Raw genomic sequence first — 72,089 nt, forward strand, 5'->3', positions numbered from 1 at the left:
TATGGCTTTGAATGAGAAGCTAGCAGGATTGGAGCTGTGTGTCAATAAAAAGTGATTTGAAACACTATGGGTTGTGAGTTTGCGTTTAATATTACCCAGATGTTCTAATATACGCGTTCTGAGCGGGCGTATGGTCTTACCAACGTATTGTAAGCCACACTCACATTCCGCAAGGTAAATGACATAACTGGATCTACAGTTCAGGTGCTGTTTAATGTTATAAGATTTTTGTGTTACATTACATTTAAAACTGTGTACTTCTTTGGAACTATGCTGGCAGGCAGTGCACAATTTACATTCATAGTATCCTTTGGGGGGATCTAGCCACGTGTGCTTTTTGGCTTTAGTATTTCTTAGGGCACTCGGGGACAGGAAATTTTTAATATTTGGTGCTCTCCTATAAATCATTTTTACTTTGTCCGCCAAATGTTCCCCCAAAATGGGATCATTTCTAAGTATCGGCCAATGGTTGTTAAGGATTTTATTAATCTTACTGGCATCCTTATTGTATTGGGTAATAAAAGGCACTTGTATAGTGTCATTCTCTACAAGTTTTTTTGGGGCAGGTATGAGCATGGATTCCCTCGGGGTATTTGTAGTTCTAGCTAGTGCTCGATCGACTACATCCCTCTTATAATGTCTCTCTCTAAACCTTTTAGATAGAACTGTGGATTGCTCCTCAAATATATGATTGTCTGTGCAGTTACGCTTAAGTCTGCGATACTGCCCGTATGGGATATTTTCAATCCACTTATTGAGGTGGCAGCTTGATTGTAAAATATAATTATTTGCGTCCACCTCTTTGAAATAATTTTTTGTCTTAATAAGACCATTTTCCAAATAAATACAAAGGTCTAGGAAGTTGACAGAGGTACTACTAATTGTGGATGTAAATCTCAGATTGTACGTATTGTCATCCAAATAGAAGAGGAACACATCCAAATCTTTTACAGTGCCCTTCCATACAAAGATGATATCATCTATGTATCTCCGCCATGTGACCAAATTTGCGTCCAGCCCCGGCCAAGACCATATGAATTGGTCCTCCCACATGGCCATCAATAGATTGGCATAGCTGGGCGCAAATTTGGTCCCCATGGCGGTCCCACAGAGTTGCAAATAAAAAAAATGCACTGAAGACTACTTAAGGAGCCTCTTCAGTGTAAACACCAGCACACCATCTCTACACGGAGGGAGTGACTCCACAGACACCGAAGACTTGCTAGCTCCACGAAGAGAAGATGCTGTTCCTTCAGTGGTACATGCTGCCTGGGATAGCCACAGCTGCAACAGTGATCCGCACGCCAGAGCGCACACGGATGCACCACAACAGGCTCGCAATCCAGGTACACCCGCACGGGAGAACACAGCCCCTCAGACTGAGCAGCAGCCATCACGCGTCCACGCCAAGGAAGAGGCGACCGCACGGACCCTCCCAGCAACTACCTCAGAACGCGACCAACACGCCGATGCCTCAGGCCTGACAGACATAGCCAAGTACATGATCCGGCGTGACCTGGTGCAAACAGGACTCATCAGCTTTGACGACCGCCCTGAGAACTATCGGATGTGGAAGTTCACGTTAAAAAGACGCAATCAACAGCTTGGACTTCTCAGCAAGGGAAGAGCTCAACCTGCTATTCAAGTTCCTGGGGAACGAATCCAGGGAGAACGCGAAGAGACTTCGGGCGGCAAACGCAAACCAACCCAAAGTAGGTCTTGACCTAGTGTGGGAAAGGCTAGAAGAGTGCTATGGTAGCTCCGAAGCAGTCGAGGATTCGCTCTTCAAAAGAGTCGACAGCTTCCCCAAGATCACAACTAAAGATTACTTGAAGTTACGAGAGCTCGGGAACCGGCTGCAAGAACTGGAGTTCGCAAGGAAAGACCATTCCTTAATAGGTCTCAACGTCTTGGACTCAGCTCATGGAGTGAGACCCATCTTGGAGAAGCTACCCTACAACCTCCAAGAAAGATGGATTTCGCAAGGCTCCAAATACAAAAGGGAGAAGCAAGTCGCCTTCCCCCCATTCTCATTCTTCTTGAGCGTCATCCGCGAAGAGGCAAGGACAAGGAACGATCCCAGTTTCAACTTAGGTGCACAAACCACACACAGTGCAAGCAGCCTGAGGAATGAGAGACCAGTGGCGAGATACGGTAACACTCAAACACCCATCTCGGTCCACAGGACGGACGTGCCTCCCACGACCCAAACTACTCCCGATCAGTCGGTCGCCGTAGACGAGGAACCGAGGGACCCAAACAGGGAATGTCCCATACACAAGAAGCCACACCCTCTTAACAAGTGCTTTGGGTTCAGGATGAAATCCCTAGAGGAACGCAAGAGGTTACTTGGAGAATTCAGAGTTTGCTTCAGGTGCTGCGGTTCCACGACTCACCTAGCCAGAGACTGTAAAGAAGAAATCAAATGTACAGTGTGCGAAAGTGACAAGCATTGTTACATCCAGAGGCGCTGACACTCCACCAACTAAACAACCCATCCTCCGTAGCGGAGCATGGCGGGGAGGAAGAAGAGGAGCCAACATCCGTCACATCTCCGCGCACCGAGGTTTGCGGAAAGGAAAGCGACAAAATGTCCTGCTCCAAAATATGCCTTGTCGCAGTGCACCCCCAGGGACAACCTGAGAAGGCTATTCGGATGTATGCAATCCTCGACGACCAAAGCAACCGATCATTGGCGAAGACTGAGTTCTTCAACTTGTTCAATTTACAAGACAATGCCGCACCCTACACCCTCAGAACCTGTGCAGGGTCAACTGAGTCAACAGGGAGAAGAGCAAGCGGTAACGTCATATGTTCAGTGGATAACAGAGTGAAGATAGCTCTTCCCACACTCATCGAGTGCAACCACATGGCCAAAAACAGGGACGAGATTCCCACACCAGACGTGGCACGCCATTACCCGCACCTCAGAGTAATAGCCAACTACATCCTGCCGGTAGAACAAGGCGCCAAGATCTTGCTGCTGCTCGGTAGGGACATCATGAGGGTACATAAAGTCCATAAACAGCATAACGGACCCCACAACGCACCATACGCCCAAAGACTTGACCTAGGATGGGTGATAGTGGGCAGCGCGTGCACTGACAAAGGGCACGGACAAGATTATGTTGACGGCCGCAGAACTGTGATAACAGAATGTGGACACACATCCCTCTCTGAACCGTGTCTTGGCCATCTCCAAGTGACAGGAGGGCCAAGTGAAGAGAAGAGACAAGGTCATACCCCTGAGATCAATAAAAACACCCTCACATCAGGGGGATGTGACAATGGCCTAGGATGCTTAGTGGTTCAGACAACCAAGGATGATGAGTCGACTCCACTGAAGGAAGAAAGTAACCTCCCAAAGGTGACCGACAAAGGGATCGTCCAAAAGACAATAAACAATCGGACGATCCTCTCGCGAGCAATGGCACAGCTAAGATGTACAGTTGTTCCTCTCCACAGAGTATCAAGCGACAAAGCAGCCAGCTGTCGCGGCTGGCATAAACGCAAAAGATTGCGCCCTACAGGTGAAGCCACAGTTTCAAAAAGACTGTCCTCTCACACGTCTAAAAAGAGACAATCACAGAGACATCTCATAAAGGGATTTACTAGGTGTGACAAACGCCCCTCTTTTGTAGTGCTGACGTCTGTCTGGGTTCTTCCCGACACAGTCTTCTAGGGTTAATTATACAACAAACAGGATCATGCAAAGTATTATGCTGCTTAACTCAGGCTTCTGCCTGCTTTATTTTCATCCAAGTAAGGTACTGCAGCTTTAACATGTGAAGGTTAGAGGTACTCAGATACTTTCATTCAGCAGTTCACATATTTCAGTGTTACAATATTTCCCACACTGTTATTTCAAGAAATAAAACCAAAATCATATAAGCAAAAACCTATCCCTTTCAGGGATCTAACTACACATCAGAATCAGTCTCTCTAACAGCTGCTGGCCAACTAAACTGGTTCCCCAGCTTAAAACAATGCTCTCTCATTTAGGGTCACAAGATACAGCACAGTCTTTTAGCAACAGCAGTAATCATTTGTTTTGTCTTATCTGTTTGTGGTGTCCAGGCAAATCCTCTGGTACTGTGATACGTGGAGGGGCCGTCAACCCCGACACTGGAAACAGGGGAGCCGCGATACCCCCAGCCTCCAGGCTCTAAGGAGAGAGAGTGAAATGCAAAACCTCTCTGCTCTAAGTACCTGTGCATGTGATTAGAAGAGCAGGTGAGGGAGAACTAGAGCCATTGTAATCTGTGGTCTGGATTTTCCATCCAGCTGCCTGAGTTAATGGGAAACTGTGGAACGGATCATTTTTAACTATTCCTGCACTTTCTGACCTAAAATGGGGCAGAAAGCTGCCTAACATCTTTGGACTATGTCACATATCCCCCTCCCCAGCTCACACCTACTGGGGTGAGCGGCCATGGACCTCACTGAGGTGAGCGTCCTACCTGAAATACTTGAGCTAACTCTTCAGAACAACATTAAGTATTCACATGACACGAATATGAACTTCATTATATAATTTACCAACCGAAAGGGCCATCAACCCTGTATATTAATTTGTAGTTTAGCTACATTTTCAACACAGAGAACCAATACAGTATAACATTGTAACATTGACAAAATGCTTATTCTAGAGGTCTAATATACCTTAACTACAATAGCTTATTTGCTTAGTTAAGTGTCCGTGACATAGTCCACACGTGTAATAACAAAAAAAAATATCGGTCAATTCCCCAAACACTTTTTTTTTTTTTTTTTTCTTTGACTTCCAGTCCATTACGTTTCCTGACTTTATTTCATAGGCTGCTGCAACCTGCAAATGACTGGACTGTTTCTTTAGCCTCTGACAGAACTCTGGGGCCGGATAGTCTTTGTCTTTATATTGTGGCCCAGAGTGGCGAGATCCGGAAAAATTCAAGGCCAGCGTTGACCTTCGTCGCTTTTGCTTTGCAACCTTTGAACCTTTATGGTACTTCTTACTGCCATGTATTTTCTCAAGACCATCACTCTCAGAGATTTGGGATTTCCCCTCTGGGGCAATTATATGGTACTTAGAAGATGAAGCACTGATTACCTTGATGGGGCGCTCACTAACTCCGGCTGTACCCTGAGGCATTTTACCTTTGCAGCTGGCAGGCATGTAGTGTTGGGCCTCTCTTTCCTGAGGCCTACATTTATTAAGGCGGAAATACCGCTGTATAACCAGTGACGCATTTCTCAGGGTTTGATAGCGAATCCTGTTCTGTGTCATCCTAGTCAGAGACTGGATCTTTATAGTTGCTCCTTTCATAATGAGGAACCTGTTTCGTACCATGCGGGCACGGTAGAATGATTGAAGTACACAGGCTGCTTTATTCCGGCGATTAAACTGACGAATTTTCATCTCTCTGTAGGCAGCCTGTAGGATGATAGTTGCGGCGCGTTTACGCCGATAATTTTCTCTTTCCCTTCTTCCTTGGTTAAGAGCTTTGCAGTGCTTCTGAATTATTCTAATGCTTTTCTCCTTTTTCAAAACGTTAAGTTCCTCCACGAGAGAATTCTGTTTTGTGCATACATGTCGCAATTCTGTTCTCAGAGCGTCCATTTCTTCCTGGTGCTGGCTCTGAGTGTGCATCAATGCATTCTGTAGTGCTTCCTGCACTTCTAACTTTTCCTGAGTCAACTGTTTCTTTACTTTTTCTGCTTGGTCAGTCAAATCTGAATTTTCGAATTTCAGAGTCTCATTTTCTTGCTTTACAGTCTCTAACTCACTCAGGGCAATCTCATGGGTTTGCTTCAACATTCCCAGCTCTGTGTTCAGACCGTGGCCCTCCAGGCGTGAGTTTTGCACCTCTGTGCTGAGTGCGTGAATCTCTTGTAGAGCTTTCCCGTATTTCTGTTTTAGGATAGTAATTACGGTGTTGGCCTTTTCCAGACTAGTCGTCACCTCTTCCAGCTCACTCCGTAAGAGAGACTCTGTTTTCTTCAAAGCCTCGTGCTCTTGTAAAGCTGGGAGTATACACCTCTGTAACTCTGCATTCGCTTCTTGCACCTTCTTATAACATTCTCGCTCCTTCCCCAAATCCTGCCACAGGACTTCATAATCTTGGCGGGCAGCTTGGAGTGCAGAAACCAAAGCCTCTTTATCCTGGTTCAAGGATTCAGCTTCCCTCTGCTCCTCCTTTTCCTTTGCCACTGTTCCCGTGACAATTCTGCCGGTCCCTCCGGTCTGCAGCACATCTCGGCGCCTTTCTGACGCATGTCCTGACAGCGCAGGTTCAAGTGGCTCGGTCACTTCCCCTGTTACTTGAGGAACAGTTTTCTTTTTCTTCTTCTTTCTTTTTGCTTTATTAGCTCCAGAGATATCAGTGGTACTGGGCACACACTCACTGGTATCAGCTTCCACATCTTGCTTGCACTCACAGGGCGTTGCTTGCTTTTGCAGCTGTTTGTCTTTGAAAATTTTGGGGCACACATCTTCCATGTGACCCACTTCACGACAGGTCCAGCACACCAAATTCACCTGTAGGTATGGCTCTCCTCCAGGGGCCACACACGAATCGTCATCATCATCATCATCATCATCATCATCGTATGGCCTGAAGGGACACTGTTTTGCATGATTATGTACATTACAAAACAAACATTTCAAGTCGGCCATTTTAGAAACCCGGTAGGGACAATTGCTAGCTGCAATTTCACTCACTTCAGCAACTTACATACAGCACTTGCTAGCTGCAAATTCACTCACTTCAGCAAAAGGCATTAGCTTTACAAACAGCACTTGCTAGATGCAAATTTTTTTTTTTTTCTTCAGCAAAACATTTTGGTTTTCGGTTTGGGTTCAGGGTGCTATTGCATCCACACTTCGCACATTCTCTGTGTATGCTAGAAGCACAACTGATATACACAGTGGAACAGACTTCACTCATAGCATCTGTATTTTACTTCAGCTGGGCGGCCATTTTAAACCCCCGCATTTATTTGCAAACCCACAGACTTTAGTGTCTGCCTGCATTCTCCACCATATGTGACAAACGCCCCTCTTTTGTAGTGCTGACGTCTGTCTGGGTTCTTCCCGACACAGTCTTCTAGGGTTAATTATACAACAAACAGGATCATGCAAAGTATTATGCTGCTTAACTCAGGCTTCTGCCTGCTTTATTTTCATCCAAGTAAGGTACTGCAGCTTTAACATGTGAAGGTTAGAGGTACTCAAATACTTTCATTCAGCAGTTCACATATTTCAGTGTTACAATATTTCCCACACTGTTATTTCAAGAAATAAAACCAAAATCATATAAGCAAAAACCTATCCCTTTCAGGGATCTAACTACACATCAGAATCAGTCTCTCTAACAGCTGCTGGCCAACTAAACTGGTTCCCCAGCTTAAAACAATGCTCTCTCATTTAGGGTCACAAGATACAGCACAGTCTTTTAGCAACAGCAGTAATCATTTGTTTTGTCTTATCTGTTTGTGGTGTCCAGGCAAATCCTCTGGTACTGTGATACGTGGAGGGGCCGTCAACCCCGACACTGGAAACAGGGGAGCCGCGATACCCCCAGCCTCCAGGCTCTAAGGAGAGAGAGTGAAATGCAAAACCTCTCTGCTCTAAGTACCTGTGCATGTGATTAGAAGAGCAGGTGAGGGAGAACTAGAGCCATTGTAATCTGTGGTCTGGATTTTCCATCCAGCTGCCTGAGTTAATGGGAAACTGTGGAACGGATCATTTTTAACTATTCCTGCACTTTCTGACCTAAAATGGGGCAGAAAGCTGCCTAACATCTTTGGACTATGTCACATAGGGCAAAAGAGACTGTTCTTCGTTACGTCCAGGGAGAAAATAACCTCCTGATGGCAGTTAACAAAGAGACACAAAAGCATTTCACCAAACTACGTGGAGATATTCTCGTGCAAGAGGAATGCACCGATGACCTACGGTGCACAGCGTTCCAGACAACAAGGGACGACGACAAGCAAACACCATCGAGGGAAGATAGAGGATTCCCGAGGTTAACAATCAAGGAGCTCTCCAAAGATGGACCAGGCAGTAGGGTGACTCCACTACCATTCCATTCACCAAAAGGACGCCTCCCGAACAATAGAGAACCTGCCATCTCTAGGCTCACTTCGCTCCGCCGCAACCCACAAAGGGAGCCGGAGACCAAGAATCAAATTGTGGTCTTCACGCGGAAGAGATTCCTTAGCGGACACGCAGAGCCAGCGCCTTCACTGAAGGAAGGTAAAAAATGCCGACACCTCCCATAATCTGGTGTTCACCACCGTCAGAAACCCAGCCAGATCTGGGTAACGTTCAGCTCCAATGCTCAGCACCAGAAAGCCTCTCCAAACGGGGCACTACTCACTGGACCAGAACTGACAACCGGTCTTCCAGGGGCGTTGATCCGCTTCTGCAAGGAGTCAAAGGCCATCTCCTTCCGCCAAACGCCAGGTGATAGGGTGACAAAATACCACGACTGGAACATCCACGAGGTGATGCACTCTGTAGAGAAAACTACAGAGACAAAAAAACTGTTCTCTCACAAGGCTAAAAGACAACAGTGCCAGAGACTTTTACACAAAGACATTGTGGTGCAACCAGCTAACCTGGAGCTGTGCATCCACCCTGCGTCCTTTGCCAAAGAACCTTGGCCAAGGGACCTTGATACCAGTGATACCGGCCGGTGTCACATCGCTATGTGGACATGGACTCTTGCATTGTTAGAGAATGTGATGTTATCTTTGTTATGCATTGCACATATGTTCCACATATTCCAGTTATATAGTGGTATCTCCAGATACCAGATGGGGAGTGTCATGGAACAGAAATACCCATGTCTGCCTTCTCTGTTTCAGCCCCCCTTCCCTTGGCAGTTCTGCCTGCTAGCTGTATTTGGAGGTTACTTTCCTTACAGTTTTACTCCCAGTGCAGATGGAATGGATACATTATGTAGCCCTTTTTCCTTCCAGTCTGTCACACCCCTGGTTGCTCTGGCGACATCTCCAGTCCTCCAGTTAATGGGCTTTCCCATTTCCCCCCCCTGTCCTTGCTGACAGTTAGTGCATTCTCACTTCACCTTTAGTGTGACCCTTGCCCCTCACTTCCTTTTCCACCTTCACCACCGGCTGAGTGAGTACCCTGCTGTAACTGCTCTAGTGGCAGGATTACCCTTTTCACCTGTCCTTAATTACAAAGCACCCACAGAGAGACATTATCCAAACACCAACATCTCTTCACAAGTGCCTGTCTTTTATGCTGATTTCCCCAAATAAAGTAAAGAAAAGATACAGAACTTGTTGTGCTTTGAAAAGAGGGCCGAGTTGAAACTGTCTGGGCTAATCATCTTACACATGACCCTGGCCTCCAGAAAAAACTCCAGTTTGCGTACCGCTGATTTAGACATAGCCAGGAACAGAGCTGCACAGTGGGGCCGCAGATGTAGGTAACATTGTAGCATTATACATTGTCACATACTTTACATATAAAAAAAACTAAGGGAAAAAAAAGGGGTAATGTAGTATTGTTGCTTTATTGGACATGTGTGTTACTCGCGGCCGGAGGCCCCAGAAGTGCATTGCTCTGCACATTACAGATACCCATTGCTCTCATTACTGTCCCTAAACAGTGCTAAAGCCGCACCCCTCCCTGAAGGCTCTTTGAATCCAACTCATATAATGTTAGTATTTTGCCCCCTGAGCATATCCTGAACTTTAAATAAAAAATGTTTAAATTCGTGTTAAAAATGTAGCTTCTGGGTTCCATTTTAAACTCCCGCACACTTCATATTTGACATGCTTACATCTCCTGACGGGAGTATCCGATTTTAAAAATTAAAAACGACGTTGGAAAGGGAAACGAGGTATCTTATTAAAGTAAATAAACTAAATCAAATAAAAAAATTACCCAGTGGGGCTGGACCACGGAAAAGGTAAAGGGGTATGTGAGGTTTGCGAGCCCTTATATTGGCTGATCAGATTTCCAAAAGTAGAAACCGGAGACATATTTAAAAAATTATTTATAAAACACATGACATCGCCTAAAAATAAATATTATAATGGCCGTTGCCTATTACTGTAGCTTCCCCATGTATGCTGTGTTATTAATGTATTCCTAACAGCAAAAGGACGGTTTGGTTTATACTAACTGATTGTTTAATTAGAATTTACCAATACGATCAATCACATAAAAACATGCAGTGTTTGCTTTTATGGTTTTAAGAGTTTCAAATGCGTCCACAAAGGGAAAAGCTAAAAAAAAAAAGGGACATTTTTATGATTTTGAGAAAATTGTTCGGGACACCAGGACATTTAATGAAAATCCGGGACTGTCCCGGCAAAAAAACAGGGCGAATGGTCACCCTACCCATATATAACGTTGAGTTAGCTCCAAAATATGACTACAGTCCCCTGGGCTTTCCTGAGCCAATATCAGAGTTCAGTTGGGACCTGCCTGACCCCCAACCTAACTCCTCTCAGAATTTGGCACTGGGTTTCCCCAAAATGCGTCTCCAAACCAAGAACATTTCATCAGCTCTGAAGGAGCCTCTTGCATATCCGTTCAGCTGGTTTCAATGAGGCTACTGCCGGCTTCTGTATCACAGGGACCGGGCCTTCGACTTCAGGAAAATAAAGAGCGGATTTTATTTGTCTGGAAGCAGCTGGCAGATGATGAAAGAATGTTAAGAAAGAAAGGATCACGGGGAGGAGAAGGAGATGGGAAATGCAGAGCAAGAACAGGGGAAAAGGGGGAAAACAGGCGGGACTCACACCCACATAACACGCACTTTGTGTAACTCCTCACCTAAAACTGATACGTATAGAAAAAAATTAATTTATGATCAGGTGTCAGGCCAAAGGGTCACTTTTCAGATGGGCTGGAAGGCAGAGCAGGAACTTTAACTCACTGTCATGGAGCAGGAGCAGGATGAATTACGGCCAGTGAGTTTTTGCTACACAAAAGGAGGAGAGGGGAGGGGAGAAGAGAGCGGAGAGGAGAAGAGGGGAGAGGAGAAGAAGAAGGGAGAGGATGGGAAGAGGGGAGAGGAGAAGAGAGAAAATGGGAGAGAAGAGGGGAGAGGAGAAGACAGGAGAGTGGAGAAGACAGGGGAGAGGAGAAGAATGGAGGGGAGAGGAGAAGAATGGAGGGGAGAAGAGGGGAGAGGAGAAGAGAGAAGAGGGGAGAGGAGAAGAATGGAGAAAAGGGGAAGACAGGAGAGAGAAGAGAGGGAGAGGAGAATAATGGAGAGAAGAGGGAGAGGAGAAGAAGGGAGAGGAGAAGAATGGAGAGGAGAGAAGAGGGGAAGAGAGAAGAGAGTGGAGAGGAGAAGAATGGGGAGGAGAGAAGAGGGGAGAGGAGAAGAGAGGGGAGAGGAGAGGGGAGAGGAGAAGAGTGGAGAGGAGAAAATGGGAAGACAGGAGAAGAGAGGGGAGAGGACAAGAGTGAAGAGAGGAGAAAATGGGAGAGAGGAGAAGACTGGGGAGAGGAGAAGACTGGGGAGAGGAGAAGACTGGGGAGAGGAGAAGACATGGGAGAGGAGAAGAATGGAGGGGAGAGGAGAAGAATGGTGGGGAGAAGAGGGCAGAGGAGAAGAAGGGAGAAGAGAAGAACGGAGAGGAGAGAGAAGAGGGGAGAGGAGAAGAATGGAGAGGAGAAGAGAGGGGAGAGGAGAAGAATGGAGGGGAGAAGAGGGCAGATGAGAAGAAGGGAGAGGAGAAGAACGGAGAGGAGAGAGAAGATGGGGGAGGAGAAGAATGGAGAGGAGAAGAGAGGGGAGAGGAGAAGAATGGAGGGGAGAGAAGAATGGAGGGGAGACGAGGGCAGATGAGAAGAAGGGAGAGGGATGGAGAGGAGAAGAGAAGGGAGTGGAGAAGAATGGAGAGGAGAGAAGAGGGGAAGAGAGGAGAAGAGAGGGAGGAGGAGAAGAGTGGGGAGAGGTGAAGAGGGGAGAGAGGAGAAAATGGGAGAGAGGAGAAGAGGGGAGAGAGGAGAAGTGGGGAGAGGAGACGACAGGGTAGAGGAGAAGAATGGAGGGGAGATGAGAAGAATTGAGGGGAAGGGAGAGGAGAAGAGAAGGGAGAGGAGAAGAATGGAGAGGAGAGAAGAAGAATGGATAGGAGAGAAGAGGGGAGAGGAGAGAAGAGAGGAGAGAAGGGATAGGAGAAGAGAGGGGAAAGAGAAGAATGGAGAGGAGAGAGAAGAATGGAGAGGGGAGAGGAGAAGAGGGGAGAGGAAAAGAATGGAAAGGAGAAGAGGGAAGAGGGGAGAAGAGGGGAGAGGAGAAGGGGTGAGGAGAAGAGGGGAGAGGAGAAGACTGGGGGGAACCGAACGGTGCAGGGGAGAAGCAAAATAAAAAGGCACAAAAAGAAAGGAAACAAATATTTCCCGGGAACCTTGGAATTCTGAAATAATGTCTGTCCGAGGTCTGATCCACGATCAATTTCTTCTGTTATGATAGAGATTCTCTGCTACGAAGGGGGTCATTCTACACGTTCATCAGTCCCTATTGACTTTAAGGCCCTTAGCTAAGAAATGCAAGATTTGTCCACTTTCTCCCTGATAAAAGTTCTGTAGCCCAAATACACTTCAGTACATAACTCCAGAGTTTCTGAAGGTTATACATGGTTGTGCATATGTGCATGCGTGTGTTTGTGTGCACTTGCCAGGGTTGGTGCATGTGTATATGTATGTGCATATGTGTGTGCCTGTACTTGTGTGCAAGTGTTGGCGCATGTGTGTACTTGTGTGCCAGTGCGAATGCATGTGTACATGTGTGTGCATATGTGCTACAATGAGCCCAGCTTGCACTGGGCATTAGCTGTGATAATAGATAAACTGTAGGGACACACTAGGCCTTCAGTAAGTCCCCCCTTCTCGCCACTGCATTAAGCAGGATAGGGTCTGAGACGGCAGGGGCACTAATACAGAAATCATGCAGTAATGGTGGGCAGCAGAGAGGACACAGACAGGTGACAGAGGGGATACACTGTGTTATCATTTGGCCCCTTTCATACTGAATGGCTCTGACATATTGTAAGGTGAAATCTTCCTTATTGTATACAAAGCTATTTTAGCATTGTCAGTTCTCTGTATCTATCCCCCCCTCCCCCTTTTCCCCCTCTGCAAATTGGCATGTATGGTATATAATGGGTATTTGATATGCCCATTGGCATGCCAGTACCCACAATGCTTTGTGGATCCCATATATATGATTAAAAAGTTTGAAGCAGGGGAACCTGGTTCAATTCCCAGTGTCGCCTCCTTGTGACCTTGGGCAAGTCCCTTTATCTCCCTGTGCCTCAGGCACCAAAAACATAGATTGTAAGCTCCACGGGGCAGGGACTGTCTATAAAATTCCTGTGCTGCGTACCGCACACAATACTATCACTTCAGAGCGCTTTAAGTCCCATTGGGAGAAAAGCCCTATATGAAATAAAGTTAGAAAAAGACTTTGCTGATTACACAAAAGACAGGGGAGCCCAAAGCTACATCCAATTGACAAAACATATGGTAATAAGTATAAAGTGAAATACTTCAATAATAATATTTTCTTGGTTATTTAGTTAAACCCTTTGGCCAAAGCGTTATAAGCCTGCATACCAAACGCCAAGGTATAACCAATAATGCAGGTCCTACACTACACTGTGAACCCTTCCCTTTACCTCTGTATGAGGGGAAGCAACCATAGTAGGTCCTGTCCATACAGCAAATGCTAGAACCTCCCAAGTTAAAAAGGTGGGAGGGTTGAGGTCTGGGGGGAGGGGCCACCTACCTCCAAACAACTGTTGCCAGTTGCTGGGGATGTGTTTGCTGATAGTTCTGACCTGCAGTGCGGGACAGAACCAGGGAGCAGCATCTGTAACCCTTCGAGTACCGAGGACAGGGGCAGCCCAAGGAGATTGTGAATCTGTTGAGAGAGGGGGAGAGTTTAAGTGGTAGATTTCAGAGATGGGTTAACTATATTACAGAAGCAGCCACATACTATGCGCAAAGGTGACCAGACATCCCGGCTTAGCCGGCAAGCTCCGATTGCGCATGCGCACAAGTGGTTGGCAAGTGCCGATCGCACAGGCGGCCATGCAGCACTCATCGTGCATGCGTGCCCAGCCTGCGCTCCTTGTGTATGCGCAGTTGGTGCTCGCCGTTTGCACATGCGCCGTTGGCGTCTGCGCATGCGCAGCATTTGTCCCATTTTTTGTCAGGACGAATATGGTCACCCTAAATATGCGGCCCACGTGATACACATCCGAAAGTGTTATCACTTAACCCTTTGCAGTGGGTTGCGGCCTCGCCAGCAACAAAGCGGTTTAAACAAAAGTGTGAGTGTGAGTGTGGGGCTGGCAGAGTAACACGGGAGAGGGAACTTCTAGTGGCCAATGCACCGAGCGTCACAAATGGCATTTTAGGTGTAAATTGGAAGGGTGGACATCACAAATTATATTGTGCTTGTGGGCGCCTACGTACTAACCTTATTTTTCTTAACGTGCGCCGTAAGCGTCAAAAATTCTTTTAGTCAAGTATTTTTGAACGCGTACAGATAGATGCAACTAGTATATACTTTAAAAGACCGTATCTGTGCGCCAAAAAACAAGGTAAAACAGCATCACAATTGTTGACTATGTTCAACCTGGTGTAAGCCCTAAAAAGTCAGAATAAAGTTGCGATGTATCAAGGAAAAATGTATTTGATGCAGCACGGATGTTTCATTATTTAGGTTAACAAACTATTATTTTCAGCGTATGGCTATTCTAAATTGTATCGCATTAATAATGTATGTTTACCTATACTAGTTATAAATGTAGAAAGGTACAAGTAATTCCGTTTTAATTGAAATTGTATCAATCAATTATTAGTCACAATGCAATGACTGAAACTTAATGTACATTAATGGCGCTATATAAATAAAGACATACAATACAATACAATTTCAAACAACGAACTGCGTGTGTCATAACACCTTTCCTACGTACATCAGACATTTTCACTGCCTCGAGAAAGCGCGTAAGGCACGAAACAGCTGTCCGGGGGTCTGAGTACAAGGGGTCTTTCTCTGACAGCACAGGTTGTATACAGAATATCACTGAATGAATCACTATATGGTGTAAAAATGTTGCACTTTTTTTGCTATTACTCCGTTTTTCGATAAAGCGCCAGTGACGACGTGAAACACGTCAGAGATGTTGACCTTCGATGTATTCGCTTTTTGCTCATTAAATACCAATTTCATATCATTTGCCCCCAGCCCTTATTTTCCACCGCTGTGCTCCGCCATCTTTTTTTCCCCCCTCATATGGTGTAAGAATGTTGCACGTTTTTCGCTATTACCCCGGGTTGTTTTTTTTATGCTCTTCTTGTTTTTTAACGGATGCTGAATAAATACTTGGAATTGTATCTTGGATCACATTTTATGAAGGTTTATATTACTTTTTATCCCGAAAATGCTGACGCGCAACAAAAATAATATGATTTTAGTACGTAGGCCTCTCTGTGCAAGGAATGTTCGGGCTTATTCTAAGCTTATTCTAAGGCTGTGGATCCTCATTGTTGAAGTGTGAGGCACAGACGGTTTATATGAGGCTTGGACACTGTGTGTTTATCCGGCCTGGGACAGTTTTGACGGTGGGAGGAGGTTTGGGGGGAGCCAGACGGCTCAGCATGTGCATCAGATTACAACATTTAAAGAAAATTAATAAGAACAGCACTTCTGCCCGAGCCTTCCCCACTTATCTGTAAGTTACTTAGTAACTGAGAGACGCAGGCGCCCCCAGGCCCAGATCCAGGAGACGGGGAGATGAGAGACAGAAAGGAAGAGAGAGACAGAAGCCCCTGTAAAGTATGACCTGAAGTCACTTCCCTGTGCTGAAGAAGAGATCAGCTCCATTTAAATGAATGGGATTAAACATCTTCATAGATGGATGGAGAGGTGGGGAGGATGGAGGGAGCTGGAGAGGAGAGAGGCTGGTGGAGATGGGGATACAATGCTCCCTCCTGAATAAAGCTGTTGTCTGTGTCATTATTTATAAGTTAGGACTGTGACGGTAAGGGTAAATATGGCCGCAGTTAATAAAGTTTAAGTCTGCCATTACCCTTACCTGTCAGTAATACATTGATATTGTATTATATGTTATGTATATATGCATGTATTTGCTTGGTTCCAGCACATCAGGAACCAGGGGTTAATATGTTTGCAGGAGAATTGTTGCAACTTGGTCTGTGACCTCTCCCTGTATCCTTGTTATGGTGCAAATTTTATGTTGCAGTTCTACCCACCAATCAGGGCCTGGGCATGTAGGCAGCACCTGGCCCTGACTGTTGCAATATTATGTTTTAAGTGTATAAAAAGGTGGAGAGGGAGACCCGTAGCAGAGAGTTGCTGTGACAGGGAGAAACTGCAGTGTCTACTCCAGTGCTGGTCTCAGGCCTGAAAACCAGTTTGTAGGCACTGGGCAAGAAGAGAGAACAGGGGAAATCTCTGCAAGATGGTCCCTGCAACTAGGTATGCAGTGTATTTCCCAGTTTGGTATATGTGATGTTTGTGTGTTTTGTAGAGTTGTGGATACACTTTTCCAATAATTTAATTTGATAAACTCTTGTGTTCTGTCTGGCGATATTGATCCCTGGTATTAGTCCTGGTCTCCTGTGACAAGGACCATGTACACATCACATTGCAACAGTTATATTGCCCATCTCCTCAGGTATTAAAATGACTACATTTTAGATTGCAAGCTCCTCAGGTCAGAGTCCGATGATTCACCAGGATCTCTCGGTCTGTCCATATTCTACATAACGTGTCTTTTTTGCTGGGACTTCTCTGGGGTTTTGGGACATGTGCCACTCGCCTTCTATCCCCCAGCCTATAAAAACACTCCCCCTCACCCCCCACTCAGTAATGGGTTTCAAATGTTTCTGTGTGTGTAACTATAACAATGGTCCCTTTCTTGTCCTGTCTGGACCAGAGTATGCAGGGCAGCTCCGGGGTAACACCACCTCCCACCCCGGGTGTCCGTGACTACTCTAACTGGTATAATATGCATGTCTTCTGGCTGGTAGCCAAGGGATTGGGGGTGTCTGAGCAACTCCCTGCCCCCCTCCCTCACCCTCTCCCCTAAAATACACCATTCTTCCCGGCATACATCTCCCACCCCAAGGACATTCATACTGGCGACACTCCAGCGGGGAAAGCGTTAACTGGAACTATTTGTTGTAAAATGCCGGGGGCACAAAATGACATATTAAGGATGTGTATACAGGGCCTTATGATATAGGAAAAGGGAGGTATCGATGTTTGCCCTCGTGCTTAGAAAGGAAAGATATACAAGTTGTTTAGTATATAGGGAGTTAGATGTATATTCATTGAGGAAATAACATAACGCACCTATGTGAGTGTATCGGCATATCTTCTGCAGGTCCCCAAATCTGCTGGTTCACACCCGCTGTCATTATTATGGATAAACTACAGACGAGGATTCTGGGATTACATGCAAGTGAGCACACGCAGTGTCGCGTTAGCTGCTTATCCATATAGATACCCCACATCGGCGCTTGGTTCCTCTCTGCAATGGATGCTTCCCTTGAGCGTTTTCCTGCTGCAATATACGCTGGTTGTACAGCTAAGTCTCAGAGAAGGAAGAGCAGAGTCAGAAAACCCACTCAGAGATAGCTAGAGCATCCTTTTGGACTCATCACTTTGTGCTCGGTTACCGACTGGAGTGTAGAGTTGGTTGTGGTTGCAAACCGGAAACAATAAAGATATGGTGAGTTATATGAGAGGTATTTATATTAAGGGGTACTCATGGTATATATATATATATATATATGTATATATATATATATATATATATATATAATGAGGTTAGGCTTCACCCACAGAGATAACATTCCTAGCTGTCCTGTTTGAAAGTACATTTCTTGGCTTAATACATTTTAACATCGCCCGCACTGTATCTCGAAAGCTCGCACAAATAAAAGCATTTCGTTAGCCACAGAACGGAATCGACTATTTGTTTTTGATCATATATATACAGGGCTCGGCAAATTATACAAAACGCTACTCGCCAGACAAGAAAGGGACTGGCCCCCCTAAAAAAGTTTTTTTTTTTTAATGGCAATGTACAGTGGCGAAAAGGCGACTGAGCGTGCGCTGCCTCTCACCCCCCGTCTTCTCACCCCCTGGTTCTCCTCACCCCCTCCTCCTCTCACCCCCTCCTCTCCATCTCACCCCCTCCTTCTCCCTCTGTCACCCCCTCCTTCACCTCCTCTCACCTACCTGGCTTCGGTGTAGCAGGGCAGCAGAAGAGGAAGACAGCGGCAGTGGCAGAGGACTAAGGATCATATAAGCGGAGCCGGGAGACACAGGAGGAAGACAGCGGGTGGCGGGAGAAGAGGAGTAAGGACCATGTGAGTGGAGCAGGGCAGCAGAGGGGGACGACCGGGGAGGAGCTGTGCTGTAGCAGCAGCAGACACAGGAATTCAGTAAAGACCTCTAGCTTGGACCACTGGGGCGCGCTCTTCCCCGGCCGTTCATCTGTGCTGCCCTGCTCCGCTCACATGGTCCTCAGTCCGATTCTCCCGCTGCCCGCTCTTCCTGCTGTGCCGCCCTGCTCCGCTCACATGGTCCTCAGTCCGATTCTCCCGCTGCCCGCTCTTCCTGCTGTGCCGCCCTGCTCCGCTCACATGGTCCTCAGTCCGATTCTCCCGCTGCCCGCTCTTCCTGCTGTGCCGCCCTGCTCCGCTCACATGGTCCTCAGTCCGATTCTCCCGCTGCCCGCTCTTCCTGCTGTGCCGCCCTGCTCCGCTCACATGGTCCTCAGTCCGATTCTCCCGCTGCCCGCTCTTCCTGCTGTGCCGCCCTGCTCCGCTCACATGGTCCTCAGTCCGATTCTCCCGCTGCCCGCTCTTCCTGCTGTGCCGCCCTGCTCCGCTCACATGGTCCTCAGTCCGATTCTCCCGCTGCCCGCTCTTCCTGCTGTGCCGCCCTGCTCCGCTCACATGGTCCTCAGTCCGATTCTCCCGCTGCCCGCTCTTCCTGCTGTGCCGCCCTGCTCCGCTCACATGGTCCTCAGTCCGATTCTCCCGCTGCCCGCTCTTCCTGCTGTGCCGCCCTGCTCCGCTCACATGGTCCTCAGTCCGATTCTCCCGCTGCCCGCTCTTCCTGCTGTGCCGCCCTGCTCCGCTCACATGGTCCTCAGTCCGATTCTCCCGCTGCCCGCTCTTCCTGCTGTGCCGCCCTGCTCCGCTCACATGGTCCTCAGTCCGATTCTCCCGCTGCCCGCTCTTCCTGCTGTGCCGCCCTGCTCCGCTCACATGGTCCTCAGTCCGATTCTCCCGCTGCCCGCTCTTCCTGCTGTGCCGCCCTGCTCCGCTCACATGGTCCTCAGTCCGATTCTCCCGCTGCCCGCTCTTCCTGCTGTGCCGCCCTGCTCCGCTCACATGGTCCTCAGTCCGATTCTCCCGCTGCCCGCTCTTCCTGCTGTGCCGCCCTGCTCCGCTCACATGGTCCTCAGTCCGATTCTCCCGCTGCCCGCTCTTCCTGCTGTGCCGCCCTGCTCCGCTCACATGGTCCTCAGTCCGATTCTCCCGCTGCCCGCTCTTCCTGCTGTGCCGCCCTGCTCCGCTCACATGGTCCTCAGTCCGATTCTCCCGCTGCCCGCTCTTCCTGCTGTGCCGCCCTGCTCCGCTCACATGGTCCTCAGTCCGATTCTCCCGCTGCCCGCTCTTCCTGCTGTGCCGCCCTGCTCCGCTCACATGGTCCTCAGTCCGATTCTCCCGCTGCCCGCTCTTCCTGCTGTGCCGCCCTGCTCCGCTCACATGGTCCTCAGTCCGATTCTCCCGCTGCCCGCTCTTCCTGCTGTGCCGCCCTGCTCCGCTCACATGGTCCTCAGTCCGATTCTCCCGCTGCCCGCTCTTCCTGCTGTGCCGCCCTGCTCCGCTCACATGGTCCTCAGTCCGATTCTCCCGCTGCCCGCTCTTCCTGCTGTGCCGCCCTGCTCCGCTCACATGGTCCTCAGTCCGATTCTCCCGCTGCCCGCTCTTCCTGCTGTGCCGCCCTGCTCCGCTCACATGGTCCTCAGTCCGATTCTCCCGCTGCCCGCTCTTCCTGCTGTGCCGCCCTGCTCCGCTCACATGGTCCTCAGTCCGATTCTCCCGCTGCCCGCTCTTCCTGCTGTGCCGCCCTGCTCCGCTCACATGGTCCTCAGTCCGATTCTCCCGCTGCCCGCTCTTCCTGCTGTGCCGCCCTGCTCCGCTCACATGGTCCTCAGTCCGATTCTCCCGCTGCCCGCTCTTCCTGCTGTGCCGCCCTGCTCCGCTCACATGGTCCTCAGTCCGATTCTCCCGCTGCCCGCTCTTCCTGCTGTGCCGCCCTGCTCCGCTCACATGGTCCTCAGTCCGATTCTCCCGCTGCCCGCTCTTCCTGCTGTGCCGCCCTGCTCCGCTCACATGGTCCTCAGTCCGATTCTCCCGCTGCCCGCTCTTCCTGCTGTGCCGCCCTGCTCCGCTCACATGGTCCTCAGTCCGATTCTCCCGCTGCCCGCTCTTCCTGCTGTGCCGCCCTGCTCCGCTCACATGGTCCTCAGTCCGATTCTCCCGCTGCCCGCTCTTCCTGCTGTGCCGCCCTGCTCCGCTCACATGGTCCTCAGTCCGATTCTCCCGCTGCCCGCTCTTCCTGCTGTGCCGCCCTGCTCCGCTCACATGGTCCTCAGTCCGATTCTCCCGCTGCCCGCTCTTCCTGCTGTGCCGCCCTGCTCCACTCCCGTGGTCCTAAGTCCTCCTCTTATGCCGCCACCGCCACCCTCCCTACTCACCAGCTGATATATATATATATATACACACACACTTAGGCAGTGTTTCCCAAAATGGGTGTTTGGACCCTCTAGTGGGGGCCTAGGAGTGGCAGAAGGGAAGATACAGAGTGACAAAATAACATCGATAGTGATACAGTGACTAAGAGCAGTGTCCCTGCATCTATAAACAATTCATTTTAAAAAATCCGTTTTCTTGGGATTTTTGGCGGGCACAAATCCCAAACCCGGAGAGAATTGGGGGCCCAGCTGCTGTTGGGTGTCCCAGTGTAAAAAGTTTGGACCCACTGCACGAGTGTCCTTATTAATACTGTAAATGCTCGAGGGCTGTCTTATCACACACGGTGGGGCAGTGAGGGTCCTCTTCTGTCCATGTGTAATGACCAATCCCCGACATCAGGCACGTTAGCTGCACACGAAACCTATGTAGCAGCCCAGACCGCCTCTCATGCCTCCGATAATGACTGATTTCCTGCAGCCCAGCGCTGGAGCTGCCCTCGTTCCTGGGTCAGGAAATGAAAGCTCTTAGAGCAGGTCCGTGAGGATCCATTAGGAGCGGGCGGGTGGGTGATGAGTGAAGTTACACAGCATGTAACCTCAGAGAAGCTTAAACACTGCTAAGCCAGGCACACCTCTCTGTGACTGCAAGTGTTAAAGGTGTCGTCACAATTAGCAACAAACATGTATTGTAGTTGCAATAAAGCCAAAGCACTCGGTCATTGAACACCTTCTGTACCATTTTTGACAGATGTCATGAAATGCTATATGCTTGGGCCTTGTTTTGTTAGGATCTAGAGATACTCAACATCATCATTCATTTCATCGTGTTTATTTTACTTTATTGTTGAGCAGGGAGACACTTAAAGTCCCACAAAAGGGAATAGAAAAGATCCCCCTCTCAAAATATAAACTCCAACTATAACCATTTTACTACCGGATACCTGCAAACAATGCCCTACATGCATATAGATGTGTGTGTGTATATATATATATACAGTGTTCGACAAACCTATACATTTGCACGCCCCGGGCGAGTGGATTTAACATCGTGGCGAGCTCCTATTGGCCCAAGCAGCACACGTGTGGTACTAGGTGGCGAGTAGATTTTTTGTTCGGCGAGTAGATTTTTTGGTGGTTTGTCGACCACTGTATATATATATATATAAAATAAAAAATAAATAGACGATACCGTTCTGTGGCTAACGAAATGCTTTTATTTGTGCGAGCTTTCGAGATACACTGATCTCTTGTTCCGGCGGTGTATTTATATATATACACATGATACTTTATTCTAAGAGTATAGAAATAAGTTGCTCTACATGTAGATATGCATTGCTCTGCACACATATATGCAGTGATCCGTGCATAGATTCAGTGCTCTGTATATAGATATACACTACTCTGCTCAATTCAGTGCTGCACATTGATTTACAGTGCTCTGCACAGAAATATCCAGTGTTCTGCACATTGATTTACAGTGCTCTGCAGAGATATAGTGCTCTGCATGTAGATATACATTTTAATGCAGATTGATATACAGTGCTCTGCATATAGACATATATCTGTAGTGCGTTCTGCATGTAGATATAAAGTGCTCTGTGGATATGGATATATACCTGTAGTACTCTCTGCATGTAGGTATACAGTGCTCTGTGGATAGGGATATAGTGCTCTGCATGTAGGTATACAGTGCTCTGTGGATAGGGAGTACAGGCATATCCCGGTTTAAGGACACTCACTTTAAGTACACTCGCGAGTAAGGACATATCGCCCAATAGGCAAACGGCAGCTCACGCATGCGCCTGTCAGCACATCCTGAACAGCAATACCGGCTCCCTACCTGTACCGAAGCTGTGCGCAAGCGGGGAGACTATAGAGCCTGTTACAAATGCGTTATTTACATCAGTTATGCACGTATATGATGATTGCCGTACAGTACGTGCATCAATAAGTGGGGAAAAGGGAGTGCTTCACTTTAAGTACATTTTCGCTTTACATACATGCTCCGGTCCCATTGCGTACGTTAATGCGGGGTATGCCTGTGTTACATACATGCTCCGGTCCCATTGCGTACGTTAATGCGGGGTATGCATGTGTTACATACATGCTCCAGTCCCATTGCGTACGTTAATGTGGGGTATGCCTGTGTTACATACATGCTCCGGTCCCATTGCGTACGTTAATGCGGGGTATGCCTGTATAGTGCTCTGCAGGTATTCAGTGCTCTGCGCATACACAGTACAGCTTACATAGATATGTCGTTTCACCATCCATGGCTTGATAGAGTAAGGGTTTCCCTAAGGGGTGTGCCACATCGGGGGGGGGGGGGGGTGTTAGAACCCAACCCCCCTTCGTGTTGCCCTTTCCGTCTGGAATTCATTACCATGGGGAGCAGGTCTTAGGGAGGAGTCTTGTTCCAACAAGTCCAGTAATGAGCAAGGTGCTCCGAGGTCACGGGGAATCCAGACATAACAGGCACAGAGGCTGCCCTCACAGAGCTGTGTGTGTGCGCAGAGCCACCAGACCCCCCCTCACAGAGCTGTGTGTGTGCGCAGAGCCACCAGACCCCCCCTCACAGAGCTGTGTGTGTGCAGAGCCACCAGTCCCCCCCTCACAGAGCTGTGTGTGTGCAGAGCCACCAGTCCCCCCCTCACAGAGCTGTGTGTGTGCAGAGCCACCAGTCCCCCCTCACAGAGCTGTGTGTGTGCAGAGCCACCAGTCCCCCCTCACTGAGCTGTGTGTGTGTGCAGAGCCACCAGTCCCCCCTCACAGAGCTGTGTGTGTGTGCAGAGCCACCAGTCCCCCCCTCACAGAGCTGTGTGTGTGCGCAGAGCCACCAGTCCCCCCCTCACAGAGCTGTGTGTGTGCGCAGAGCCACCAGTCCCCCCCTCACAGAGCTGTGTGTGCGCAGAGCCACCAGTCTCCCCCTCACAGAGCTGTGTGTGTGCGCAGAGCCACCAGTCCCCCCCTCACAGAGCTGTGTGTGCGCAGAGCCACGAGTCCCACCCTCACATGTATACATACACAGATACTGATGGGTGTGTGCATCGTGCTAAATTGCCTTCTTATTGTTAAAGCAATGAGGCACATGAAGATGAGGGTTATTGGAGAGTATCTGGATACTTCACCCTTGGTGACGAAATGAGTTAGGTTATCACTGTGGAAAGATTTTTCTCACTCTTTTTAAAATGCTCCCCCCACGCCTTACTCAGCATTCGGCTCAAAAGAAGATGATCAAGCATGGGGACCCCCCAAGAATCCCATATATTAGAATAACGATTCCACGGAGTGGGATACTGTATATGAATTGGGTTATTGATGCAGTAAAATGTGCAGTCTTTCTATTTCCCTCTCTCATCCCCCTCTATCTGTCACTCTATGTGGGAGATTCACTGTGCACCCCCCGATCCAGCCTTTCTATGTTTAATTATACATATCCCTCCCATCACGGAGCTCCCAGTGTAAGGTTTCTGGCTCCCCAGATTGGGATACACGGGGTTACGGTTTCATGTGGAACAGACAGGGCTGGATTCTTTAGTTAAGGCAGATTTTATTTCATTTGATAAATGCTTTGTCAGAAAGGCAAATAAGGCACACCCTGTAACCCTGCTCCCTCCCTCTCTCATCCTTTTCATTCTGCATTCCTCTCTGTTATTTACTCATTTTCTCCTTCTCTTATCTGCTTTTTCCTCTCTATTTAAGTCATTAAGGCTCTTTGCAAAATAAAAAAGATGGACGTCCTCTGGTGCGTGGACCGGATAAATACAGTGATATATTTAAAAAAATTTCAACAACAAAAAAGAGCGAAGACAGCGGTGTAACTTCATACATATATTAATAGAAGCTAAGTAGATCAGTAAGAAACACTTACAGAAGTGTGATGCAGTTGGTAAGATGTAAGGCAGGGTTGTGCAAACTTTCTGTGCCCCCCTGCCTGCTCAGCACCAGTGCTCGAGCCCCCCCCCTTACCTAGGAACCGGCATCAAATGACGCTGCAGGGTCATGTGATGCCGCGTTGCCCAAAGCCAAGGTCAGTTAGAGGCCTCACGCACTCCCCGGCATTTAATTTAAATGCTTTGAGGAAGAGCACAGGGGCCTCTGTAACCAACGTGCCCCCCCCCCCCCAAAAAAAAAAATCTTGCGCCCCCGCATGGAAGGGATGGCTTACTTCACAGTACTTGACACCTGTGTTTCTTACTGATCTACTTAGCTAGTATTAATATACACCGCTGTCTTCTCTCCTTATTTTCCCTTTTGTAAATATATTTCACTGCATATATCCGGTCCACTGGCCAGAGGACGTCCATCTTTTGTGTTTTCCAGTTTCTTGGAGGTACGTGCAAATCCTTCGAGGACTCCGGCAGCGGGACTGGACATTGTTCTTCTGGGACTATACAAAACTGGGATTTTTTTACCAGGACTATCTACTGGGACTATACACCCATCTGTGTGTTACTATTTGGATTTTTATCACGGTTATATATCAATGTCCTTTTGATATTTAGGGGGTTCGCGCGCTTCCTTTTTTCGTCTTAGATAACTGCTCTTTGCGCCATGTCTCTTTCCCTCCTCTTTGTCTCTCTCCTCATCCCACTCATCCCTGTCTCTCTCCTTCCCCAGAGACACCCCAGTGGAACCTTCGCTCGTGTCTTCCTTACAGAATGAAGGGTCTCCTCCAGCAGGGTTCTATTCGGTTGTTTCTATATTCTCATAAACAGCTTCAGCTTCTAATTGTCGTCATGAACACACAGCAGCTAGCAATGGAAGGGTTTGTACAAAGCTTTAATAAGTAACAAAGCTCTCAGTAAATATCAAAACCATCAAAGGAAAGTACAAAACAAGTCACCATTTCCATTATCATGTAACATATCACAGAAACACTTCAAAAATATAGATATTATATATATATAGATATGTATATTTGAATTTCAAATACAAAGGTACTGCCAGTTAAAAGTCGGCTTTTAAATACAATAAGCTATATAAAAATATATACGGGCTTTAGAAAAGGCGTTTTATATTACATATTATACACAGGCAGAGGTTAACACACAATATTTATAAGCTGGGCTGTAGGGTTAATACCCTATGGGGTTTTGTTACCTCATTCACTGGGAGGTTGCCAGTTCTGTATAGTGTTCTGTATAATTGCCTGATCTGTCTTTTATATATACATGTGGGTTTTGTCAGGTAGACACAGGGAGAGCCATGCTCTTTTTCCCCTTACACCATTATATGGTTATGAAGGGGGCAAAATTTAGGTCAGTGCCCTTTTTCAATAGGGAAGTGGGTAAGTTAAAAACTAGTGTCAGTGCCTACAGTGCGATGTATATCCCCTTTTAGAGTACAATTTAGGGGCAGCTGTTTGGAGACATGATAAGTAATATCCATTATCTGTGTCCCAACCAATCAGATGTTTTGATTCAGCCCTCCTGGAAGATTTGGTTCGTGGCTAATGAATAAATTGGGGAACTGCCAACAGTATGAGTCAAGCTGCATCCCTGGGCAGGACGGCTTCTGTTCCAGCTGCCAATGCTGGCAGTGGTATAGATGATCCACTTTGGTCCCAGATACCCAGTCTGTACTCGCATGGGAATGGGGGGAGGGAAGAGGCAGCCAACACAGGTTTGGTTATCCCTCACTTTGGAGTTTGATCCACGGCTGAATACTCTGCCTCGGACACCCTGGAGGTGTCGATAAGCTTGGTGAGCCCAGTCTTGGAAGAGTAGCGGAAGATGAACGCTTTCATGAGTTCGTAGCGGTAGCTTCGGTGGATGAAGCTGTACAGGATGGGGTTGATGCAGCAATGAAGGAGAGAGAAGCACTGGGTAATGTGGAGGGCGGCATAGAGGAAAGTATCCAGGTGGCAGCTGAATGGGAGCAGTTGCAGGAAGTACATGACGTCCAGCATGACCATGGCATGATATGGCAGCCAACAGACCATGAAGACCACCACATAGGAGACAATAAGCCTCCCGCTGATGCTTCGGTCCTGGTCCACAGAGGAAGAGGAGGAAGAGGAAGATGAGGAGAGAGTCCGAGCCAGCAGGTAATAGAAGATGGCAATGATTGGGAAGGGAATAATGAAGCCCAACACGATGGAAAGAATCTCCATCCCCAGTAGCCACTCCCTGAATGTGTCCTCAGGGTACATAGAACGACAGTAGGTCTCATTGGTGACCGGGGAGGACACGGTTTTCAGATAGTATGTGTCGGGCAGGGAGACAGCGAAGGCCACAAGCCAGATGAGGACACAGATCAGCCGGCGTATCACTTTTCTCCGGCGCTGGCCAGCGGCACCGCGCAATGACACAGAAACATAGCGGTCAATGCTCATGCAGGTAAGGAAGAAGATGCTGCTGTAAAGGTTGATGGAGAAGACCAGGTGGGTTACTTTGCAGGTCATCTCACCCATTGGCCACTGGTTGTGCTGGACCAAGGACACCACCCAGACGGGCAGCGTGAGGAGGACACAAAGGTCTGCCACAGCCAGGTTGAAGATGTACAGGTGAGTCTCGTAGCCGGTGCTCTTGGTTTGGAGGTTGAGCCAGATGACTACAGAGTTGGCCACAAGCCCCAGTACGAAGATGAAGATGTAGACGATGGCGAGGGTGTAGAGCAGAGCACTCTTGTTCAGGGTGTTGGGGCAGGATAGGGACTCCAGGAGGATGCAGTCACCATTGGCACAGCTGGAGTTGAGATCGCTGGAGTTGGTGCTCTCCAAGTAATCCATAATGGCTGCAAACTCAACGCCGCTCATTGAGGCAGAGTATAGAACCTGTAAAGCAGAAACAAGACACATGGTCAGAGGAAATTAGTGAGATTTACCGGTCCTACTGAGTACCAAATATTTTTACTAGGTCTCTGCAAGACGTCTATGTAGCTGTATCCTGGGTATTTTCTGCATTAGAGCACCAGTACACCTGCACTACACAAAACACTTTATACATGTGATACTTTTCATACATTCCTGGTGCAATATACTTGCTATGGGCTATGGCAGGGGTGGGTAATTAGTTTGGCTGGAGGGCCAATTGGCAAGCTTTAGTAAGCTTTTCGAGGGACCCACTTAATGTTTAATTCACATTAAGTGAATGGCCCGTGAAGCTTACCAAAGCTCCCCTCCTCACCATCTTATCCCCCCTCACATTCCCCTTCTCTCTCTCTATCCCCCTCTCACTCTTTCCCCTTGTCGCTCATTCTTCTCCCCCCTCACTTCTCCCCTCTCACACGCCCCTTCTCTCTCACTCTTCCCCCCTCCCCCCTCTCTCTCTATCCCCCTCTCACTCTTCTCCCTTCTCTCACACTCCCCTTCTCTCTTTCTTCTCCTCCCATCCCAGGCCCTACCTGTAGTTGCGCCTGACACAGCTCCTTACATGGCGCCAGGAGCCCACCCAGGCGGTAATTCTGGAAGTTGGGCATGACTTATGGTCGGTCCTAACTTCCATGATAGGACCACCTGAGTGGGCTCCCGGCGCTGTGTTGCCTCTGCCATCCGCACCATAGGTAGGGCCCGGGGAACAGGCAACCCCACCGCGGGCTGGAAACGGATGTACTTTGCCCCTCCCTGGGCTAGGGGGAGTATTTAGCTCCTGTTTTGTATAACAGACCTCAAAATATATAACAGTGAGGTCAATACATAAACTTTCAGCCTCCTTTGACCCTACTGACCCAGAGTAAAATACAGCTGAGCTTCACCGCCCAGAGCATTGGGACTCTGAGAATGCAACATTTGTATTTGACATACAGCAAATGAATATATCTCACATAATGTGAGAACATTCACGTGTCCCAGGCCGGCCTGCACATTTCACATGTCAAATTCACCCAGATTCCAATAGTCACATGAAGATATGGATACAAATATATACACGAACAGACCTGTACATCATGCAATGATACATACACTCACACACACGTGAAAGGGTAAAATTATAGACACAAATGAGCAATGAAGTATGTACAGAGACACACAAAGGAACAGATACAGGAATATATGCACACATGAAACAAAGAAAAAGATAGATATACACATAGACACAAACATACAAGTATTTACATAGAGATATACAAATATGCAGATATTTACACACACACACACACACACAAATATATAGATATATACATACAGAGACATACAAATATGCACATATACACACAAACACAAATATACAGATATACAGACACACATAGATACAGATATCTACACACATACAGATATATACACAAAAATATGCAAGTACAAACACACACATTTACACAGAGATACTCACAAAGACGCACACAATCCTCGCCCTGTCCTCTCTCAGGTCTGTCACCTCAGGCTGAGATCAAAGAGTGACAATATGTGAAAAGCAGAACCTCCCCACCTCCTATCACCACCAGGAATTTACAGCTGTCCCCGCTGGCTGAGGATCAGGATCACGCTGACAATGTATGCAGCGCTCAACCAAACATTTACACAGGGGCAGCCACTGAGCATAAACTACACAAGCACCAGGCTCTCCTCACCATGAATGGGGTGGGACGGGAGAGGCAGAGAGGCCGTGTGCAGCTCACCGAGACCAGCTTGGGGTCACGTATAAAACGGCACTTATTAATGTCGCCGCTCAACTCCTATCAGGAAGAAATCCATCGGACCGCAATGGGATTCTGCTCCTTAGATAAATCTGGTGCTGTTTTTCGCCCCAGCCTATCTTTGGTAAAGAGACCCCCACACTGTATCTACGGGTTAACCCCCCACAGGAGACACCAGGCTGGAGGTGCACAGCGGGCGGAGTGGCTGTGAGGTTAACCCAGGCGGCTGTTACAGGGGGGCAGGAAATCGTCCTGAAATGACCTCAGTTCTGCTTTTCTTTTTACGTGTGCCCTTTGATGACTGAATTACCCTTAACCACATGTGCATCAGCTCTGATTCCCTCCCCCAGTAACAAGAAACACATGTGGGACACACAGAGCAAGTGTGAGGATGGAGGGAGGTGCATGTCACACACAGGTTACTAAGGGGTTAACATGTGTATGGTCCTTGGGTGTTAAACGCTGTATAAATGACCTAATTCCCACTCAGCAGACTGTGACAGTGACCTGATTCTCCCTCTCTGGCTGTGACAGTGACCTGATTCTCCCTCTCTGGCTGTGACACTGTCCTAAATCTGTCTCTCTCCCTCCCTCCAGAATCACATTAAGCCTCACATACCAATTAGTTAAACTGATTTTCAACCCCCTCACTCACCATTCAGTGGTCTGTGAGCCTTATTCTATAAAATGCTATAGCTCCGATCAAGCACTACTGCACAGAAAGCTCTACTGAGTGGAATATTTCTTTGATACATCCGGAACAGTTATGTGTCTCAGCACAGCTATATCCCCTCATTATATTACTGCTTAATATCGCAATAAGGGTCACTGAATTAATGTGTCCTTTTCTAGAACCAGCACCAACAATGTTATTAATAATAACAACAACAACAGAACAATAACTGTTATATATGTCTTATTCCACTTCCAATGTAATTTACTAATAAAGCTAAGAAAATGCATACAGCCACCTCTGAGGTGGAATCCTGGAAGCACATTTTGGAGATGTAAGCCACCCCATATTGTCCAATTCCAGCGACATGGTCAAAGCTCTAGTCGTCATATTGATCCTGCAGGAGCACAGATTCATTTCGGGTTGTGGTATTTTGTTGGGAGAAGCAAAGAGATTCCCTTTATATGAGGGTATAGATGTGGGTTCAGAGCTTTCCCAGTCTCAGGTGTACATACCTATTTTGGTATTTTATGTGTAATCTCATTAACTTAAGGACCCAACAGTTGTATGTTACCCTGCAGTGGAAGGGACAGAATAAATATGTCGTGGGAATAATATGAAGAGTCCCAGCTTTCCTCTGGACAGAGCCGTATGGTAACAGAACAGTAAGAGATAAGCATGAATGTAATAGTTTGGTTTTCTATGCAGTGCTGCTGCAATGCCCCTGCCCCAAAGAGCTCACAATCTAATTCTTTACTAGTGAATCACCAGGACAGTAAGTTCTCAATGTCGCACAGAGCGTGCCCCAGCAGTTCCAGCTCTATGTATAACTATAGCTGGGACATTCCCAGGGAAGCTCCATCAGCCATAGGGTATTTATAAGTGATGGGATGATACAATGTATCAGTGTGAGGTGCGTCTCCTGATCCATAGCCCCGGCCACAGAAACCCGTACACACCCAGCTCCGTGTGTTCAGAGGATTAGGACATGAAAGGGGGATGTGCGTAATGGGATCGGCAGGGGCTGTGGCATGCTGAAAGCCTCAGATTAAGGGGGGGATTGTCTGCAGCATCATCTCTGTGCACATACAATGGGAAGAGACCCCCACCCCACACACAGACAATTGTCCATTAGGACCGCAGCTATAAAAGGTGATTCGTCTAATTAAAGATCCTTGTCTGATTGAGCAGGGTGATTACATCATATCAAAGGCAGCAAAAAGAGCACTCGCATACTATACTGCTCACCCACAACAGCATGGGCCTCTGGTTGAATCAATAAAGGAGCAACTCTGTGGTTTAGCTATGGGTAAACAGTAAGGGTACGTGAAGTATTGTTAATAATGGGAACTGGCTTTTATGTAGTCTATGTGCATTGAAAAGTAGAAAAAAAATCATTCTAATGAAACTTTCGATTTTCCAAAGTAACGCTGCTCTCTGTCCCCACACACAGGGGCGGATAGTAATGCTGCTCTCTGTCCCCACACCCAGGGGCGGATAGTAATGCTGCTCTCTGTCCCCACACACTGTCCCCACACACAGGGGCGGGTAGTAATGCTGCTCTCTGTTCCCACACCGAGGGGCGGATAGTAATGCTGCTCTCTGTCCCCACACACAGGGGCGGATAGTAATGCTGCTCTCTGTCCCCACACACGGGGGCGGGTAGTAATGCTGCTCTCTGTCCCCACACACAGGGGCGGATAGTAATGCTGCTCTCTGTCCCCACACACAGGGGCGGATAGTAATGCTGCTCTCTGTCCCCACACACAGGGGCGGATAGTAATGCTGCTCTCTGTCCCCACACACAGGGGCGGATAGTAATGCTGCTCTCTGTCCCCACACACAGGGGCGGATAGTAATGCTGCTCTCTGTCCCCACACACAGGGGCGGATAGTAATGCTGCTCTCTGTCCCCACACACAGGGGCGGATAGTAATGCTGCTCTCTGTCCCCACACACAGGGGCGGATAGTAATGCTGCTCTCTGTCCCCACACACAGGGGCAGATAGTAATGCTGCTCTCTGTCCCCACACACAGGGGCGGATAGTAATGCTGCTCTCTGTCCCCACACACAGGGGCAGATAGTAATGCTGCTCTCTGTCCCCACACACAGGGGCGGATAGTAATGCTGCTCTCTGTCCCCACACACAGGGGCGGATAGTAATGCTGCTCTCTGTCCCCACACACAGGGGCGGATAGTAATGCTGCTCTCTGTCCCCACACACAGGGGCGGATAGTAATGCTGCTCTCTGTCCCCACACACAGGGGCGGATAGTAATGCTGCTCTCTGTCCCCACACACAGGGGCGGATAGTAATGCTGCTCTCTGTCCCCACACACAGGGGCGGATAGTAATGCTGCTCTCTGTCCCCACACACAGGGGCGGATAGTAATGCTGCTCTCTGTCCCCACACACAGGGGCGGATAGTAATGCTGCTCTCTGTCCCCACACACAGGGGCGGATTGTAATGCTGCTCTCTGTCCCCACACCCAAGGGCGGATAGTAATGCTGCTCTCTGTCCCCACACACTGTCCCCACACACAGGGGCGGGTAGTAATGCTGCTCTCTGTTCCCACACCGAGGGGCGGATAGTAATGCTGCTCTCTGTCCCCACACACAGGGGCGGATAGTAATGCTGCTCTCTGTCCCCACACACGGGGGCGGGTAGTAATGCTGCTCTCTGTCCCCACACACAGGGGCGGATAGTAATGCTGCTCTCTGTCCCCACACACAGGGGCGGATAGTAACGCTGCTCTCTGTCCCCACACACAGGGGCGGATAGTAATGCTGCTCTCTGTCCCCACACACGGGGGCGGGTAGTAACGCTGCTCTCTGTCCCCACACACAGGGGCGGATAGTAATGCTGTTCTCTGTCCCCACACACAGGGGCGGATAGTAATGCTGCTCTCTGTCCCCACACACAGGGGCGGATAGTAATGCTGCTCTCTGTCCCCACACACAGGGGCGGGTAGTAATGCTGCTCTCTGTCCCCACACACAGGGGCGGATAGTAATGCTGCTCTCTGTCCCCACACACAGGGGCAGATAGTAATGCTGCTCTCTGTCCCCACACACAGGGGCGGATAGTAATGCTGCTCTCTGTCCCCACACACGGGGGCGGATAGTAATGCTGCTCTCTGTCCCCACACACGGGGGCGGATAGTAATGCTGCTCTCTGTCCCCACACACAGGGGCGGGTAGTAATGCTGCTCTCTGTCCCCACACACAGGGGCGGATAGTAATGCTGCTCTCTGTCCCCACACACAGGGGCGGATAGTAATGCTGCTCTCTGTCCCCACACACAGGGGCGGATAGTAATGCTGCTCTCTGTCCCCACACACGGGGGCGGATAGTAATGCTGCTCTCTGTCCCCACACACGGGGGCGGATAGTAATGCTGCTCTCTGTCCCCACACACAGGGGCGGGTAGTAATGCTACTCTCTGTCCCCACACACAGGGGTGGATAGTAATGCTGCTCTCTGTCCCCACACACGGGGGCGGATAGTAATGCTGCTCTCTGTCCCCACACACAGGGGCGGATAGTAATGCTGCTCTCTGTCCCCACACCCAGGGGCGGATAGTAATGCTGCTCTCTGTCCCCACACACAGGGGCGGATAGTAACGCTGCTCTCTGTCCCCACACACAGGGGCGGATAGTAATGCTGCTCTCTGTCCCCACACACGGGGGCGGGTAGTAATGCTGCTCTCTGTTCCCACACCGAGGGGCGGATAGTAATGCTGCTCTCTGTCCCCACACACAGGGGCGGATAGTAATGCTGCTCTCTGTCCCCACACACGGGGGCGGGTAGTAATGCTGCTCTCTGTCCCCACACACAGGGGCGGATAGTAATGCTGCTCTCTGTCCCCACACACAGGGGCGGATAGTAACGCTGCTCTCTGTCCCCACACACAGGGGCGGATAGTAATGCTGCTCTCTGTCCCCACACACGGGGGCGGGTAGTAACGCTGCTCTCTGTCCCCACACACGGGCGGATAGTAATGCTGCTCTCTGTCCCCACACACGGGGGCGGATAGTAATGCTGCTCTCTGTCCCCACACACGGGGGCGGGTAGTAATGCTGCTCTCTGTCCCCACACACAGGGGCGGATAGTAATGCTGCTCTCTGTCCCCACACACAGGGGCGGATAGTAATGCTGCTCTCTGTCCCCACACACAGGGGCGGATAGTAACGCTGCTCTCTGTCCCCACACACAGGGGCGGATAGTAATGCTGGTCTCTGTCCCCACACACGGGGGCGGATAGTAATGCTGCTCTCTGTCCCCACACACGGGGGCGGATAGTAATGCTGCTCTCTGTCCCCACACACGGGGGCGGGTAGTAATGCTGCTCTCTGTCCCCACACACAGGGGCGGATAGTAATGCTGCTCTCTGTCCCCACACACAGGGGCGGATAGTAACGCTGCTCTCTGTCCCCACACACAGGGGCGGATAGTAATGCTGCTCTCTGTCCCCACACACAGGGGCGGATAGTAATGCTGCTCTCTGTCCCCACACACGGGGGCGGATAGTAATGCTGCTCTCTGTCCCCACACACAGGGGCGGATAGTAATGCTGCTCTCTGTCCCCACACCCAGGGGCGGATAGTAATGCTGCTCTCTGTCCCCACACACTGTCCCCACACACAGGGGCGGGTAGTAATGCTGCTCTCTGTTCCCACACCGAGGGGCGGATAGTAATGCTGCTCTCTGTCCCCACACACAGGGGCGGATAGTAATGCTGCTCTCTGTCCCCACACACAGGGGCGGGTAGTAATGCTGCTCTCTGTTCCCAAACCGAGGGGCGGATAGTAATGCTGCTCTCTGTCCCCACACACGGGGGCGGGTAGTAATGCTGCTCTCTGTCCCCACACACAGGGGCGGGTAGTAATGCTGCTCTCTGTCCCCACACACGGGGGCGGATAGTAATGCTGCTCTCTGTCCCCACACACAGGGGCGGGTAGTAATGCTACTCTCTGTCCCCACACCCAGGGGCGGGTTGGAGGCAGAGAAGGGCCCGGGCGGCATCTGTCTTACCGGCCCTCCTCCCACGACAGTGTCACGTGACGTTGCGTTGTCCTGGCGACGCATTGCCATGTGACAGCAAATTGCCATGGCAACGCGTCACCATGTGACGTTGGGTGGCCATGACAACGCGACGCTGCAGGAGGAAATGACCCTCCGGTAAGAGACACTTACAGAGGGGGCCCGCGCACTCCCACGGCAACCAGTTTCATTGTTGTGGGGTAGAGCGTGGGGGGCTTCTGTAACCACCATGAAGCCCCCCTCTAGTTTAGGTATGAAAGTCAAACCGCACTCATGCTTCCTAGATGAGATCTTGAAGTAGATCAACTCTCCCCTCTTGCTGCTGCTGTGATGTGAAGGCGCCCCTCCTCCACTGATGGCTTTCGTAGGAAGACTCCGACGTCAGATGATAATAAAAGAAAAACACAGAAGCGCACCACGGGTTAAGAAATATGTAATACACAGTTAGTATAATAACAAGTAAAAACTTACATATCAGAATATGTAAGTCCAGTAGCGGCCAGTGCATGGAGATTGGGTCCAAGTGAGTTGGTAGGCGCAGGAGGTATTTGCTGGAACTCGCAGATCAGTCCCGCGCGCTGGGGCTGACTTGCCCGGCAAAACTCAGTTCTTACTTCCGGGTTGCGGCTTGTCGCAAGACCCGTATGGAGTAGCCCTCCAATCGCCTGTGTACTTCACGTCCCACTCGAGCGAGCAGGTAGAAACAGCTCAAAGCTTCGTAGGAGAACTGGGACTAGTGCAGCCAAACGTCTGGACACAAACATGCACTGTGTGAACTCCGCAACGCGTTTCACACAATTCAGTGCTTCATCGCCTACTACCCCCTCTAGTTTAGTATCCAAGGCAGCACCGGACCTTGGACCCAACGGCCCACCGGGCATTTGCCCTGTTTCCCGGCGGCCCAATCCAGCCCAGCGAGCACACCTTAACCATTGCAGCTCAGGCACTGGCCTCTGAAGTGGGAGACCTTTGTATGAGGACCAGCGGTTAGCTCTGTGCCTCTTCGGCTCAGGGTTTCGGGGCGAGTACAATGGTGTGAACGCACAGCACTGCATACACTACCAGGTGCTTCTTGGAGAAAAAAAAATGGTCTCAGCTATTCATCCGAATGATGCCCGTTTAGTAACTTCTCTGTGGAGCTGTGGGATTTCCTCCGGCTGGAAACAGGCAGACGAAAAGCAACATCTGGGTTTGGGAGGGAACGAAACTCAGTGCCATTCTCCAAGGATGAGCGAGGGGGCGAGGGAGGAATGTCACAGCGGCCCTTCAAAGACCCTGGCCTGACGCGATGCCATTCTACGGGCTGATCGTTCTGCTTTCCAGAGGGGACCGCGACAAACCTTACAGCTTCTCATGGACTTTCCCCTGCCAGAGGCTGGCAAAGAATTCCTCACCCGGTACTCAGAACACAAACAGGAGCATTCATACAGGCCTCTCTGACACAGGCGGATGTGCCCGCAGGCCTCTCTGAGACAGGCGGATGTGCCCGCAGGCCTGTCTGACACAGGCGGATGTGCCCGCAGGCCTGTCTGACACAGGCGGATGTCCCCGCAGGCCTCTCTGACACAGGCGGAAGTGCCCGCAGGCCTCTCTGAGACAGGCGGAAGTGCCCGCAGGCCTCTCTGACACAGGCGGATGTCCCCGCAGGCCTCTCTGACACAGGCGGATGTGCCTGCAGGCCTCTCTGAGACAGGCGGATGTCCCCGCAGGCCTCTCTGACACAGGCGGATGTGCCCGCAGGCCTCTCTGACACAGGCGGAAGTGCCCGCAGGCCTCTCTGACACAGGCGGAAGTGCCCGCAGGCCTCTCTGACACAGGCGGATGTGCCCGCAGGCCTCTCTGACACAGGCGAAAGAGCCCGCAGGCCTCTCTGACACAGGCGGAAGTGCCCGCAGGCCTCTCTGACACAGGCAGATGTGCCCGCAGGCCTCTCTGACACAGGCGGAAGTGCCCGCAAGAGGCATTTTGATTTGCAGGGTTGAAGGAGATCTAACAGGGAATGAGCTTCATGCTTGGTTCAAATCCCAGGGTCAAACTCCTTGTGACCTTGTGCAAGTCACTATCTCCCCGTGTGTCCGGCAGCAAAATTAGATGGTAAGCTCTTCAGGGCAGGGAATAATTTGGCCCAGCACAGCTCAGTCAGAGCACTATAAGACAGAAATATATTATTACTATTACATGCAATCATGGGAGCTGTGAGCCGTGCGTAAGGCTGCGATATTGCAGACTCACAACGTACGCCGCGATCGCGCTGCAGCGGGGGTCCATGCTTCCGGACTGGACCTCCCGCAGCGTTAATCCGTCCGGGCCACGGTCGTCGCGGTCGGGGGACCACGAGCTGCCTCGGCAAGAAAAACAGTTAGTGTGGTTACATCTGTAAGGCTGCGCTGCTGGGGAGAAGAAGCAGGGAGTCCTCGCAGTGCAGCCACGTCTCTGCTCTGTGTACAAGGCAAATGGAAATACCGAGCTAGGATTTGTTTCCATGCTGGTGTACGGGGGTCGCATGTTTTAGCAATGGCAAGAAGGTCCAAGGCAGGGCAAGTGTATTGTCTGGTAACGCAACTGCTGCAGCCCTTTAACTCCTTCAGTGCCCTGCACAGCATCATGGAGGGTGGCACCCGATGCAAGCTGAACATCATAGGGTTTCGCTTGTTTCCATGGGGGTGTTTATGATCAGCGCTCAACAGCAGAGCTGATTGCAAACTAGATGGACAGGGGCCACGGTGGTGACAAGGCCCTTTGGCCCTGAAGAGTGTTCTGACCGATTGTTTTACTGACTTTAAAGCGATCGCTCCTTGTCCTTTCCAACTCTGTTTTTATCTATTAAATCTGACACTCTGTTCTAGAGATATGTGTTTGAAATATTAAGTATCTGGGAGGTTAAAATGGAGCTCTCCCCACAGCCCCGTGAAGTCCACAGGTTACCATGGTACCATCAGACCCTAGAGATGTAAAAAAAAATGATGATGTTTAACACTATATAAGTTTTTGTCTCTAAAGAGCAGGACATACTCGGGGGGGGGGGGGTTAGATACTCACATGGTATGATTTAAACGGATATAGGCTCCTGGGGGGGATAGCTGCTTTAAGACAATACAGGTCACAATTGCCATTGGTATTCTGGACAAAGGGAAAGCCTGCCAAGGTGAGATCTTAAACCTCCCAGCAGAAAAGGAGACTGCGCTCGTCTGTTCTCTCCTGGATATCTCTGTTTATCCACCTCTCCCCCGCAGCTCCCAAATCCTCCGGCGATCACCCGGGACAACAGTCAGAAATACAATAAAGTTGGAGCGCAGAGAGAAAAGGGTGGTGTTAGACAAAATCACTTTAATGGGTAAAATAACATTTAAAACTTACAATTAGTAAAGCTGCATCGCCCATGGGGTTCCCAAGCCTGTCCTCACTAACACTGCCTCCCTCGGCAGTGTCCTAATGCGAGTCGCTGCCCTGCTACAACCCGGAAGTAGAAGTCCAATACAGGGCTCTCTCGCGAGATCACTACTCAGGAAGTGCTGGCTCTGGCTGGATAATAGAAATGAACCCCCGATAGGCTATAGATACCACTCTCCAAGATCGAGTGTGTACCCTATATTCTATGCAACCCCTCAACGCGTTTCGCGCGATCTTGCGCTTCGTCAGGAGGTAGTATACATCTCAGGGGGCTGCCTTATATAGGCCACCACTCCCCTAATCATGCTAAATCTCATACACTTGTGCATACTTGTTACAATGAATAATTAATGATCCTGTGATTAGACAAATACTCTCAACATGACATACATAACAACAAATCAATATTATCTTATACATTCGATTTAAAACTTTTCCCCTAAAATTTACTTTCAAATTACTGTAAATGTTCCCTAAAATACTCCCTAACTTGTACATAGATCCTTAGATCATTCACCTGCTAATCAGCATGTTGGAATTGCCTACTCTAATAAAACTTGATCTAGTTATAGATCACTAAACATGTTTTATATTACAGTTTATATATAAAATATCTTTATTCTCTTTCACCTATTTAAAAATTAATTAAAAAGTACCAACTAGAATTTTAAAAACCGTTCAATTTAAAAACCATTATTTTACTTGTTATAAAATTAGTGTCCATATAGCTATCTCAGGAAGGGATTTAACTCTATCATATCATTCAGACCATCAGGCATTTTACTTTTGAGTGTGTATATCCAAAATTGTTCGCGTTGGAGTAACTTTAAATCTCTATTCCCTTTTCTAATGTCTTTTTGGACTATCTCTAAACCTCTAAACCTTAGACCTTCAGGTAACCCATTGTGGTAATGTAAGAAATGTAGGGACAGATTGTGTACTTTTTTGCCATGTTCCACATTGCGTTTGGCGTTTCTAATACCGTTCACATGTTCGCCAATTCGCACTTTTAGTGGTCTTATAGTTTTCCCAACGTAACATTTATTGCATGGACATGTAATAATGTACACTATAAAATTTGTTTGACATGTAATAAAATCTTTAATTTTATATTCTGACCCTGTTTGTTGATTCACAAAGACCTTATCAGTGGACATGTATGGGCACATTACACATTTCCCACATTTGAAATTACCCAAAGGTTTCGTCAAAAAGTGTGTTTGCTTTAAAACTTTAGATCCCTTTAAAAAACTAGGGGCCAAAATATTTTTTAAATTTTGTGCCTTCCTAAAAATAACCTTTGGTTTATCCTTAAGTTTTTTGCCTAGAATGGGATCCATTTTTAACACCTCCCAATGTTTGTTCACCAAGTGTCTAATTTTGGATTCCTGTTTACAAAAGTCTGTTATAAACATAGGTGTTGTGTCATTACTATCGGATCTCACTTTTCTTTGTGGTGCTAGTAGTGTGTTTCTGGGTCTATTTTCACTTTTGATAAAGGATTTCTGTATTAGATCTTTATCATAACCTTTCTCTATAAAGCGCTGTCTTAAAATGTTAGATTGTTCATTGAAATCCTTAGGTTCTGAACAATTTCGTTTCACCCGCAAAAATTGCCCATATGGTATATTATTGAGCCAATTTACAGAGTGATTGCTACTAAAGTCTAGATAAGAGTTAGCATCCACCTTCTTAAAAAAAGTTTTGGTAACTATACGGTTGCCTACAGCTTTTAGATTAAGGTCCAGAAAATTGATTTCTACAGAATTGGTATCTCCACTTAGAACAATATTTCTATCATTTTTATTTAAGAATGCAATGAATTTATCTAGTAAATCTTTAGTTCCAGACCAGATAATTAGAATATCGTCTATATACCTGCCATAATAAACCAGATATTGACGAAACTCATTATTAATCCACACAAAATCTTCTTCCCATTTGCCCATGAATAGCCCCGCATAGTTTGGGGCAAAGCGGGTACCCATAGCTGTTCCATTTACTTGGATAAAATATTCACCCTCAAACAGGAAATAGTTATGTTGTAGAATGAACATGATGCTATCTACAATAAACTCCTGTTGTATGCTTGATAGCGTGTTATCGTTATACAAGAAATGCGACACCGCCCTGGTCCCCAAACCATGTTCAATGCATGTATATAAAGAACTTACATCTAATGTTGCCCAAATAAAGTGCTCCTCCCACTGGATCTTGTCCATTTCATTTAGGACTGCCCTACTGTCTTTAATGTAGGATGGAAGGGCCATAGTAATTGGTGCCAAGAAGGTATCTACATATTTCGACAGATTAGCAGTTAGGGAATTTATACCCGATATAATAGGTCGTCCAGGAGGGTTATTCAATGTTTTGTGGATTTTTGGGATATGATATAGTATAGGTACTCGTGGATGGCTATTATAGACATATTGGAATTCTTGGGAACTTAGAATGCCTCTCTCTTTTGCATCCCTTAGAAATCTATCTAGATATCCCAAATATTCATTTGTTGGATCTGTCCCTAGTTTCTGATATGATATTTTATCATTGAGGAGTCTATAGGCCTCACCTATATAGTCTTCGCGATTTTGTAGCACTGTACCGCCCCCTTTATCCGCTTGGCGTATAATTAATTGCCTATTTTCGTTTAGACTTTTTATAGCTTCCCTTTCATTGCGGGTAAGGTTGTCATTGGCCATGTAGTATCGATTGTTGTTACATAGTGTTCGAATCTCCTGTTCTACTAATTTGCCAAATAGTTCTATGTATGGCCCTTTTGATTCATGGGGATAAAAAACAGATTTAGGTTTTAGACCTGTATGTACAGTGTTTTTCCCCAGGTCACTTTCCTCATATAAACTTAGCAGGTTATGGTAGGTATTTTCGATTTCAAATGAGGCATCGTTATTAGATGTGTGGGGGTTGGTTTCATTAGGAGATGTACCACTAACATTATTGTGATTATCATTGATTTCAAATAGATCAATCCATTCACTTTCGTTGTTCCAATCACTAGGTGTGTCCCCCCTAAGTGATGGGGTTAAATCTTGGTCGGGGACTGGATCTCCCTCATTTAACCTGGACTCATCTCTCAAAACCTCCCTCCTCATATCATTGTTTGTCTGAAATTTAGCATAATGCCTTTTTAAAGTCAATTTCCTGACAAATTTCTGCAAATCTACATATAGGTTAAACTCATTTGGCCTGTTTATAGGTGAAAAGGATAACCCTTTTTGGAGGACACTCAGTTGGGATCTTGTGAGTTTAAACCTAGATAGGTTATAGATCCCTTTGTTTTTTAGCATATCCTCTGTAATATCACTGTCCATGAGCTGGTTTATTCCCTTATTCCTTTTGCTCCTACCGCCCCTAACACCTCTCTTTCCCTTCCTCCTCTCAACCATGGTAGTAGGCCCGGAGATTTGGTGGGCAATAATTGTTTGGGTATCGCCCCCATCTCTAGATGGGATCCTCTCCCTAAAAAAGGAACTGAAGTTGAGGTAGATGGATTAGGGGAAAAGGGTGAGGTGGAGGGTCGAGAGAGGGCTCTTGATGTGTTTGTGACATCTAGTTCTATATTCTGCTCCACTAACTCCCCTAATGTTTGAAAGGCATTCGAGATAGGAATGGGTTGGATATCAGGAAGGCAATTCGCCACTATATGTGTTCCCCCTCTTTTGTCCACAGTTCTCCACTGGTAGGGAGCAGATGGACCTATGTATTTTCCAATCTGTGCTGTGTCTAGCCCCTTAGGAATATATTTGTTTTTATTATTACTTTTCTTTTTATTGTTATTCTTATTCTTCCTTTTATATTTCTTGTTAGTTGTATTAGTTAAATTAGTCTGAGGCTCACAGTTAGTGTTGCTCTGCATAGGACCTCCCTTTTCCCCTGGAATCCCTATATCTATCAGCGTTTGCGATGGGACTATATTTTGTACCTCTAGCTGCTCATGATTATTACACGCTGTGGCAAAGAATTCCTCATACGGATCCTCTTGATTGCCTACCTTATTTTGATTTGTATTTTTGGCCCAATTGTATTGTTTGTTATTTACATAATCCATTTTATCCCTTATATATTTCGTCTTCTTATTACTCATTTGTTTGGCCTCATAATCATCTATTCTTTTTTCTAGCTGTTCCTCAAATTTAATCAAATCCTCCTGGTGGATTATAGAAATTATATTTGTTCTTATATTAGTAATTTTATTGTGTAGTTCTTCCAGAGCCACCTCCCGTTCATCAATAAGTAATTCTATAATTTTAAAGGAGCATTCATCCATTATCTCATGCCACTTGTTAAGAAACAAAGCATCTTCACGGCCATAGGTGGGAAGTTTTAACAACCTTAATCCCCTAGGGATCCTCTGAACTTTAACTGCTAGTTCTAAACTGAATTTATCCCACCACAGTTTTGTCTCTAAGGCCATATATTTTTCTAATAGGAGGCATAGCTGATTGACATCCTGTGTATCATTTATAACCTCTGTGTTTTTGCTATCCTGAAAAAATGACTCTGCTTGCTCTCTCCTAGCAATACTATTTTCAAACACCCGAGCCATATCTTACTACTAAAAGTTATCCTGGTTTATCTGTGTTTGTTCCCTAGTGATTGATAAAAAACTACAGATTGCCTAAAAAGTACAGATTGCCTAATTTCTACTAACCAGCAAGTTGTATCTACTTATACCATATAATTTCTACACATAAATTATAAAAAACACACATATACATGAAACAGGTCACAGCATCATCCAAAAGCAAATACTTAATTAGTTCTATATGAAGAACCCACTTCTATAGCCGTTAGTCACCTCTATGGATACTAAGGCATTTAAGATATGTGAACAATGTCTTTGAACAGATAGTCCTGAAGCACAACAGACAGCTGCAATGTCTCGATAAAGATCAAAAAAGTACCAAAGTTCCCAGCAGAAAAGGAGACTGCGCTCGTCTGTTCTCTCCTGGATATCTCTGTTTATCCACCTCTCCCCCGCAGCTCCCAAATCCTCCGGCGATCACCCGGGACAACAGTCAGAAATACAATAAAGTTGGAGCGCAGAGAGAAAAGGGTGGTGTTAGACAAAATCACTTTAATGGGTAAAATAACATTTAAAACTTACAATTAGTAAAGCTGCATCGCCCATGGGGTTCCCAAGCCTGTCCTCACTAACACTGCCTCCCTCGGCAGTGTCCTAATGCGAGTCGCTGCCCTGCTACAACCCGGAAGTAGAAGTCCAATACAGGGCTCTCTCGCGAGATCACTACTCAGGAAGTGCTGGCTCTGGCTGGATAATAGAAATGAACCCCCGATAGGCTATAGATACCACTCTCCAAGATCGAGTGTGTACCCTATATTCTATGCAACCCCTCAACGCGTTTCGCGCGATCTTGCGCTTCGTCAGGAGGTAGTATACATCTCAGGGGGCTGCCTTATATAGGCCACCACTCCCCTAATCATGCTAAATCTCATACACTTGTGCATACTTGTTACAATGAATAATTAATGATCCTGTGATTAGTCAAATACTCTCAACATGACATACATAACAACAAATCAATATTATCTTATACATTCGATTTAAAACTTTTCCCCTAAAATTTACTTTCAAATTACTGTAAATGTTCCCTAAAATACTCCCTAACTTGTACATAGATCCTTAGATCATTCACCTGCTAATCAGCATGTTGGAATTGCCTACTCTAATAAAACTTGATCTAGTTATAGATCACTAAACATGTTTTATATTACAGTTTATATATAAAATATCTTTATTCTCTTTCACCTATTTAAAAATTAATTAAAAAGTACCAACTAGAATTTTAAAAACCGTTCAATTTAAAAACCATTATTTTACTTGTTATAAAATTAGTGTCCATATAGCTATCTCAGGAAGGGATTTAACTCTATCATATCATTCAGACCATCAGGCATTTTACTTTTGAGTGTGTATATCCAAAATTGTTCGCGTTGGAGTAACTTTAAATCTCTATTCCCTTTTCTAATGTCTTTTTGGACTATCTCTAAACCTCTAAACCTTAGACCTTCAGGTAACCCATTGTGGTAATGTAAGAAATGTAGGGACAGATTGTGTACTTTTTTGCCATGTTCCACATTGCGTTTGGCGTTTCTAATACCGTTCACATGTTCGCCAATTCGCACTTTTAGTGGTCTTATAGTTTTCCCAACGTAACATTTATTGCATGGACATGTAATAATGTACACTATAAAATTTGTTTGACATGTAATAAAATCTTTAATTTTATATTCTGACCCTGTTTGTTGATTCACAAAGACCTTATCAGTGGACATGTATGGGCACATTACACATTTCCCACATTTGAAATTACCCAAAGGTTTCGTCAAAAAGTGTGTTTGCTTTAAAACTTTAGATCCCTTTAAAAAACTAGGGGCCAAAATATTTTTTAAAATTTTGTGCCTTCCTAAAAATAACCTTTGGTTTATCCTTAAGTTTTTTGCCTAGAATGGGATCCATTTTTAACACCTCCCAATGTTTGTTCACCAAGTGTCTAATTTTGGATTCCTGTTTACAAAAGTCTGTTATAAACATAGGTGTTGTGTCATTACTATCGGATCTCACTTTTCTTTGTGGTGCTAGTAGTGTGCACAAGTGTATGAGATTTAGCATGATTAGGGGAGTGGTGGCCTATATAAGGCAGCCCCCTGAGATGTATACTACCTCCTGACGAAGCGCAAGATCGCGCGAAACGCGTTGAGGGGTTGCATAGAATATAGGGTACACACTCGATCTTGGAGAGTGGTATCTATAGCCTATCGGGGGTTCATTTCTATTATCCAGCCAGAGCCAGCACTTCCTGAGTAGTGATCTCGCGAGAGAGCCCTGTATTGGACTTCTACTTCCGGGTTGTAGCAGGGCAGCGACTCGCATTAGGACACTGCCGAGGGAGGCAGTGTTAGTGAGGACAGGCTTGGGAACCCCATGGGCGATGCAGCTTTACTAATTGTAAGTTTTAAATGTTATTTTACCCATTAAAGTGATTTTGTCTAACACCACCCTTTTCTCTCTGCGCTCCAACTTTATTGGAGATCTTAAACCTGCAGCAAAGTATGATCAAATTCTGTGTGTTACCTTCAAAAGGGGCCCAGATAAGCAGGTTTATCCAAATTAGATTAGGTAGGGAGGGGGCGGTGATTGTACTGTATCATGAAAGCAGCTCCCTGTGTGTACTATTCAGATTAAACGCTTCCTGGGAATAAGAAATTGCAGTGGAAGTCTTAGCACAAAGGAACAGGGACCTATTTATCACTGCATGGAGTGTCAGGTAAGTGGGGCAATCGCCATCTCCACTTTGCCTGCACACCATGCAGTGTATAGGGGGATATCTGCTCACAGAATGACTCCAGAATCTCCAGTGAATTTTCCAAGCTTTCTGCAGAATTCTGGAGCAAACGTCCCGGTTATTTCGCTTCCTCTTGGGCGTCCGCAACATTCAGAGCAAATCTGTTTTGGGTGCAGAAAAATCAGGCAATTGAAAGCTCTGAAGAGCACCCTTTGTCTGGAAGTCGTGCAATAGGAGATTCTGCACCCCCTTATAATCCAGCGCACCCACACCTACAGCCCCTGTAAATCTCACATCATATCTCTTAAAACTGAAAACTCCTGGGGGAAGGGATTCATTTCTCATAATCTGTGACACACCCATTACTGAGTTGTATGATAATTCCCTGTACAGTGTTACATACATGCTCCGGTCCCATTGCGTACGTTAATGCGGGGTATGCCTGTGTTACATACATGCTCCGGTCCCATTGCATATGTTAATGCGGGGTATGCCTGTGTTACATACATGCTCCGGTCCCATTGCGTATGTTAATGCGGAGTATGCCTGTGTTACATACATGCTCCGGTCCCATTGCGTATGTTAATGCGGGGTATGCCTGTGTTACATACATGCTCCGGTCCCATTGCGTATGTTAATGCGGGGTATGCCTGTGTTACATACATGCTCCGGTCCCATTGCGTATGTTAATGCGGGGTATGCCTGTGTTACATACATGCTCCGGTCCCATTGCGTATGTTAATGCGGGGTATGCCTGTGTTACATACATGCTCCGGTCCCATTGCGTATGTTAATGCGGGGTATGCCTGTGTTACATACATGCTCCGGTCCCATTGCGTATGTTAATGCGGGGTATGCCTGTGTTACATACATGCTCCGGTCCCATTGCGTATGTTAATGCGGGGTATGCCTGTGTTACATACATGCTCCGGTCCCATTGCGTATGTTAATGCGGGGTATGCCTGTGTTACATACATGCTCCGGTCCCATTGCGTATGTTAATGCGGGGTATGCCTGTGTTACATACATGCTCCGGTCCCATTGCGTATGTTAATGCGGGGTATGCCTGTGTTACATACATGCTCTGGTCCCATTGTGTACGTTAATGCGGGGTATGCCTGTGTTACATACATGCTCCGGTCCCATTGCGTATGTTAATGCGGGGTATGCCTGTGTTACATACATGCTCCGGTCCCATTGCGTATGTTAATGCGGGGTATGCCTGTGTTACATACATGCTCCGGTCCCATTGCGTATGTTAATGCGGGGTATGCCTGTGTTACATACATGCTCCGGTCCCATTGCGTATGTTAATGCGGGGTATGCCTGTGTTACATACATGCTCCGGTCCCATTGCGTATGTTAATGCGGGGTATGCCTGTGTTACATACATGCTCCGGTCCCATTGCGTATGTTAATGCGGGGTATGCCTGTGTTACATACATGCTCCGGTCCCATTGCGTATGTTAATGCGGGGTATGCCTGTATTACGAGATCAGGGTTTTTTCGTCAGGAGAGAAAACAGAATATTCATTTTGGAGCTAGTTATGTGGGTCCACAACAGTCAGTTCAAAATAATAGGTCTTGTGTTGGGGTAAACTGAGCAGCTGAGATAACAATATGAACTCCCCATAGCATATGTCCGTTTAGTAGCAAAGAACTCCAATACTTAATTATCAACCATAAATAAAAGAATGTATTGTCATATACACAGGTTACATAGTGATGTGCAGTGTAGAGTTGCATAGGCACAGCCCTACCGTGGGGAGTTTATAATCTAGTTTGTGGGGCGCAGTGACAGTTTTATTTCATTATTATTACTAAATTCAATAATTTATTGTTATTATGCATTATGAAGGGGAGAGGGTGTTCTAATGTTATTTTAACTATTTGCACTGCATGACTGATCCCTAGAGTCTATAGATTGGGTGCACAGGTCTCTTTCAATTACTAAGCAAAAAAGAGAGGTGCAAGCTCAATAGCACTACTTAAAACAGTGTAAGAGTGTAAAATACCAATAATAGTATCCCACAAAGTGTATAACAGTGAAAATAAAAAATAATACAAATCAATGATCACTGCCCTTGAGAAAATGCTGCTCCCAAGCAGGAGTCTGACCCAGTCCAGATACAGAATTGGCAGAAGGTTTCGGGGTGCGATATACATCCAGGGACATAAAATAGAAAATAATAATAGTGCCAGACAGTATACACAATGCACATGGGAAATGGAAAATTCTGTGAATGTTCAACTCACATGTTCCACATGAAGATCAAGCAGTGAGGTTATATAGAGGAACCAACTCAATGAGACGTCCTGATATGCTCTTCTGTTGGGTTAGGGTTCTGCAAGTCCTCGTGCAGGGTTTCTCTCTCCTGACCAGTCCAGGGTACAGTTTCTTCTGGCCAGAGAGATTCAGTTCCCCTGTGATCCCTCCCTTCAGCCACCCAGGGCAAGTCCAGGCAGATGCCCTGGATGGCTGAAGGTATCACAGGGGAACTGAATCTCTCTGGCCAGGAAGGACCTGTACCCTGGACACCTCAGGAGAGAGACCCTGTATGACGACTTGCAGAACCCTAACCCAACAGAAGAGGATATCAGGACGTCTCATTGAGTTGGTTCCTCTATATAACCTCACTGCTTGATCTTCACGTGGAACATGTGAGTTGAACATTCACAGAATTCTCCCATTCACATGTGCATTGTGTATACTGTCTGGCACTATTATTATTTTCTATTTTATGTCCCTGGATGTATATCGCACCCCGAAACCTTCTGCTCTTTCAATTACTACTGGTAGTTTAGGGGTAGCCAACTCCAGTACTCACAGTCCACCAACAGGTTGGGTTTTCAGGATATCCCTGCTTCAGCACAGGTGGTTTAATCAGTGGCTCAGATTGAGCCACCTATGCTGAAGCAGGGATATCCTGAAAACCTGACCGGTTGGTGACCCTTGAGGACTGGAGTTGGCCACTACTGTAGGTAGTTGTTACAATGCTCACTGTGTGTGATGCAAGGAAATCATTTTCAGAGGCGACAGATAGGGAATCCCCAAGCCTCTTCTTCTGGGAGCCCAGCTCCTGCTTTAACACAGCCAAGAAAACAGATATACAGCAAACCATGGCTTTGTTAAATTAATCAGCACACCCATCATATATATATATATATATATATTATTTTTTTTTTACCTGCACAGAATGGAAATACTTTTAATACCAAAAACATAGATTGTAGGTATCTGTTCAGGGACTGTGTCCGTAATAATTCCTATGTGCTGTGTACCTGTAAGGCTGAGTCCCCGCTGGCGCTGAGCGCGCTCATGATGGAGAGCGCTCCAAGCATGAGCGCCGGGTGTCCTGCGTTTACGCGCGCGCGGGGGCATTGCGGGTAGTTGAGCGCGCTGGAAAGTTAAGATTATTTTGTTTACCTAAGCGCCGGTGAGCGTGTGTGCCCGCGCACAGCGTGAGCGGGGACTTACATATATCTATATACGTAAGTAACCGCCGCAAGCGCCCGCCCGCTCAGCGCTAGCGGGAACGCAGCCTAATTGTGAAGCGCTTTTGAGTCCCATTGGGAGAAAAGCCCGATAATAAATAATCAAAACTTTATTTCACATTAAAACACATCCTCTTCTTTAAAGAAAGCAAAGTGTAGTCTTTCACATGAAAAACAAAAAAAGGCTACGGCACTCGCATATTAATAACATCCCCCCCCCCCCCACCTCCCCCCTCCCCACCTCTCGCTGTTATAATTTCCCTCTCTGAAATGTCAAAAAATGCCCTTTAGAAATGTCCCTCCCAGAGACTGGAGGTAATAAGGCACCCTGGGGAGATCTTTATCCTATGCATTCACCTCGCAGAAACCCAGCTGCTCTTCTCTATTCTCCCCCCACCCCCTGCTGTCTTTCTCTGTCACTTCTTTGCCTATTTCTTCTCACTTATTTCTCTCTCCCTCTTCCTCTCTTCCTCTCTCTCTCTCACACTCCTTGATTCCTTCTCTCTCATTTGCTCTGGAGCTTTCCCCCCAGTGCTTTACTTCTGATTACCTTGCCACCCCATTCAACAAGGCTTTGCAGGAGGTGCGGTTTCCGGGGCCCCCAGTCCCTTACTGCTGTAGGTCACCCGGGCTTGTCCTGCAGGTCCCTAAACATTGGTGACAGTGCATGGGGAGAGCAGTTGCACTGTGCTCCAATGCTCACAAAACCAAGGAGCCCGGGCAAGTGATCTATTTTACTGGAGTTACAGGCTCTTTATATATTATTTGTGGTATATGATATAATGTGTATTAGAAAAGGAAACGGGGCAAGTTAAACAGGGCAAAAGACTTGGGCAGAACTTTCACCCTCTGGACATTAACCCTTAAAGTACTCCTTTTTCAGATGTGGCACTGTATATATATATCTCAACACAGTCTATATATCCCATCATACCCTCAGCACTTTATTTATATTTATCAAATGTGTTACCAGGAAGTAATACAGTGAGAGTTACCTCTCGTTTTCATGTATGTCCTGGGCATACAGTTAAGATGACAAATAATACATGGTTACAAATAGATAGTTACATAAGTGCGCAGGGTATACATTATATACAAGACATTGCATGCACAGTTAGAGATAATATATATTATAGGTGTAGATTCCAGGGCTCAGTGATTAACCCCCCAAATTAAAGACAGTGCATTTAATAACACTGCCCACTACCTGCTCTATGGTATAATAAAAGCAAACTGCCCCCACCCCCTGCCTGTGCAAATATTTATGTTCACTCAGACAATGAACACACATCGTTTAACCCCCTCCCTGCTGAAGGGGCCTGCTAAATACAAAACAATGCAACCCCTGCATTGTACACAAGTTGCTGGTGTCTTCAGCACTGAAGTGGTTAAAATCACATCAGGCCTTAAAAAAAAGGTAAAATTCCCTTATATTTACCCTGGAGGAATTTAGACATGTAAGCCCCCCTCACCCCATTCTTAGTTATCACCCATTAGTATGTGTTGTGTTTTAGACTCTCAGTAATAACTCCAGATCATTTGACTCGTGCAAAAAGATTTTGTAACATTCAGACTGATTATGTTGCAGTTCAAACCCCAACAACCCCACTGTATACGTGCAGCCTCACCAGGGGTGCAACGTCACACACATCAGCTGCAGCCTGAACAGGGCAGGAGCACTGCTGACCATCCATCAAATAGGGGTTAGTCACTGGGACCACTTGTTCCCCCCCACCCTGAAACCAACACGCTGCAGGGTGACTGGAGATGTGCGAAATGCTGCTACATATTAAACAGTGCTGGAAGGGTTGATGGTAATGGATACCCCTCACTGGCAGAGAAGGAGTTAAACGTATTCACGGTTTATACCTATTCACATTATATAGGTGGCATGTGCATGGTATATTAGCAGCTGCGTGTCACCAAGCAGGGTAGAAAATTCTCAAAGCTATGGTAAAAAAAACAGCCAGGTACAGACTATTCAATTCTCTTTAATCAGTGTACAGTATTCATCTATATACACACTTATATGCACCCTATATACACACTTATATGCACCCTTTTATACACTATATATACTCCTTCCTGTAATCAATGCATTCATCTACAGTATATACACACTTTTATGCACCCTTATACACTATATATACTCCTTCATGTAATCAATGCTGTGTATGTGCCTACAATATGTGTGTGTGTGTGTGTGTGTGTGTGTGTGTGTGTGTGTGTGTGTGTGTGTGTGTGTGTGTGTGTGTGTGTGTGTGTGTCTCTAATATATATGAGATAGCTACCATATATATGAGAGCTGTGCCTATGAGAGATAGCTGTGCCTATGTGAGAGATAGCTGTGCATATATATGAGAGGTAGCAGTGCATATATATGAGCGATAGCTGTGCCACCTAACCAGAACTATAGAAGGATATCAGCTCCGGAAGGGTATACATCCCTTCACTATAATGAACTCACCTCTTTCTATTCGGATACTATAATAAACTTTGGTATTTTTTTCCCAGTGTGAGTTACATGCTCTTCCAGCACTGAAGTGGTTAATACCGATGACCACTAGGGTCTCTCCCCAAATATAGAAGCCCCTCTTTTGTTCTTGACTCACAGAACAATTAACCCCCCACCGCCCCCAATGCCCTGGCCTCAACAGGGTTAAATGTATCCATTGGCTTACCCTGCTCCTGGATAGGGGTGCCCTGCTCCTGGATTGGGGTGCCCTGGTTCTGGATAGGAGTGCAGTGAGGGTCCTGCGGGCTGCTCTGACACTTCTCTCTGTCCTGTGTCTATATGAGCTTGGAGTCTCTGAGTGTGTGAGCCTCCCTGTCCTGTATATATAGAGGAGCAGCACAGCACCGCCAGGGGGAGGAGGGCACGCTCAGTGTAATACACACACCGCACCTCCCTGGGAAAAGGGAACCAGCCACACATACTGCTACATATGGGAGACTGGGCTAGTGAGGAGGCAGGGAGGGATGTGAGGCTAGTGAGGAGAGGGGAGGCAGGGAGGGATGTGAGGCTAGTGAGAGAGGGGAGGCAGGGAGGCTAGTGAGGAGAGGGGAGGCAGGGAGGGATGTGAGGCTAGTGAGGAGAGGGGAGGCAGGGAGGGATGTGAGGTATGTGAGGAGAGGGGAGGCGGGGAGGGATGTGAGGCTAGTGAGGAGAGGGGAGGCAGGGAGGGATGTGAGGCTAGTGAGGAGAGGGGAGGCAGGGAGGGATGTGAGGTATGTGAGGAGAGGAGAGGGGAGGCAGGGAGGGATGTGAGGCTAGTGAGGAGAGGGGAGGCAGGGAGGGATGTGAGGTATGTGAGGAGAGGGGAGGCAGGGAGGGATGTGAGGCTAGTGAGGAGAGGGGAGGCAGGGAGGGATGTGAGGCTAGTGAGGGGAGGCAGGGAGGGATGTGAGGCTAATGAGGAGAGGGGAGGCAGGGAGGGATGCGAGGCTAGTGAGGCGAGGGGAGGCTAGTGAGGAGAGGGGAGGGATGTGAGGCTAGTGAGGAGAGGGGAGGCAGGGAGGTATGTGAGGCTAGTGAGGAGAGGGGGTATCTAGTGGGGAGGAATGGAAGACTAATAGTGAGAAGAGGGGGAGGCTAGTGAGAGGGGATTCAGGGAGGGATAGTGAGGGCAGGGGGAGGCTTGTGTGGAGAGGGTGGGAGGCTAGTGGTAGCACCCTGCTGCCTGATCACAGCCTGACTATATACTGTACATGGAGCAGTAAGTGTGTGCTTAGCTGGAGCTGATACATTGAGACCTTGCTAGAATTGTTAGATGTTGCTCAGGAATGTGCTCGGATAAATAGAGGAACTGGATAAATTGTGTGTGCGAAACAGGCTCACCCCATGTACTGTATGTTACATGCTATGGTAATTACATACATGTGACGGGACATCATAATCTTGATATATGTAACACAAAGGTAATTACATCACTGTTTATTTATTGTTTTTAATTTTATCCATGTATCTACTGAATAATTTAGTGAGCTACTTAGTGTATACACAAGACAATACAGACATACAATCATAGACACTAGGAATAAAAGGCAGGCAGCAATCACTGAACCAAAGAGCTTACAATCTAAGTGACATGGTGGGAAACATACAGAGAGGTGTATTAATGGTCAACAGAGAAGGTTTCTTAACCCCTTTGCTGCTGGAGCAATAAAACGATAAACTCCAGTTGTGCAGTTATTAGTGATTTGCTGGCAACAGGCGTGTGCCAGGAGATGACGTCACACATGTGAGTATTGAAGGAGCTCATTTAATATCACCTGTGTGCAAAATGACAGGCGGGTGTGAAAGCGGAGCATCCATTAACCAATTCAATGCCAGGGCAATGCAGCTCCCCTGGGTAGCGAAGGGGTTATCGGGTGTGTGTGGTATATATAACATACTGTACATACCCCCAGTGTTTCCCGGTGTTATCTCTCCCGGAGGTAGGAAAATCAGGACTGGATGTGAGGAATACGGACCGGATTGGGTGTGCAGAGAATGGGACACGGGTAGCTGCACCAAGACAGGAGTGCTGAACTCCAGTCCGCAAGGGCCACCAACAGGTCAGGTTTTCAGGATATCCCTGCTTCATGACAGGTGGATCAATCAGTGGCTCAGTCTGAGCTGCTGATTGAGCCACCTGTGCTGAAGCAGGGATTTCCTGAAAACCTGACCTGTTGGTGACCCTTGAGAACTGGAGTTGGCCACCCCTGATCTAACCTCTGTTAGACTACTTAACGTGACGTTTTACAGTTAATATTTATAGTAACACTGTATTCACAAAGGTCAATAATGTAACGTGAAACCATGTTTTCTCCCGTAAGGAGCGTAGCGTGAACTATAACCGGCGTCAGTGATACCGAGATACCAATAATATGCAAATGAGGCGTTATCATATATTCTTCTACTCACTTAAAGCTGCAGTTCAGTTCAGTCAATATCCTGCATGTGTGGGTTTTTTTAATAAATCAGTTCTGTAGTAAGAAAAAATACTTTTAGCATTTTCTGTTTGTAAAAAAACAACTTTGAAAGACCAATTTTCTTGTATTCTATTTTAACAATCATTTACTAAGGCACTGCCCCTTCACTGCCCCTTCAAGCCCTGGCACACCCCTTTGTCAGCCCTGCCCTCCCCCTAGCATGTCAGTGCAGGAGTGCTCATGAATATTCAGGAGCTTCCACTGAGAGAAAGAAGCAGAAGAAAAACAGATCCCTTCACTAATTATGTCACCAAATTTTGCCTATCAATACATGGAGAACGAATTGACCTGCAGCTATACAGTTCTTTAGGTAATTAGAGATTGCACACATGAAACTATTGAAGTAAAAAAATAAAAAAATTAAAAAAAAAGACTGAACTGCAGTTTTAAGTCTGTTTAAGGGTGCAATCCATGCTCCTCCTTTATTTTGACTTAGGTGGGAAGAAGGGGGTCCTGGAATTGAACCACAGTCCTGAGGACCCCCTGGATCATGAGGTACATGCTTACCACCCATGTAAAAAAGGGGGTCGCAGAAACGAGCTCCATGAAATGTTAGCGTTACTCGCATCTAGACCCTGAAATAGGGCTTTTGCGGGGTCTGGATGGTTGTGTCACCACCGTTAGGTATGATTTGGTACGCCAATTCTTGGAGTCAGGAAGGAATTAATTTTTCCCCTTAATGGGGTTTTTTGTTTGCCTTCCTCTGGATCAATAAGTAAGTATAGATATAGAATAAAGTATCTGTTGTCTAAATTTAGCAGAGGTTGAACTTGATGGACGTACGTCTTTTTTCAACCTCATCTACTATGTAACTATGTAACTATGATTTAAATATGTCCTTGTGCGTTTTGCCTTCTCTTCTCTCTATCTCTATTCCAGCTAAAGTCCTATTTCAAGGTCTGGATAGGAGTAACGCCAAGACATACACAGCGGAACGTTATTGGAAGAGAAAAGAACGGTATCCTACAATAATAATGTGATAACTTTATTTCATAATTCATTTTCTCCCAATGGGATTGAACACACACTTGTTTTTCACACAGTAATTTTTACAGAGACTGTCTCTTCCCCATAGACGCCCTCCTACTGTCTCTGTACGTTCTTCCTACCAACACAATTAGATTGTAAGCTCTTCGGAGCAGGGACTCCTCTTCCTAAATGTTACTTGTATGTCTGAAGCACTTCTACCCTTTGTGTCATTAATATTATTTGTTATTTATATGATTGTCACGTATTACTGCTGTGAAGCGCTATGTACATTAATGGCGCTATATAAATAAAGACATACAATACATAGAGCTTACAATCTATGATTTAGGGGCCTGAGGCACAGGGAGATAAAGTGACTTGCCCAAAACCACAAGGAGCTGACACCGGGAATTGATCCAGAGCCCTCCTGATTCAAACTCAGTGTCATTGTTACCAGATTCAGGGACTTTACCCCCTGAGCCCCTCCTTATCATGATGTTACCCCCCCCCCCCCCCCCTCCCAAGCTAATGAGATGAGCAGTACAGATGTTGATTTTGCATATAATTGGCTTTGGGAATATTTTATTAACTCTGGGAATATAAAGTCCGATCCTATTTTAGGGAACGTCCCGTTATGTCCAATGGTTTAACAGGGCTTTGTGCATCCCCCTATGGACTAGACTAGAGCTGACCCCCTGCACAAACTCTAGCTTGTCCAACTACAGGTCGGGTCAGAGGTCACAGCAGAGTATCCCATTGTTAATTGTTTCCTAGGAAAGAGATCTGCAGAACATTGCTCCTGTAACCCTTTGCCTGCCAGAGACCAGCAGCCTCTGTTGTGAATCACTTTAACCCCTTCCCTGCCAGAGATCAATGCAGAGCATTGCTCCGTCTACCCTTCACTAGTAGGCAGAACTGCAGATCATTGCGCCACTAACATCGCTCTGCAATGCGCCTCCGGAGAGGGGGATTTAGACTGACACTGTGGTTTGTTTTCAGTGCCTGGAGTCCATACAAAGCTCCCTTATATTCCGATGTCAGACTGTACACACTGCTGGTGCTGCCCACTGATCCCGGGGGTAACACACGAGTCAGCCTGAGAACATGATCTGTAACTGGGCTTTAACAAGTTGCTGAAAAGTCCCAAATGATGATAATTCAATAAGGCACTACAGGGGTCGGGTTACCATCTGATAAGGCCGCCCCGGGGACTTAATCAGAGAAAGTTTTTTCTGTATTATCCTTTTTGGACTCACAGAAACCAGTTTGTGGGCAGATTTGTATATAATTTGGGGATTAGAACCCCCCGCCCCCCTCCCCCCGTGGCTGTAATCAGGGGTAGGGGGACTCACTTTCGTTCAATTTAATGTATTTTTAAAACCAAGATGCTATTAATCGTTTTAGGCGCTGAGAGGGTTGCTGACTCCAATGGCACTGTGACAGGAGGGACCTCTGTCTATCACTCTCACTGCAAAGTGACACCGACACAAGGGACTTGGGGACCCTGGTATCTGCCCCCCCACTTCAACCTGGCACAGACAGAAAGAACCCATTTACCCTAGAATCTGTCACTAACACTGCAGGGTGACTTAATGACAGAGATAGGAGAGACCTGTGGCCCAAGGTGACACAGTGACACACACAGGAGGGACCTATGAGCTACGGAGCTTGTCATCTGACCACAGGGTGACACAGTGACACAGAAAGAAGGGGCCTGCAGCCAATGGAGCCTGTCTGCCTTACCACGGGGTGACACAGTGACACAGAAAGAAGGGGCCTGCAGCCAATGGAGCCTGTCTGCCTTACCACAGGGTGACACAGTGACACAGAAAGAAGGGGCCTGCAGCCAATGGAGCCTGTCTGCCTTACCACAGGGTGACACAGTGACACAGAAAGAAGGGGCCTGCAGCCAATGGAGCCTGTCTGCCTTACCACAGGGTGACACAGTGACACAGAAAGAAGGGGCCTGCAGCCAATGGAGCCTGTCTGCCTTACCACAGGGTGACACAGTGACACAGAAAGAAGGGGCCTGCAGCCAATGGAGCCTGTCTGCCTTACCACAGGGTGACACAGTGACACAGAAAGAAGGGGCCTGCAGCCAATGGAGCCTGTCTGCTTTACCACGGGGTGACACAGTGACACAGAAAGAAGGGGCCTGCAGCCAATGGAGCCTGTCTGCCTTACCACAGGGTGACACAGTGACACAGAAAGAAGGGGCCTGCAGCCAACGGAGCCTGTCTGCCTTACCACAGGGTGACACAGTGACACAGAAAGAAGGGGCCTGCAGCCAATGGAGCCTGTCTGCCTTACCACGGGGTGACACAGACAGAATGGACCTTTGACCCATGGAGCCTTTCCTCTCACTGTAGGACGGTTACTTACTATCCCATGGATATCACAGAGTGACATGGTCCTAGTCTCTTGTCTGGTGACAGGATATAGATACAGCAGCTGTCAGTCCACTGGGATAACTGAGTTGAAAGGTTTTATGTAACATCAGTGAAGACGCCATCGCCTGAAATCAAAGGGTTTTTATTGGCTGGACCTCGGTGGGAGATGGCAGGGAATGTCCCGTCTTCATCGCAGGACAGAATAACCCCGGGGCCCTCCCTCTTCATGGCCCATTCTGCTGCATTCATGGCCCTGCCCAAAGCTGTCCCTTGTCAGGTTGACTCCCCGGGTTTATTGCCCCTCTATAAATCACATCATTACTGCACTTTCTAATCACAGATATCTTGGGAAGAATGGCCTGCACACACCAATTGTTATTTATTATCAAACCAAAAGGGGCCTTTATCTGGGCAAACAACTAATAAATATCCCCTTCATTTACAGAGAGAAGAGGCACATTTCTACATGGATCCCATTATGTTACACTGAGTTCTATTTGCAGACCTGTATCGGTTGTGATACTTTTTGATAGATCACCATGCGAGTTCCTCATAAATAACATTTGAGTGTATAGAGCTTTCTAAACTTCCCGTCTCTTCTTCATGTGTACAGGGCTTTCCAAACCTCATAGGTCTCTTCTTCATGTGTACAGAGCTTTCCAAATCTCTCAGGTCTCTTCTTCACTTGTACAGAGCTTTCCAAATCTCACAGTTCTCTTCTTCATGTGTACAGAGCTTTCCAAACCTCACAGGTCTCTTCTTCATGTGTACAGATCTTTCCAAACCTCACAGGTCTCTTATTCACGTTTACAGAGCTTTCCAAACCTCACAGGTCTCTTCTTCATGTGTACAGAGCTTTCCAAACCTCACAGGTCTCTTATTCACGTTTACAGAGCTTTCCAAGCCTCACAGGTCTCTTCTTCATGTGTACAGAGCTTTCCAAACCTCACAGGTCTCTTCTTCACGTGTAGAGAGCTGTTCTTTGGCACTCCAGATCACATGCGCTATTTAAGTCTAATCTTGGGAAAGTTTACATCTCATGTAAATCAAGGATGGGCTGTTTGTAAATAATTTGGAAGGGAGTCTTAAGAAAACAAAACACTGACATACCCCCTGCTCTATCTCATCTTTATTTTATTTACACTGGGATTTGTGTAGGCGGAGGGGAGAGGGGGTCATTAACCCATTCTGTGCCAAGGGTCCCTACCTTTCCTGTCCCCCCGGGCACTGCACAGTGTTTATTTATATGGGGTGGGATGTTATGAGGTGGAGGAGAAGGGGGAGGGGACAGGACAGGACATGGTACCCAGCAGGACGAGATGCTGGAGAAGTTGGCAACCCTACAATTATCCCATAGTTGTCCTCGCCTCCTGTGAGGCCGTCTCTAGGCATAACCCAAGCAAATGCAATATTATTTATATTCTCCCCTTTTCAAATACGCTGTTGTTTTACTTGGCTTTGGTATGTAGTCATTTTTAAAGAAAAAAAATCTAATAAGAAGACGAATCTCAAATAGCATTTTAACTTCTCAGTAGTAGAAGGATCTGCAATTCTCTCTCTCTCTCTCTCTCTCTCTCTCCTCTCTCTCTCTCTCTCTCTCTCTCTCTCTCTCTCTCTCTCTCTCTCTCTCTCTCTCTCTCTCTCTCTCTCTCTCTCTCTCTCTCTCTCTCTCTCTCTCTCAGCTCCGCACATGCAGCCGTGGGCCTACAAGTCCCAGGATCCTCTGGGGGTAGCATATACCACATGGTGGTAGCCCAACCAATAGTAGTCGCACAGGCACCCGCGATAACCCCGCAAGTCAGTCGTACGACGGGCAGCAGGATAGCAGGTAGTCTCCAGAGAGCAGTGCCCCAGGACAAGGCCTAGGCTTGCCCCTGAGGCCCCAGCTAGGCCCTGAGCCACCCCAGCGGAGTGTTGCAGGGAAGGCCCCAGATAGGGGCTCTTCCCCTTAGTGCATAGTAGTGCTGTTGCCCCGGTGACCGGACGGCCACGCGGTGCCCTGCGGCCTGGGGCCAGGTCACAGGATTCATAGACATTCCGGTGAGACCCTAATGCTGGAGCTCACCTCGTGAGGAGGATCAGGACCCTAAGGAGTGAGGGGATTGGTGTCGGAGGCTCCGCGTCGTGGTACCTGACTGTTCCTTATCCAACAGCTGCACCTGGGTACAGGAGTGCCCAGGAAGTTATACACGTGCGCCAATGGTTCTCAGGGGTAGCGCTACCTCACACTTTGGGTGGGTTTGCTTGTGCGGACATCGGGTTTTCAGTGCCCAGGGCACCCTCAGTACTTTGGGGGTAATCACTCATGTTATTGTATTGTTGTATTGTACTGTGTGCGTGATTTATGGTTATAGTGTGTACAGTAAAGAAGTTATATTATATTCAGTTGTATAGTGTTTATTGAGTCCTGTGAGGGGTTATCCCACCAATGCTGGGATCCCTCATAGGTGGAGGCGCTGCGCGCAAGGAGAAAGAGTTCACCCCAGGCTCCCAGAGGCAGAGGCTTAGGCCTCCTGTGAGCAAACAGGTACAGCAGCACGTGTAGTTTCCCTTAGGCGCAGGGAAATGGGGCTACATATATATCAGGGGTAGGCTCACCATGAATATGGAAAAAATGTATTTTATTGGCCAAAAGTTATATCAAGGCTCCATAGAGTAGCCGAAACATTGGGACAATAAAATACATTTATTTTTCCATATTTATAGTGTACTTTTCTTATTTTTTGTACTGTAACCTTATAGGTTCTCTGATAACAGCACCCCCTCCAGTAGTGGGGTCTGTACTAGCTAACTGTGTGCCCCAATCCCTTCATAATATTTATTTATGTATATTTATATGTTTTCCCAGCACTAAAGAGGTGAAGGGGTGGTATGTGATATATTACACCCCATGCCCAGTCTCTGCAGTTGGCATTTACCCCCCATACAAACCAAGGACCTTTCATGTTCAGCCAAAATCCTGGTTGTTTTTTTTTTTTTGTCCCAAAAAACTATTTTCCGTTATTAAGTTGTACTATATAGGATGGGGTCCAGATTGGGAAAGAAATAATGTAGAGGAGGCGGGAGGAGACAAGAACAATTACACTGAAGTATATAATGAGTAAGTCATTCAATAAGATCAAACGAGGTTCCTAATACAAATCTATCAACAAGTCACAGACGTTCTGCCAACATTCTAATACATAACAGGAGGGACTGGGGGTGGCCTAAGGAACACTGCTTCCTAATCCAGAAACCTCAAGCGGAAGTGAAGGAAACTCCTGAAGACCAAGGAGGTTTTTTTTATTATCAAGGTTTCCCAGAGTACAAACACTAGGGGCAAAGAACTGCACTAATGTATTTTTTGATGGGATCTTTTTAAAGATTTTCTTTTCCCCTAGTTTTGCACCTGGGAAAAATTAATGAACAGCCCTCAAATGTAAGCAGCTCGGGGACGCTACGAGACTAAGTCATTACCTAATATACACAGTAGGGTATATATTAGCATTCAATTAACCCCCTGTACGTGGGCAGTGCCGGCAAAATACCCCATACTTTCATTTATAAACATGCCGTTTCTCATTTGAATCCTGTGTTAAGAAGGCTTCTGGTTTTTATAATGGAGATCTTATAAACGTTACCTTTGTAATATGTTTTATTATATAGGATGCAAATAAGGCGTCTTTCCCCTCCCCAAACCCCAGTACATGCAGGCGCATTGCTCCACAGGCTTATCAGGCAGTAGAGGGAAATCATGGCAGCTTTGTAGCCCATTCAGACCCTTCCAGAGGTCATAGGGTTAAATCCATATCCCAGGGTTCATGTGGCTGCTCTTTATGATTTAATGCTCCTCCATAAAACTCAATGTTACAGTTCCTAGACCTGTCCTCAGCACGTCTCCAAGACATTACAGCCTCTTGCTGGGCCGAGTTGTAAAAATCTGCATATAAATGTCCAGCATCCTCTCTGCTTCCTACACCTCCAATAGGGCAGCAGCCCCATGCCACATACTAACAACCCTAACCCCTTCCCAGAACTCCCCATCATCTCATAACACTGTCAGCTGCATGCGGGCACGCTGCCGTTTCAAACAACGTTTGCACTTTATTCACGGACTGCCATTTTTGTAACAGAACCCGCAACTACGTGTGAATCGAGGGGCTTGTAGAGAAGGGTACGGGGGTTTTGGGAAAAGTTGCCAAATGGTTTTCCCAGAGCAATCCCAGTGTGCAAAAGTCTGTAGAGAATCAGGAATTACTGTAGACAGCAGAAAAGGAGGGAAGTCACCCAAAAAATGTTTTTCTTACACACAAGGAATGTCTGGTTACATTTGTAGAACAGACCCCTACTCTACCCGTACCTATAATATGTAGCACTGTTTCCCCACCCCCCCCCCACCCCCCAATGGGAGAAAACACAGCATATGCTACTTGGTGTGTAGTGCAATACCTGTTAGGATCAGGAGAGCTGAGCTGATCTGTGATGTAGTGGAGATCAGGACTGGCTTAGATTCGTTCTCTGGGTGTTCAGCGCCTCCAGCTGTAGTGGGTTCCATGGTGTCCAGAAGTCAGTCCCCACTACTGCATACTCTCCCTCCTGCCCATGGACTGATACTTAGACAGGAGTGTCATAACAAGGGTCTTTATTGTATGGCAGGCATCCACTGCAGATCTTCCCTACAGCGATGCAGAGTCTCAGAGGTCCCAGACATCTGGATGGTGAGGGCCCCTGGTTTTACAGGGCCTATGTGGCTGAATCCGATGTTGCCTCAGCCAAAGGCTGAGGGTGAGCACGCTCATCTCGCCATGGGAGAGACTGACAGCTCTCTGCTTCCTCTCTCTTCCAGAGCAGGAACAGGACTCTCACTAACTTGGTCACACCCTCCTAGGAGGATCAAGAAGGGGCGGGCTCGTGGTCTATGCCTATCCCTGATAGGCTTACACAGGCCACGAGTCACTACCTTACTTCTATCACTCTTATGAGGGGCATGAGGGGGGTCAAGAGCCCATTGATTTAACCTGTTATGCCTGCAGCTAACAGGCCTTACATAACAAGGATAACAGGGTGGGGAAAGACAGGCAGAAAAGACATACCCTGTTACAAATATATTTGTGGATATGGCATCTTTTGTTTTGGGACACCCCCTTGCACATGTAAATGTAAGGAATATAAATACATTTGGGGCTGGAAACGCTGCTTAAAGTAAATGTGCTGAAGGAGTTATTAATAATGTCATTGAACAAGAATCACATTCCTGCCCGACCCCCCTTCTGCTTGTCAGCTCCTTAAGTTCAGCTGCAGGCATTGGTTCCACATACACACACTGTGCCTGTGTAACATGCAACAATGTTGCATTTCTTGCCTCTGAGCACGTAATCAGTGAACTGCTACTGCAGCTTCTCCAGTCCTCCCAGTTAATGGACTTTCCCATGTTCTCCCCTGTCTTTTGCTGACAGTTAGTGCAGTCCCACTCAACCTTTAGTGTGACCCCTGCCCCTCACTTCCTTTTCCACCCTAGATTACAGTGAGTACAGACCTGTCTGCATCCACCCCTGGTAAGGCCTTTCTCTCTTACCATAGTCTAACCCCATAGAAGCATCCCACATAGAGAAGCACTCTCTGCCTACACTACACCTACAAGTTCCTGTGTTTTCTGATCCAGCAATAAAATTAAGAAAGACATTAAGGACTTGTCATGCTTTGGAAGAGGGAGGACATGAGTTGAGCTTACTGGAATCATTCATACATCATTCGTGACCCTGGTTCCAGGAAAGTAAGAGAGAGACCGTGTATTAGAGGTCTACGCAGAAGCTATCACTCACAGCCTTCATGCTACAAAAGTGCAGCTCTACACAGCTATACAGCAAACTGCTACAGCTTTCTGCAAAACAAGCAGCAGTTTAAACAGAACAGTGAAAAGATAATTGTGTGCCTTACAGACACTTACAGGAGCTGCTACTCCAGACTCCATTATACAGAGTGGCCTCTACAGCAGTACAAGCAAGCAGCTTACACAGCTATACAGAGCAACCTCTACACCACACAAAGGAAGCACCAAGTAGCTCAAAACTGCAAGCAGCCCGCTGCTTACACAGCTAACAGAGCAGCCTCTGCAACTGCACAGCAGCCTTGCAACAAACAGTGCTTCTCTCACAATACCTAACTGCCTTTTTCTCTGTCTGAGTTCACCCGCTGCTCAGCCCCACAGTGAGGAGCCTACGGACACCTGTGAGTACAGCTACCCCTACGCTGCACGCTGCAGGACACCGCTCGGTATCATCTGAGACAGACGCCCATCGCTGACAAGGTAAAAGACCGCACGCCACACGCACTGGCAAAAGGCCTACACACACCTACAGCATGGCAGAACTCAGAGCCTCACCAGACATCACGCAGGAAAGCGATCTCTCAGACACAGAGACCGCTGCGCAACTGCAACAGGCGCAGGCAGGAGCAAGGCCTAAACGGACAGTCACACTGACACAAAAGGCCCGCGAAAAATACGAGACTGACATTGAAGCGCACCGCGCTAAATTAGAGTTGGCCTGGAACACTACCACACTTGGGATACGCAATGTCGCCGCCGCTGGCAATTCCGTACAACAGCTCGAGCAGGCAATAACTCAATTAAAGATAGATCACTTATGCTACCAAGAGCTATCAGAGGCATATGTCACTTACCTGGCCAGGGCTAACACCGGCGAAAGCCTGCATGAAAGGGACTTACAGCATAACCTTGACTTGACACGTGACAGCCGCGTGCGAACCTCTATCACGGAAGCCGAAAGTAAGAGGAAAGACCTTTTGCTGGAAACTGCATCGCAGCGCTCAAGCACATCCAGACACTCATCAAGGTCAGCAAGATCAGTGCAATCTCACGCGTCTAGCGCAAGCGCGAGCGCTACCAAGGCGCGAGCCACCGCGGAGGCCGCACGTGCCAGGGCCGAATATGGTCGGAGAGAGGCAGCCGTAAGGGCAGAAAAGGCGCGCATAGAAGAGGAGGAGCAGGTCGCCGCCTCCGCCGCCAATGCCGCCGCCACTGCTACCACCGCCGCTGCCAATGCGCGTAGAAAGGCCGAATTAGACGCGGATCTAGAGGCTCTAAGCAAAGAAGAGGACGCCGCTGCCGCCATAGCCCAAGCCGAAGTCCTAGAAGCAGCTGCGAGACAGGACGGCGGAGAGCTACCGTACAGACGGATAGCCTCAGAGGATCCAGCCCAACGCACTGAAGACTACGTAAGGAGCCTCTTCAGTGTAAACACCAGCGCACCATCTCAACACGGAGGGAGTGACACCACAGACAACGAAGACTCGCTAGGACCACGAGGAGAAGACGCTGCTCCGTCAATGGCACACGCTGCCTGGGATAGCCACAGCCGCAACAGTGATCCACACGCCAGAGCGCACACGGATGCACCACAACAGGCTCGTAATCCAGGTACACCCACGCGGGAGAAAACAGCCCCTCACACTGGCCAGCAGCCATCACGCGTCCACGCCAAGGAAGAGGTGACCGCACAGACCGTCCCAGCAACTACCTCAGAACGGGGCAAACGCGCCGATGTCTCAGGTCTGACAGACATAGCCAAGTACATGATCCGGCGCGACTTGGTGCACGCAGGACTCATCAGCTTCGACGACCGCCCTGAGAACTACCGGACGTGGAAGTTCACGTTCAAAGACGCAATCGACAGCTTGGACTTCTCAGCAAGGGAAGAGCTCAACCTGTTAGTTAAGTTCCTGGGGAACGTATCCAGGGAGCAAGCGCAGAGACTTCGGACGGCAAACGCACATCAACCCCAAGTAGGTCTGGACCTAGTGTGGGAAAGGCTAGAAGAGACCTATGGCAGCCCTCAAGCAGTCGAGGATTCACTCTTCAAAAGAATCGAGAGCTTCCCAAAGATCACGAATAAAGACTACTCGAAGTTACGAGATCTTGGAGACCTGCTGCAAGAACTGGAGTTCGCAAGGAAAGACCATTCCTTAATAGGTCTCAATGCCCTAGATTCAGCTCGTGGAGTGAGACCCATCCTGGAGAAGCTACCCTTCAACCTCCAAGAAAGGTGGCTTTCACAAGGTTCCAAATACAAAAGGGAGAAGCAGGTTGTCTTCCCCCCATTCTCATTCTTCGTGAGCTTCATCCGTGAAGCGGCAAGGACAAGGAACGATCCCAGTTTCATCTTAGGTGCGCAAACCACATACAGTGCGAGCAGCCTGAAGAACGAGAGACCAGCGACGAGATATGGTAACCCCCAAACACCCGTCTCGGCCCACAGGACGGACGTGCCTCCCACGACCCAAACTACTCCCGATCAGTCGGTCGCCGGAGACAAGGAACCAAGGGACCCAAACAGGGAATGTCCCATACACAAGAAGCCACACCCACTCAACAAGTGCTTTGGGTTAAGGATGAAGTCCCTAGAGGAACGCAAGAGGTTACTTGGAGAATTCGGAGTTTGCTTCAAGTGCTGCGGTTCCACGACTCACCTAGCCAGGGACTGCAAGGAAGAGATCAAATGCACAGTGTGCGAGAGTGACAAGCACGTGACAGCGTTACACCCAGAGGCGATGACACTCCACCAACTCAAGAACCCATCCTCCATAGCGGAGCATGGAGGGGAGAAAGAAGAAGGAGAGTCAACATCCGTCACATCTCAGCGCACTGAAGTTTGCGGAAAAGAAGGTGACAAAATGTCCTGCTCCAAAATATGCCTTCTCGCAGTGCACCCCCAGGGACAACCTGAGAAGGCTATTCGGATGTACGTAATCCTCGACGACCAGAGCAACCGATCACTGGTCAGGTCAGAGTTCTTCGACATGTTTAACATACAAGATGGTGCTTCTCCTTACACTCTCAGAACGTGCGCAGGGCAAATGGAGACCACAGGGAGAAGAGTGAATGGCTACACCATATGTTCAATAGACGGCAAAGTGAACATGCCCCTTCCCACACTCATCGAGTGCAACCACATGGCCACAAACAGGGACGAGATACCCACACCAGACGTGGCACTCCATTACCCCCACCTCAAAGGAATAGCCAACCACATCCGGCCGGTGGAACAAGACGCCAAGATCCTGCTGCTGCTCGGTAGGGACATCATGAGGGTACATAAAGTCCGTAAACAGCACAACGGACCCCACAACGCGCCATACGCCCAAAGACTCGACCTAGGATGGGTGATAGTGGGCAACTCGTGCACTAACAAAAAGCACGGGCAAGACTACGTCGATGCCCGCAGAACGGAGGTGACAGAATGTGGACACACATCTCTCTCTGAACCATGTCTTGGCCATCTCCAAGTGACCGAAGGGCCAAGTGAAGAGGAAAGACAAGGTCATACCCCTGAGACCAACAAAGACATCCTCACGCCGATGGGATGCGACAATGGCTTAGGATGCTCAGCAGTCCAGACAGCCAAGGATGATGAGTTGACTCCACCGAAGGAAGAGAGTAACCTCCCAAAGGTGACCAACAAAGGGATCGTCCTAAAAACAACAAACAATCAGACAATACTCCCGCGAGCAAGGGCACAATTAAGACGTACAGTTGTTCCTCTCCACAGAGTATCAAGCAACAGAGCAACCAATTGCCACGGCTGGCATAGCCGCAAAAGATTGCGCCCCACAGGCGAAGCCACAGTGTCAAAAGGACTGTTCGTTCAAACACGTAAAAGGGGACAGTTGCAGAGATATTTCCCAAAAGGATTTACAAGGACAAAAGAGACTGTTCTTCGTCATGTCCAGGGAGAAAACAACCTCCCGATGGCAGTCAACAAAGAAACACAAAAGCGTTTCACCAAACTACGCGGAGATGTTCTCGTGCAAGAGAAATGTACCGATGAACTACGGTGCACAGCGTTCCAGACAACAAGGAACGATGACAAACAAACACCATCGAGGGAAGATAGAGGATTCCCGAGGTTAACTGTCAAGGAGCTCTCTAAAGACGGACTAAGCAGTCGGGTGACTCCGCTACCATTCCGTTCACCAAGGAGGTGCTTCCCAAACAATGGAGAACATGCCATCTCTAGGTTCACCTCGCACCTCTGCGGCCCACAAAGGGAACCAGAGACCAAAAACAACTTTGTGGTCTTCATCCAGAAGATATTCTTTACCGGCCACGCAAAGCCAGCACCTCTAATGGAGGAAGGCGAAGAATGTCGGTACCTCCAATCACCTGGGGCCTACCACCCTCAGGAACCCGATCAAATCCGGGTAATGTTCAACCCCAGCGCTCAGCTTCAGGGAGTCTCCCTGAACGACGCCCCCTTTATTGGATTACATTCGACAACCAGTTTTCCAGGGACAGTAATCCGCTCCCACAAGGAGCCAAAAGCCCTCTCCTTCTGCCAAACGCCAGGTGATAGAGCAACAGGCTGCCACGGTTGGTATACCTACAAGGGGATACACTCTGTGGGTGAAACTACAGAGACAAAAGGACTGCTCTCTTACAAGACTAAAAGGAAACAGTGCCAGAGACTTTTACACAAAGACATTGTGATGCAACCAGCAAACCTGGAGCTGTGCATCCACCCTGCATCCTTTGCCAAAGAACCTTGGCCAAGGGACCTTGATACCAGTGATACTGGCCGGTGTCACATCGCTATGTGGACATGGACTCTTGCATTGTTTGAGAATGTGATGTTATCTTTGTTATGCATTGCACATATGTTCCACATATTCCAGTTATATAGTGGTATCTCCAGATACCAGACGGGGAGTGTCATGGAACAAGAATCACATTCCTGCCCGACCCCCCTTCTGCTTGTCAGCTCCTTAAGTTCAGCTGCAGGCATTGGTTCCACATACACACACTGTGCCTGTGTAACATGCAACAATGTTGCATTTCTTGCCTCTGAGCACGTAATCAGTGAACTGCTACTGCAGCTTCTCCAGTCCTCCCAGTTAATGGACTTTCCCATGTTCTCCCCTGTCTTTTGCTGACAGTTAGTGCAGTCCCACTCAACCTTTAGTGTGACCCCTGCCCCTCACTTCCTTTTCCACCCTAGATTACAGTGAGTACAGACCTGTCTGCATCCACCCCTGGTAAGGCCTTTCTCTCTTACCATAGTCTAACCCCATAGAAGCATCCCACATAGAGAAGCACTCTCTGCCTACACTACACCTACAAGTTCCTGTGTTTTCTGATCCAGCAATAAAATTAAGAAAGACATTAAGGACTTGTCATGCTTTGGAAGAGGGAGGACATGAGTTGAGCTTACTGGAATCATTCATACATCATTCGTGACCCTGGTTCCAGGAAAAATAAGGAGAAAAAACAACAAGCATGTATTTATGTTGTGTTGGGAATCTTTAAGATGGCTTCTATCTTGTGATACCTTGCTATTTAGTGTACATGCTTGCTCGCCTATTACCCTCACTGCTCCAATGTAAACTGTGCCTCACTTACCCGGCACGAGAGGAGGTGAGAAGAAAAAATCTACAGTATGTACTGTACATGGGAGTAGAATCAAGTTTATGTGAATACAATGATGGGTGTCCTGGAACAGGATTGTCTAATTTCCTGTGCCCCTTTGCAGCTCATAGGATTTGTCTCCCTAGTTCAGCTGCCTGTTATTTCCCCTGTCCCAGCAGCTAGCTGCATGTGTAAGGCACCATTATTGATACTTATGTTCTTTACACAGCCCTAGTCAGTGTTGGTTGCCTTAGCAACCTCCTATTCTCCTAAACTGAGAGTGGGCTCTTCCACCCCCTTGTCTCTGTTCATAGTTAGTCTGATCCTGAGACTATTCCTGTTTCCCAGAAACCCTTACACTTCCTGTCTAACCTCGCTGACTGAGTAAGTACATCTCATGCTATTCACCTCCAGGCAAGGATTACCGTTTTTTTACCTTTCCCTACTATCAAGCACCCTCACTATAGAGAAGCTCTCTCTCACTACACTATCATCTACAAGTGCCTTTGTGTGTCTATTTTTTCCCCAATAAAGTGAAGAAAAAACAAAGAACTTGTTGTGCTTGTAAAAGGAACGAGTTAAGCTATCTGGCCATACTTATATCCAGGGTATACCCTGTGACTCCAGAATAATGGGGTTCAGAAAACCATGGCCCCTTTTATTTTTCGTCATATCTTGCAGAAATATCAGGCAATTGTCATGAAAATGTGAGCAATTATAGGTCTGTCACAGGAGATTATTACATGCAAGAATTATTTGATAATCTAATAATTATTCTGTGGAATTGATGACGGCGTGATAACCTCATCAAGTGCATCGTTACAAAGTGGGGTTTGGGGTTTATCACAGAAACACATTATAAAGCGCTGGAGACAGAGGAGGAATTATGGTCCCAAACGCTGACATGAAATGTATCCTGATGAAGGGCGGTGCTGGGAGGACTGAAAAAACTAATTCGTAAAACAAGGAATTGCTCAGGAGTGGGAGCAGCTGGATCAGCGCGTTATCGATGGTGCAATCAGACGTGGCGTTCTCGTCTCCGGGCGCGTTCCAGCAGGGGGAGGACATTTGGAAACATACTTTGAACTCAGACTTTTATATTAATCTTCGTTTTTCAGATTAGATTTAATCAGTTGAACACTTTTACGCGTTACGGAGGAAAATACTACTATCTCACGTTTAATGAACACGAACCTCCCGCAGTGCATCTGATACTCGCTGGCAAAATACAGCGACATCAATTTACTTAACAGCAGTTGATTGGCTACATTGTGCTTCATATATAGTGTTAATCGACACAACAGACCTACAATTGTGCACATTTTCATGGGGACTGAGTGAGAAGTCTATAAAATATGATGAAAAACATAAAGAGTCCTTTTTTTCCTGAACAGAGTGTATATAAAAAGGCATACTCAGCATACTCAGCATATTTCTTACAGTAAATGTAAAAAATGGGCAACATTTTACTTAGAAGGTTCTCAAAATCAGGTAAAATTTGCACTTTTCTGGGGGGAGAAAATGGAGCACAAATTTGAACGTTCGCAAACCAAATTGACGAAGATTAACCTTTACAGTGCCGGAGGTACATTGAGCACTTATGGACATGTGATCGCACCAGGAAGTGGAAGTTGGGCGGTCTCTAGTCAGTCCCTAGAAAACGAGCATGTCCCCATGACGTACCTGGTACTGTACATCATTAGGGTGCTGCAAAGTTTCAAAGGTCAATTTTCAGGTCACATGACCCTTTAAACACTGCCATTTTTGCTATATTTTGGGGAAATTGGGGAAATTGTCGAAAATCTTGAGCACTGTAATTTTTTGCAATTTTTTTGGTGTGAAGTTAATACAGAATGCTGATTATTATTTTTTAGCCGAGCACCTTTGAAGACATTTGCACATCTCCAGCAAATCCCCTTCTATTGTGTGGGGAGTGGGGGACTGACATACATTGATATGGGACTAAAGAGGAAAAGTAAGCACAGCCATCATTTAGATTTTCAACAGGGGTTCCTAGGGACCCTTGTGCTGCCTTGGGCATCTCTAAAGTGTTCCCTGCAATTTTCAGGCGAGTTGAAAATTGTACCAAATACAGAAGAATTTACAATGCATTTGATCTGACGCGTTATTAGAGAGGTCTTCCAAAAGAACCAGAGGAGCGCCGCTTGCAGCCATGTAAAAATAAAAAGACATCACATACAGTAGTATAGAAATGTCATAAAGTGAATATAATAATAGTGTGGCGGGCTCACGAATGGCTACTCACATACCAGCAGCAAAAAGGAGCAGTCATCCAACTTTGAGGGGTGGATGTTCCCTACGGTTAGTGCAGCAACTACCAGCAAACGATCTCCAAGAAAGAGAGAACAGACCATATAGTGTAGACAGCAAAAATATATTCTTAGAACATAATACAAATGGAGGCTTACACTTAGGATGATAAAAAACAGCGTGATCAGCAGCGGATAACAGGTACACAGTGGGTCGCGATCTCCCTGTGTACCGTGTTGGTGCCTGCTACTCCGGAACGCTTCCGCATCCACGCCGGCGGCTCGCGTCACTTCCAGTGCGTCGGAGACCTCCGGACTCTATGGTGAAGGCGCGTTCTCGGTCTTCCCTCTGGATGATGGTTGTCTGGACACTCTACGCGTTTCGCCGTTTAGATGTACGATGCCGTACGAAGCCGTACGACGAAGACGTACAGCACAGGTGGGTCAGTCAAAATGACTGAGCCGCTGATTGACCCCCGACTAGAGTTGGGAAACACTGGCCTAGTCAATCATATTCCAGGAACAACATTGCCCACAATGCTGTGCAAGAACTGAATTAAATAACCCCAATCAAGCGATTGATTACAGGAGAGCAGATCGAGCTGCACCTTAGCTAATCACGTGTCAGTGTGCAGATTGTATTGATGCGCATATTGAATGGGGGAAATATATATATATATATATTTTAACTGCAGCTTGAGTTGCAGCTGTAAAGGTGTAAGTGTTTAGGGTGAGGAGTCACCTTTATTAATTTCAAGTTAGGGAAAGTGTCCCCTTCTGAAGACAGGGCCACAT

General features: G+C 47.4%; 1 protein-coding gene across 2 annotated transcripts; it reads right to left on the reverse strand.

The window, feature by feature from the left end:
• Positions 1-25,554: 25,554 nt before the first annotated feature.
• Positions 25,555-52,114, reverse strand: ACKR3 (atypical chemokine receptor 3). Of its 2 annotated transcripts, none has more exons than XM_075607346.1 (2): positions 51,975-52,114; positions 25,555-27,571 (listed from the first exon to the last, which is right to left on the reverse strand). In XM_075607346.1, exon 2 carries the CDS (start codon positions 27,551-27,553, stop codon positions 26,432-26,434), a length of 1,122 nt encoding a protein of 373 aa, XP_075463461.1. In that variant the 5' UTR covers positions 27,554-27,571; positions 51,975-52,114; the 3' UTR covers positions 25,555-26,431. The 2 variants fall into 2 exon arrangements, with proteins under 2 accessions (XP_075463461.1, XP_075463460.1); XM_075607345.1 differs by lacking the exon at positions 51,975-52,114 and adding an exon at positions 38,123-38,203.
• Positions 52,115-72,089: the final 19,975 nt, after the last annotated feature.

The sequence above is a fragment of the Ascaphus truei genome, chromosome 7, assembly GCF_040206685.1.
Source record: "Ascaphus truei isolate aAscTru1 chromosome 7, aAscTru1.hap1, whole genome shotgun sequence".
NCBI lineage: Eukaryota > Metazoa > Chordata > Amphibia > Anura > Ascaphidae > Ascaphus > Ascaphus truei.

Excerpts from the sequence above, each read along its gene's own strand:
- ACKR3 (XM_075607346.1), bottom strand. The coding sequence starts at position 27,553 with ATGAGCGGCGTTGAGTTTGCAGCCATTATGGATTACTTGGAGAGCACC.